The sequence below is a fragment of the Lolium perenne genome, chromosome 5 (assembly GCF_019359855.2).
Source record: "Lolium perenne isolate Kyuss_39 chromosome 5, Kyuss_2.0, whole genome shotgun sequence".
Taxonomy (NCBI): Eukaryota; Viridiplantae; Streptophyta; class Magnoliopsida; order Poales; family Poaceae; genus Lolium; species Lolium perenne.
Window position 1 is genome coordinate 257,436,347 of NC_067248.2, and position 71,932 is coordinate 257,508,278.

At 44.5% G+C, this 71,932-nt stretch overlaps 3 protein-coding genes and 1 long non-coding RNA gene across 4 annotated transcripts; 3 read left to right on the forward strand and 1 right to left on the reverse strand.

The window, feature by feature from the left end:
- The first annotated feature begins 33,515 nt into the window (after positions 1–33,515).
- On the forward strand, positions 33,516–35,292 carry LOC127304377 (uncharacterized). The gene is made up of 4 exons (XM_051335066.2): positions 33,516–33,935; positions 34,058–34,219; positions 34,302–34,457; positions 34,852–35,292. Exons 1-4 carry the CDS (start codon positions 33,516–33,518, stop codon positions 35,290–35,292), a joined length of 1,179 nt encoding a protein of 392 aa, XP_051191026.2.
- A 185-nt stretch (positions 35,293–35,477) lies between these two features.
- LOC127298383 (uncharacterized) lies at positions 35,478–35,888 on the forward strand. Its single transcript, XR_007849725.2, has 3 exons — positions 35,478–35,496; positions 35,580–35,687; positions 35,761–35,888. It is a non-coding gene; the product is annotated as an uncharacterized lncRNA (long non-coding RNA).
- Positions 35,889–35,941: 53 nt separating this feature from the next.
- LOC127298384 (uncharacterized) lies at positions 35,942–37,688 on the forward strand. Its single transcript, XM_071821171.1, has 7 exons — positions 35,942–35,975; positions 36,073–36,277; positions 36,395–36,584; positions 36,672–36,770; positions 36,872–37,006; positions 37,091–37,191; positions 37,300–37,688. Exons 1-6 carry the CDS (start codon positions 35,942–35,944, stop codon positions 37,130–37,132), a joined length of 705 nt encoding a protein of 234 aa, XP_071677272.1. The 3' UTR covers positions 37,133–37,191; positions 37,300–37,688.
- Positions 37,689–38,399: 711 nt separating this feature from the next.
- On the reverse strand, positions 38,400–41,715 carry LOC127304378 (protein FAR1-RELATED SEQUENCE 5-like). Its single transcript, XM_071821172.1, has 4 exons — positions 41,479–41,715; positions 39,441–41,110; positions 38,798–39,323; positions 38,400–38,681 (listed from the first exon to the last, which is right to left on the reverse strand). Exons 1-4 carry the CDS (start codon positions 41,713–41,715, stop codon positions 38,400–38,402), a joined length of 2,715 nt encoding a protein of 904 aa, XP_071677273.1.
- Positions 41,716–71,932: the final 30,217 nt, after the last annotated feature.

Genomic DNA, 71,932 nt, shown 5'->3' on the forward strand with positions numbered 1-71,932 from the left:
GCAAAGGAATCTTGTACACAAATGAATTCATGAAGAACAAAGTGACAAGCATAAGAGGATAGAACACGAGTAAATTCAAGATTCTCAACATAAAGAGGGGAAACTTAATATTATTAAGATGCATATAACCATGTTTCCCTCTCTCATAATAACTTTCAGTAGCATCATTGATGAAATCCACAATATACCCATCACTTAAAACATTCTTATCATGGTTCATATGCATAGAAGTATCATTAATTTTGGCATAAGAAGAGTTCTTCTCACTAATAGTAACTGGAGCAAGATCATTATCAAGAATTTGAACATGGTAAACAAGTTGCATATTAAGGGAATTGTTTTTGGTAATCCAATCATGACTATGACAAGTTTCATAAGGATAGTTATAACCTATATCATAGCACTCTTTATAATAATCATCAAAGATCGGAGGCACAGTGTCATCATAAGAAATAGAATAGTTATCTTTCACAGTCGGTTTATCTGTGTCCACACCATCATTGTTATTAGAAGGAGATGTATCAAGAACATAATGACCAGTAGCAAAAGGATTTTCAAACACCTCTTCCCCAAGCTTAGAGCTTTCTATATCATTATGGGAGGAAGCATGGATAGCACTGACACTATGGCAATTATTATCATCTTCAGAATTAGTTTCCCAGAGATTTGTAATATCAAAAGTAGTGTGCCCATTCAAATCATGATCGCTAATGTATGTAAAGGGCATAGGAAGATCATCGTATTCAGATTCATTATCACAATAATCATTAGGAGCAACATACTTACGGTTACCTAGCGTTATCTCATTCACGTGGGGATACGCCGTTACCTCTTTCTTTTTATTCTCCTTCTTCTTCTTCTTCTTCTTCTTCTTCTTCTTCGTTCCCTTCTTCTTCTTCTTCTTCTCTTCCTTCTCCTCGTTCCTTTCTTTAGGAGGAAGAGGCTTGAAGGGTGGCTTGTCCGCATAACCTGATTTACTTTCAGAAACAATAGAAGAAACTTGGGAGGATCCCTCCTTTTCATTAATTAGTTGAAAACACACAGCGGTCCTATCATATTTTGGTAAGGTGTCATCTTCTAAAATATTTTGTATGTAAGTATTTGTATGGCTATTATCAATGCAATAAGAAAAACACCCATGCAGGACATCATCAATATCAAGATCACTCATATGTAACAAAGAGATTTTTCTCGACAACTCTTCACACCCCAAAAATAAAGTAAGTTCATCATGCTGATTAGGAGTAATTTCATCATCACAATACAAATTTGCAGCACTCATTGGGTTCAAATTATCATTGGAGGAGCATTGAAAATTAAAATGACCCACTTCATGGCAAACTTCACAAATAAAAGGATAGAGGGCACAAACTTTTTTACCAAGATCATCTAGAGCCCTAAGCCACTTTCTAGTTTTTTCATTAGCATGATGGATACAATATTCATCTTTGATTTGATTAATTCCACAAGGTCTATGTATTCCACAAAAATTAACACGCTTATAGGAAATAGCATTCTTAGGAGTTTGAGCATGCTTATTGCAATAATTAACAACAATTTCATTCTTCATGCAAGCCTCTTTAAAAGGTTCATGATACTTATCAAAATTCTTTTTAGGCAATTCAAAATGAGAAGCAAAGGCTTTATAAAGATTTGCAGCAACTTGAGAGTAAAGACCATAAGTAGCACTCATATTTTGAAATTTATCGGTATCCATAAAAGCTTCAATGCATTCATAATCATAATTTATACCTGACTCTTTACCTTTGTCGTTCTCCCATCCTTCAGCGTTCTCCTCAATCCGATCGAGAAGATCCCACCTAGCTTCAACCTCCTTGCTTGTGAAAGATCCCTCCGAACAGGCATCCAGATAGTCCTTGTGTTGTCCTGAAAGCCTCGCATAAAAATTATTAACAATAACATTACGGGGGAGCTCATGAATGGGACATTTGAGCATTAGTGACTTTAATCTCCCCCACGCTTGAGAAATACTCTCTCCATCACGAGGATAAAAGTTATAAATATAATTCCTATCAATATGCACTTCATAAGGAGGATAAAATTTAGAGTAAAAGAGAGATGCAATTTCCTCCCAACCAAGAGAATGACTATTCTTCAACAATTTATACCAATGCGCCGCTTTACCAGACAGTGAAAAAGAGAACAGCTTCTTCCTTACTTCATCCATAGAGATACCTGCACACTTGAATACCCCGCATAATTCATGCAAAAACAGTAAATGATCTCCAGGATGGACAGTTCCATCCCCTTCATAGCGGTTATCCATAACACGTTCAATAATCTTCGTGGGTATTTTATACGGAATACTTTCAGCAGGTGGATTTAAAATATCAGAAGCATCATTAGAGTTATCGCATATGGGAGATAAAGCATTATCAGAGCGAAATATTTCTTCCAAAGCCGAGGAGCAAAAAAGATTATTTTTATATAAACTAGCTTCCCCAAGCTTAGACTTATCCATAGCATTAGAAGTGATTGCGTTCATACCAATAACATTGCTACTAGCATGCAAATGAGGTTCCATAGGTTCTTTAATTTTCGCATCACACAATTCATGTCTTAACTCAGGAAATAAAATAAGAAGCTCATTGTTGTCCATTATGCCTAACTAGTGTAAAACAAGAAACAAAAAGATGCAATTGTAGGATCTAAAGGAAATAGCTTCGAGCACAAACACAATGGCGCCAGAAAGGTATCATTACAGGAACCGGAGTATGAGTGCCTTTTACCTTTCCTCCCCGGCAACGGCGCCAGAAAAGTGCTTGATGTCTACGGGAGCTTCTATTCTTGTAGACAGTGTTGGGCCTCCAAGAGCAGAGGTTTGTAGAACAGCAGCAAGTTTCCCTTAAGTGGATCACCCAAGGTTTATCGATCTCAGGGAGGAAGAGGTCAAAGATATCCCTCTCAAGCAACCCTGCAACCACAAAGCAAGAAGTCTCTTGTGTCCCCAACACACCTAATACAATAGGTGCACTAGTTCGGCGAAGAGATAGTGAGATACAAGTAATATGGATGAGTGTGAGTGGTAATAGCAATCTGAATGAAATATGGCAGCGACCAAACATTCAACAAAACAGTAGACAAACGGAGATTCGATGCTTGGAAGCAAGGCCCAGGGATCCTGCTTTCACTAGTGGACACTCTCAACAATGATCACATAATAGGACTACTCTACACCCTCTTGTTGGATGATGAACATCATTGTGTAGGATTACACGAACCCTCAATGCCGGAGTTAACAAGCTCCACAATATTCAATGTTCATATTTAAATAACCTTAGAGTGCAAGATAGATCAACACAACCAAACCAAGTACTAACATAGCATGCACACCGTAACCTTCACACTATGAAAGGAGGAATAGATCGCATCAATACCATCATAGTAATAGTTAACTTCATAATCTACAAGAGATCACAATCATAGCATAAACCAAGTACTTCATGATGCACACACTGCCAACATTACATCATGGAGGAGGAGTAAACTACTTTAATAACATCACTAGAGTAGCACATAGATAATATTCAACTTGATCACAAAGAGAGAGAGATGAACCACATAGCTACAGCGGAGCCCTCAGCCCCTGGGGTGAATTACTCCCTCCTCATCATGGAGGCAGCGATGGCGGTGAAGATGGCGGTGGAGACGGCGGTGGAGATGGCTCCGGGGGCAATTCCCCGTCCCGGCAGGGTGCCGGAACAGAGACTTCTGTCCCCCGAATTGGAGTTTCGCGATGGCGGTGGCGTCCCTGGAGTCTTTCTGGAGTTTCGTCAATCGGTGTCGAAGTTTTAGGTCACGACGGCTTAAATAGGCGAAGAGTCGGAGTCGGAAGAGTCCCGAGGCGACGACACCATAGGGTGGGGTGACCACCCTCCAGGCCGCGCCAGCCTATGGTGAGGAGGCCCTGGGCCTCCCCCACAGCTTGCCCTTACGGCTCCGTGAGTCTTCCAGTGAAATAGAATTTCTGTAATTTTTCTGGATTTTTCCAAGCACTTTGGTTTTTGGGCCTTTTACGCAATAAACGGACATAATAAACGAAGCTGCACTTTGTGGCATCTTGTTAATAGGTTAGTCCAATAAATGCGATAATATGATATAAAGTGCAAGCAAAACATGTAGGTATTGTCATAAAACAAGCATGGAACATCAGAAATTATAGATACGTTGGAGACGTATCAGCTACATGTTGTGTTTGTTGGGATCCGATGAATATTGAATACTATGTCAAGTTGATTATCAATCTATCATATATGTTATTTATGTTCTTGCATGCTCTCCGTTGCTAGTAGAGGCTCTGGCCAAGTTGATACTTGTGACTCCAAGAGGGAGTATTTATGCTCGATAGTGGGTTCATGCCTCCGTTAAATCTGGGACAGTGACAGAAAGTTCTAAGGTTGTGGATGTGTTGTTTCCACTAGGGATAAAACATCGATGCTTTGTCTAAGGATATTTGTGTTGATTACATTACGCACCATACTTAATGCAATTGTCTGTTGCTTGCAACTTAATACCGGAAGGGGTTCGGATGATAACCTGAAAGTGGACTTTTTAGGCATAGATGCATGCTGGATAGCGGTCTATGTACTTTGTCGTAATGCCCTGATTAAATCTCATAGTACTCATCATGATATATGTATGTGTATTGTTATGCCTTCTTTATTTGTCAATTGCCCAACTGTAATTTGTTCACCCAACATCTGTTTATCTTATGGGAGAGACACCACTAGTGAACTGTGGACCCCGGTCCTATTCTTTACACCTGAAATACAATCTACTGCAATTGTTCTTTACTGTTCTTCGCAAACAAACATCATGATCCACACTATACATCTAATCCTTTGTTTACAGCAAGCCGGTGAGATTGACAACCTCACTGTTACGTTGGGGCAAAGTACTGTGATTGTGTTGTGCAGGTTCCACGTTGGCGCCGGAATCCCTGGTGTTGCGCCGCACTACACTCCGCCACCAACAACCTTCAACGTGCTTCTTGGCTCCTACTGGTTCGATAAACCTTGGTTTCTTTCTGAGGGAAAACTTACTGCTGTGCACATCACACCTTCCTCTTGGGGTTCCCAACGGACGCGTGTCTCACGCACATCACCCGCCTTGAAGGATAGTTTGAAACATTTAACATACAACTCACAAGGATGGCTCTCAGTGTGATCATCCATGGGGGGTAGCGAGGAGGCTCGATCACCTGGTCATCATCATTATCCTGCTGAGTGGAAGCCACGCTGCTTTTCCGGTGTTGAGATTGCAGCGGGACGATAGCATCGAGCAATGCATCATCTACATGCTGCCCCTGAGCCATCTGGGATGTAAGTACTTGGGTTACTTGGGCAACGGTGGCTTGAAGGGAGACGCTATGCGGTCTGTTTCCCTTGCCTTTCTCCTCTCATGGCTTTTATCAGGAAATGTCTTCCTTTCCGAAGGAAAGCCATACTTCGACGGAACGGAGCCTTCTGTGCCCCGTGTTCGTCTGCCGTGTTCTTTGTTCCCAAGGGCGCTTGTCAGCTCATCGTTCTCTCTTTCGGGCCGGAACCTCCCCTCCTCCACGTCCCTATGTGCTTGTTCCAGGGCTTCAATGGGGTGCTTGAGATGTTTTTTCTCATAGATACACTTCCCTTTTTATGGGTTCAACCTTCCCCCAATCCCGTAGAACCACTCCTTCGACCGTTCGATCCAACCGTGTGTCCCTAATCGGATCCCTTTCCTGATCAGTTCCGCCTCAGCTGCCTGCCACTTAGGACGGTTAGCCCTGTATCCACCTGGATCCATAATTTGGTGATATTTCTTCAACGCAGCATTTGCCTTATTTGTTGCCGACCTTTTCTCAAATTCTTCTGACTCTGTGTTGTACTTCACGAATTCGCCCAGTGATCTTTTACCTTCTCACTATCCGGAGTCTTCTTTTTCTTGATAAGGCCGCGCAATATTTTCTTGTGGTGCTTGAATAGTTCGGCCATCTTCTTCAAAGCAAAGTCATGGACTGCCTCCTCCATCTTTGCCTTTTTATCGGCATCCTCCTCTGGAGGTAGGTTGAAATGTGCCATGAGCTTGGTCAGAAGGCTGTGTTTGGCTACATCAGCGATATAAAGACCTTGAGCTGCTTCATCTGCAGACAGCTCTACAACCTTCGGCTTGTGCCATTCTCGAACGGTGATCGGGATGCAGTCCCTAACAAGCACTCCACATTGACTTATAAATAACTTTGCATGCTTCTCGGGAGCAATCGGTTTACCACTCTGATCGATCTCGCTGATGTCGCGCCTAACACCGTCGGTCAACATTTTGGCCGGCCCTCGCTTTGACTTTACAGAAGAAGTGCTCGATCCGGAGGGCTAAAATAGAAATAATTCATCGTCAGTACAAATTAGTTAAGGCATCTAGTCAGCAGCGGCTTAATTTATATACCTCGGTGATAACTACGGTTCCATCACCGGATCCATTATGATCTTCTTCCTCACCGGAGCCATCTTCTCTTCGGTCAATATTCTCTGCTCCCTCACCGAAGTCATTCAAAAAAGTTGCGGTGATATCGTCACCACCATCATCCGGATTACGCCGTCGCCATCATCCAAAGTACCGTTGATTATGAGGTTAGCCATGAATTCTTCTTGGGTTTCGTCTCTGTGTCCCTCCCTGATTTCTACAATGACTTGCAAGTTATAGAAACCATCATATGATCAAATTAAGGATAATGCAGAAAACTGAAATTGGAGTTACATATGTAGTTATTAATTAAGGATCGATAATGTAGTGCTGAAAGTAGATAGTGTAGTTACATGCATACATAGCTCGGGTCCATGTTTATTTAACCCTAATACATCACTACTAGAACCTCTCAACCGCGCCGACCGGATCCTGAGCCGCGCCGGCTGAACACCCAAAGCCACGAAACAATAACAGGGTCATAGCTAATGTGAGATCCCTGCATAACTAACCATTCGCCCGTATACCTAGTGTCTAACGCATACAGGTAACGGCGAACGTGCTCGTCCTCCTCTCTAATGCGCTGAGCTACCACCTCATGCGGGGCCGGCTCCTTCTGAAACAGCCGTGGCCCACGCGACCTCCACCAGAAAATATCCGGGTCGGCGACGGGACCTGGATTCCGCACCAAGGTGCGCGTCCTGGAAGCTAACACCACCCAATGCCACCCCAGCGGAGCCCAGTCCCGAACCTCCCCCATCAGCAGCATCTGGTCCAAAACGGACCCTCCAAGGCGTGGCAGCTGGCGTGGCATCGTAGCTACGAAAACTAAATCATATATGTACTAACATAAATAAAAAAACATAATATTGTGCTAAATAAAATAACTTCACTACTTTTTTACTAACAAATATTTCTAACATATAATTTCACTGCTTTTTTACTAATAAATATTTCCAACTAATAAAATTTATCTAACAAATATTACTTTATTCTAACATGCAAATATTTCTAACATATAATTTTCACAACTATTTAAATTTCAGTAACAAATATTTCTAACATATAATTTCACTAACAAATATTTCTAACATATAATTTCACTGCTTTTTTACTAACAAATATTTCCAACTAATAAAATTTATCTAACAAATATTACTTTATTCTAACATGCAAATATTTCTAACATATAATTTTCACAACTATTTATATTTCACTAACAAATATTTCTAACATATAATTTCACTAACAAATATTTCTAACATATAATTTCACTACTTTTTTTACTAACAATTATTTCTAACTAATAAAATTTATCTAACAAATATATAGTTGTTTCTAAAATACATTTTTCACAAACATTAACTATTTTCCTAACTATTTTGCACTACACTAATTAATCTAATTCACTAACACTAATTAATCTAACAAAAAAACAAAAAAAAAACAAAAAAAGAACTTGTGGCCGGCCGGACGTCGGCCGGCCGGAGGAGGAGAAGGGGCGGCCAGGGTGCCTTACCGGCAGAGGGCGGCGCGATCGAGGAGGAGGCGAAGGGCGGCCAACGCGCGCGGGAGAAGGGGGCGTTCGCGCGGGCGGCGTGTCGGCGGAGGCAGCCGGGGTGCGGTGGTCGACGGGAGGCGGTCGGCGCGGCGAGCGGCCCGGCGGGCAGCGACGCGGGGGGACGGCGCGGTGGACGGCGAGCGGCGGGCGCGCGATGATTGGGCAGCTTGGCATCGTCCAACTGCTTCGTCTCCGCGGGATTGATCTTCGCGGAGACGAAGTGTTGCCTTTTATACCGCAGGACCCTTTGGTCCCGGTTGGTGGCTCGAACCACACGTCACCGTCACCTCCTCTCATTCGTCTCCGGGATGCCGCCACGCCGTCGCGGGTCTTCCGGTTTCCATGGCGTCCGAGCGCGTCCGGACGGTAGGTTCTACGCCGAGATGCGCACCGGTAGCTTCCGCCTCACCCTCGGCACGTACAACACGCCGGAGCTAGCGGCCCGCGCTTACGAATCGGCCGCGTGGCGATTTCGGCGGCCACGGCGCGACATGAACTTTCGGGACGTCGAATCGCTAGAAGAGGCAGAGTTCCTCGCGCCAGCGCCGTGCCTCGTCGATGACGAGGACCATCGCGGCCACCGCCAGGTGCAGCGCTGGATCGCCATCGCCGAGCACGACGAGGCACTAGTGAAGAAGAGCCCTAATGTCGCGGGCCGTAAGCCCCTTTTGTCGCGGGTGTCGAGCTGCGACAACGGAGGCGGGACAAAAGGTCCACCCTTTTGCCGCAGGTCGCTTACCACCCGCGACATATGGTCCACCACGTGGCAGGCGCGGGGCGCCCAGGGGACACACCCTTTTTTCGCGGGCGGTGTTACGACCCGCGACAAAAGGACCTCTACGTGGCGCGCGGAACGCTGCTGCTTTAGGGTTTGAGGGGTGCAGCACCCCGCCCCCCCGCCACCGCCCCCCCTTTTGTTTCATTTTTCATTTTAAAATAAAAGTTGCCTATATTTGTATGCTACTACAAGTTATACATGTTCATTCATTATATATAGATCGAGCAAACAAATATTGGAAGCAAAAGTCTATTCGTAGATTCCCCTTACACATATACATGGAGCTCACTACTACCGGGACAAAAGCCTGTCGTCTATATAAACTAATACATGGGGATCATTTGTTGCGCCTATTTGGACTAAACAAGCCCTTGTCGTCTATTACTTCTCTCAATAGAAATCCCGCTAGTTCCTCCGTAATTCCTATTATGTGTTCTTGTGGTTGGAGCTTCTCCCGCATGAAGTCGACCTATATAGGAAAATGACATGAATATGACTATATCAATCTTGATAACGAAATATTGACGATAATAAATTAAAGATGTGAATGTTATTGCTTACGTTGAATCTATTATCGATGTGCTTCTCAGTGGTTAACATGCGAATGGACTCGCAAACGTAGTATCCACATAGATTTGTCCCCTGTGGCTGCTGGGCGCACGGTACAATAGTAAATGTTAGCTTGTCTGCGAAGTTACCCGTAATATTCTTCTTGAGAGCTCTCCAAACCCTGCCAGGCAAAAGAATGATTGAATGAGTGGATGATTAATTGATATCACACGAAAGATATAGCGCGACAATGATTGAAATTACGTCTGGAGAATCTTTTGCAAGTCGCGGAACCCGTTTAGGCCTCTACTGAATGGGTCCCTTACTTCAACTATTCCCTTATCAACTTGAATGTTTAGCAGAATCCAGTGGAAACTACACATGTTTATATATATAGACGTCATGAATTACACTTAACATCGAGTAAGAAAAATTGAATGTGCACAACAGATCAGTAAGACTCTCACCTGTAGTTGTAAGGAAACAATATTGAATCACGGAAGCTTTGCTCCCCTATAAACCTTAGTAGGTTTCCCCCCGTTTCTTCGGCTTTATCCTTTACCGTGTCATGATGTACTTTATCTGGGTCAACAAACCCAACATTGAACATCTTATTACGGCTGCATTCAATCATCTTCAGTCTGCATAAGAGAACACATAAGATATATTGAGTATATGCAATGAACAGGAACAACTGAATGAACATGAACTTATATATAGTTAACAACTTACAAGCAGTAGCAACTCATGAGAGATTTGTCGAGTGCGTCTAAATTGTATAACTGCCAGAGTTCATTCATCTCAATATGGACCTCCTCCTTTCGGAAGTAATAATCTGCTGGGATATCCGCCACGATGTAACTTGAGTTCTCCTTGCACGCATCAAGGTACCACTGATGCAAATTACACATATACGTTGGCAGTTTATGCAGCCTCTCTTTGTTGACCAAGTCGGCCCCGTAGACAAATTTACGAGCTATATCATCCCTTGGTACTGCATCGGCGAACATCATGTCCTCCACGGTACAGCCAATTTGAGCCGCTAGCGTCGCAACTTCGTCCATATCGAAACCACCATGTTCCAGGTACGCCGAGGGAACATGCAACACTTTGAGTGGTGGGATCGATTGTTTGGCATGTTCTCCGAGATGGCAAACTTACTTTCTTTTTCTTCCTGATGTCGCTTGCTTGGCCTTGAGGGGTGCACTTGTTGAACTTGATATCTTCCCAGCTACACTTCTAGTTGACGATGATTTGCCCGTGCTAGCACTATCCTTCTTATTAGGATTCTTGTCCTCAATTACCCTCGCATGTGCGTGTATAGTCATCCTTCTTCTCGTGTAAGTCATATTGCGATGGTGTGTTCAGAAAATCAATCGCATATGCTTTTTTGCTTCTCGGTGTATGGCGCTGGCGCTGGGGTTTTTTCCTTATGAAGCTGTCCATGCGTGTGTTTCTTCACAATGGCATCATTTTCCTCTTCAGTACGATCGTAAGGACGGGAGGAGGAACCTTTGGTACTTTTGGGAGAGGCGACCGCTTGCGGACAGGACTCATGAAACGCTTCCGCAAGGGTGCATTCCGAGTCTTAGTGGGCGCAGGCGGCGGCGCTGGAGATGGAGATGGACTAGGGTTGTCGTGGTCATACCCATGGGGTGATGGTGGCGACATGTGACCAGTCGGAGGAGGTGATGGTGGCCTGCGATCACTTGGAGGAGGCGATGGTGACCTGGGACGACTAGTAGTGGCTTCCCAGCCTGGAAGCTTGATGTTTTTCTTTTCCCAAAGAATGATTTCTCCCAGTACGTCTCGGAATGTATCCCGACCATCACCTCTAGGGATTACGAGCTGCAATGACTCCCACGATGGTACAACTGAATCCACCCCAACACGAGCATAGCCAGCTGGATTCTCATTGCCATGCCATGTTGTCGGCTCACCTTCAGCTCCTAATGCAGGTAAGACATAGTCGACCGCCACCTTAATAGATACGTTCCTGAACACATCATGGAGCTCACAAGGTGTTTGCTCCTTGATTCCATCCACGGGGTCACCAGGACCACAATCTATCATCCGTGTAGGCGGCGCCTCCGAGTCGGCCACGCTGCTGCCTCGCCCATGAGATATGCCGGCGGTATTATCTGGCTCGCGCTGTCCTTTAAGTTCATTAATCTCCCGCTGTTGCTGGTCTAGTTGGTGTTGGAACTCAGCCATCCGGGGGGGCTGGCTGTGTGTATATGTAGGGAGGTGGGGAGGCTGGTTGTGTGTATATGTAGGCCTGGCACTTTTGTCGCGGGCTGTATTACGACCCGCAACAAAAGGGGTGCTAGCAGCCGGCGCCAACCCTCAGACCCCTTTTGTCGCGGGTTGTTATACAGCCCGCGACAAAAGGCCCGGACCGCTCCAAAGGGTTTCGGGAGACGTGGCCATGCCATTTGTCGCGGATCGAGGCGCGCTCGCGACAAAAGGCCTCCACGAAAGCCCTGTTTTCCACTAGTGAGGAGTTGATGCGCAAGTGGAGGGCGCAGTTCCCCAACAACGTCGACAACACCGACGCGTTCTCCGCTGACCTCATGGCACATCGCAGGTCCGACAGGCGCCACCGTCGGGCCATCGCCGAGTTTGAGCTCGACAACCCGAATACAACTTGGGCTGACAACAACCCTCGGTGGGACGACATTTGGACCGAGACAACCTCCGACGACGAGTAGACTAGACTAGTCGTTTATCTATTTTAATTTTATTTTCAATAAAGTCGTTGTCGATTATTTTAGTTTAAATTGTATCCCAGAGCTGGTGGCTTCATCGTGGCTGATGCTGATGATGAGAAAGTTTCCCGCCACGACGCCGCGCGGGAGGAAAAGAGCGGGAAACAATGGGCGGGAATAAATTTTTTATTACGATTGAACTGGAATTAAAGTACAGAGCTCAACTGAAAATTAAGATACATGGCCATATTCGAATGTTGGTGTCATTCAGTCATACTCGTGCCAAGCCCTATAAACATCGCCACTGTAGTCGTCGTAGTCGCCGACGTCGTCGTCGCTGGCATCGGGGTCGCGGTAGTCGAACCTCGGCGGGTGAGCACGCGTGGTCTGGGACTGAGGGTAGCGCAGGCGGGCGCCACGGTAGGCCATGACGCTCTAGAGAGTCTGGCCGCGCCACCACAACTGCCGGCGGGCCTCGTTGAAGTACGAAGGAGGCAGGTCGTCCTCCTCGTGCCTGGCAAGCGCACTCTCACGCCGATTGATGAAGAAGCCGTTCCAAGTCGGGCTATAGTCGGGATGCCACTGGGGATTCCTCCGCTGCTCTGGCGTGAGCTTGAAGTAGTAGTGGTTCGTGATGGCCATCTAGCGCGCCACACCTAGAGGGACAGGAGGGACCGGTACGCCTCCGACGCTCAGCATCTAGCCGGTGGGGACGCGGTAGCCCGACGGGCAGGGGTAGTTCGAGGCGCAAAGCGCCTCCGCCTCCCGAGGGGTTAGAGATAGGTGATGGCGTGTAACTCACACGTTCGTTGGGAACACCAAGAGGAAGGTATGATGCGCACAGCAGCAAGTTTTCCCTCAGAAAGAAACCAAGGTTTATCGAACCAGGAGGAGCCAAGAAGCACGTTGAAGGTTGATGGCGGCGGGATGTAGTGCGGCGCAACACCAGGGATTCCGGCGCCAACATGGAACCTGCACAACACAACCAAAGTACTTTGCCCCAACGAAACAGTGAGGTTGTCAATCTCACCGGCTTGCTGTAACAAAGGATTAACCGTATTGTGTGGAAGATGATTGTTTGCAGAAAACAGTAGAACAAGTATTGCAGTAGATTGTATTTCAGTATAGAGAATTGGACCGGGGTCCACAGTTCACTAGAGGTGTCTCTCCCATAAGATAAACAGCATGTTGGGTGAACAAATTACAGTTGGGCAATTGACAAATAAAGAGGGCATGACCATGCACATACATATTATGATGAGTATAGTGAGATTTAATTGGGCATTACGACAAAGTACATAGACCGCCATACAGCATGCATCTATGCCTAAAAAGTCCACCTTCAGGTTATCATCCGAACCCCCTCCAGTATTAAGTTGCTAACAATGACAATTGCATGTAGTATTGCGCGTAATGTATCTACTAACTTCATCCTTGAACTTAGCACTAATGATTTATCCCTAGTGGCAACCGAACGTGCACAACCTTAGAACTTTCTCACATCGTCCCAGATATCAATGGAGGCATGAACCCACTATCGAGCATAAATACTCCCTCTTGGAGTTACAAGCATCTACATGGCCAGAGCATCTACTAGTAACGGAGAGCATGCAAGATCATAAACAACACATAGACATAACTTTGATAATCAACATAACAAGTATTCTCTATTCATCGGATCCCAACAAACGCAACATATAGAATTACAGATAGATGATCTTGATCATGTTAGGCAGCTCACAAGATCCGACAATGATAGCACAATGGGGAGAAGACAACCATCTAGCTACTGCTATGGACCCATAGTCCAGGGGTAGACTACTCACACATCACTCCGGAGGCGACCATGGCGGCGTAGAGTCCTCCGGGAGATGATTCCCCTCTCCGGCAGGGTGCCGGAGGCGATCTCCTGGATCCCCCGAGATGGGATCGGCGGCAGCGGCGTCTCTGGAAGGTTTTCCGTATCGTGGCTCTCGATCGGGGGTTTCGCAACGGAGTCTTTAAGTAGGCGGAAGGGCAGGTCAGGAGGCGGCACGAGGGCCCCACACCACAGGGCCGCGCGGCCAAGGGGGGGCCGCGCCGCCCTAGGGTGTGGCCCGCTCGTGGCCCCTCTTCGTCTCCTCTTCGGACTTCTGGAAGCTTCGTGGCAAAATAGGACCCTGGGCGTTGATTTCGTCCAATTCCGAGAATATTTCGTTACTAGGATTTCTGAAACCAAAAACAGCAGAAAAACAAAGAATCGGCACTTCGGCATCTTGTTAATAGGTTAGTTCCAGAAAATGCACGAATATGACATAAAGTGTGCATAAAACATGTAGATAACATCAATAATGTGGCATGGAACATAAGAAATTATCGATACGTCGGAGACGTATCAGCATCCCCAAGCTTAGTTCTGCTCGTCCCGAGCAGGTAAAACGATAACACAGATAATTTCTGGAGTGACATGCCATCATAACCTTGATCATACTATTTGTAAAGCATATGTAGTGAATGCAGCGATCAAAACAATGTATATGACATGAGTAAACAAGTGAATCATAAAGCAAAGACTTTTCATGAATAGCACTTCAAGACAAGCATCAATAAGTCTTGCATAAGAGTTAACTCATAAAGCAATAATTCAAAGTAAAGGCATTGAAGCAACACAAAGGAAGATTAAGTTTCAGCGGTTGCTTTCAACTTGTAACATGTATATCTCATGGATATTGTCAACATAGAGTAATATAATAAGTGCAATAAGCAAGTATGTAGGAATCAATGCACAGTTCACACAAGTGTTTGCTTCTTGAGGTGGAGAGAAATAGGTGAACTGACTCAACATTGAAAGTAAAAGAATGGTCCTCCATAGAGGAAAAGCATCGATTGCTATATTTGTGCTAGAGCTTTGATTTTGAAAACATGAAACAATTTTGTCAACGGTAGTAATAAAGCATATGTATCATGTAAATTATATCTTACAAGTTGCAATCCTCATGCATAGTGTACTAATAGTGCCCGCACCTTGTCCTAATTAGCTTGGACTACCAGATCATCACAATGCACATGTTTTAACCAAGTGTCACAAAGGGGTACCTCTATGCACTTTGTACAAAGGTCTAAGGAGAAAGCTCGCATTGGATTTCTCGCTATTGATTATTCTCAACTTAGACATCCATACCGGGACAACATAGACAACAGATAATGGACTCCTCTTTTATGCATAAGCATGTAACAACAATTAATAATTTTCTCATATGAGATTGAGGATATATGTCCAAAACTGAAACTTCCACCATGGATCATGGCTTTAGTTAGCGGCCCAATGTTCTTCTCTAACAATATGCATGCTTAACCATAAGGTGGTAGATCGCTCTTACTTCAGACAAGACGAACATGCATAGCAACTCACATGAAATTCAACAAAGAGTAGTTGATGGCGTCCCCAGTAAACATGGTTATCGCACAACAAGCAACTTAATAAGAGATAAAGTGCATAATTACATATTCAATACCACAATAGTTTTTAAGCTATTTGTCCCATGAGCTATATATTGCAAAGGTGAATGATGGAATTTTAAAGGTAGCACTCAAGCAATTTACTTTGGAATGGCGGAAAATACCATGTAGTAGGTAGGTATGGTGGACACAAATGGCATAGTGGTTGGCTCAAGTATTTTGGATGCATGAGAAGTATTCCCTCTCGATACAAGGTTTAGGCTAGCAAGGCTTATTTGAAACAAACACAAGGATGAACCGGTGCAGCAAAACTCACATAAAAGACATATTGTAAACATTATAAGACTCTACACCGTCTTCCTTGTTGTTCAAACTCAATACTAGAAATTATCTAGACCTTAGAGAAACCAAATATGCAAACCAAATTTTAGCATGCTCTATGTATTTCTTCATTAATGGGTGCAAAGCATATGATGCAAGAGCTTAAACATGAGCACAACAATTGCCAAGTATCACATTACCCAAGACATTATAGCAAATTACTACATGTATCATTTTCCAATTCCAACCATATAACAATTTAACGAAGAAGAAACTTCGCCATGAATACTATGAGTAGAAACTAAGGACATACTTGTCCATATGCTACAGCGGAGCGTGTATCTCTCCCATAAAGTGAATGCTAGGATCCATTTTATTCAAACAAAACAAAAAACAAAAACAAACCGACGCTCCAAGAAAAGCACATAAGATGTGATGGAATAAAAATATAGTTTCAGGGGAGGAACCTGATAATGTTGTCGATGAAGAAGGGGATGCCTTGGGCATCCCCAAGCTTAGACGCTTGAGTCTTCTTAATATACGCAGGGGTGAACCACCGGGGCATCCCCAAGCTTAGAGCTTTCACTCTCCTTGATCATGTTGCATCATACTCCTCTCTTGATCCTTGAAAACTTCCTCCACACCAAACTTAGAACAACTCATTAGAGGGTTAGCGACAATAAAAATTAACATGTTCAGAGGTGACACAATCATTCTTAACACTTCTGGACATTGCATAAGCTACTGGACATTAATGGATCAAAGAAATTCATCCAACATATCAAAAGAGGCAATGCGAAATAAAAGGCAGAATCTGTCAAAACAGAATAGTTCGTATTGACGAATTTTATCGAGGCACCAGACTTGCTCAAATGAAAATGCTCAAATTCAATGAAAGTTGCGTACATATCTGAGGATTACTCACGTAAATTGGCATAATTTTCTGAGTTACCTACAGGGAAAACAGCCCAGATTCGTGACAGCAAAGAAATCTGTTTCTGCGCAGTAATCCAAATCTAGTATGAACTTTTCTATCAACGACTTTACTTGGCACAATAAAACACTAAACTAAGATAAGCAGAGGTTGCTACAGTAGTAAACAACTTCCAAGACACAAAATAAAAACAAAGTACTGTAGGTAAAAACATGGGTTGTCTCCCATAAGCGCTTTTCTTTAACGCCTTTCAGCTAGGCGCAGAAAGTGTGTATCAAGTATTATCAAGAGACGAAGTGTCAACATCATAATTTGTTCTCATAATAGAATCAAAAGGTAACTTCATTCTCTTTCTAGGGAAGTGTTCCATACCTTTCTTGAGAGGAAATTGATATTTTATATTACCTTCCTTCATATCAATGATAGCACCAACAGTTCGAAGAAAAGGTCTTCCCAATATAATGGGACAAGATGCATTGCATTCAATATCCAAGACAACAAAATCAACGGGGACAAGGTTATTGTTAACGGTAATGCGAACATTATCAACTTTCCCCAAAGGTTTCTTTGTAGAATGATCAGCAAGATTAACATCCAAATAACAATTTTTCAGCGGTGGCAAGTCAAGCATATTATAAATTTTCTTAGGCATAACAGAAATACTTGCACCAAGATCACATAAGGCATTAAAATCAAAATATTTAACCTTCATCTTAATGATGGGCTCCCAACCATCCTCTAGCTTTCTAGGAATAGAGGCTTCGCGCTCTAGTTTCTCTTCTCTAGCTTTTATGAGAGCATTTGTAATATGTTGCGTGAAAGCCAAATTTATAGCACTAGCATTAGGACTTTTAGCAAGTTTTTGCAAGAACTTTATAACTTCAGAGATGTGGCAATCATCAAAATTCAAACCATTATAATCTAAAGCAATGGGATCATCATCACCAATGTTGGAAAAAATTTCAGCAGCTTTATCACAGGCAGTTTCAGCAGTTTTAGCAGTTTCAGGCAGTTTCTCGCGCTTTGCATTAGAAGTGGAAACATTGCTAACACCAATTCTTTTATTATTAATAGTAGGAGGTGCAGCAAAATGTGTAGCATTAGCATTACAAGTGGTGGTAATAGTCCAAACTTTAGCTACATTCTTCTCTTTAGCTAGTTTTTCATTTTCTTCTCTATCCCACCTAGCACGCAGTTCAGCCATTAATCTTATATTCTCATTAATTCTAACTTGGATGGCATTTGCTGTAGTAACAATTTTATTTTCAATATCCCTATTAGGCATAACTTTCGATTTCAAGAGATCAACATCAGAGGCAAGACTATCGACTTTAGAAGCAAGTATATCAATTTTCCCAAGCTTTTCTTCAACAGATTTGTTAAAAGTAGTTTATGTACTAATAAATTCTTTAAGCATGGCTTCAAGTCCAGGGGGTGAACTCCTATTATTATTGTAAGAATTCCCATAAGAATTACCATAGCCGTTGCCATTATTATAAGGATATGGCCTATAGTTGTTACTAGAATTGTTCCGGTAAGCATTGTTGTTGAAATTATTACTTTTAATAAAGTTTACATCAACATGTTCTTCTTGTGCAACCAATGAAGCTAACGGAAAATTATTAGGATCAATATTAGTCCTATCATTCACAAGCATAGACATAATAGCATCAATCTTATCACTCAAGGAAGAGGTTTCTTCGACAGAATTTACCTTCTTACCTTGTGGAGCTCTTTCCGTGTGCCATTCAGAGTAGTTGATCATCATATTATCAAGAAGCTTTGTTGCTTCACCAAGAATAATGGACATAAAGGTACCTCCAGCAGCTGAATCCAATAAATTCCGCGAAGAAAAATTTAGTCCTGCATAGAAGGTTTGGATGATCATCCAAGTAGTCAGTCCATGGGTTGGGCAATTTTTAACCAGAGATTTCATTCTTTCCCAAGCTTGAGCAACATGTTCAGTATCTAATTGTTTAAAATTCATTATGCTACTCCTCAAAGATATAATTTTAGCAGGGGGATAATATCTACCAATAAAAGCATCCTTGCATTTAGTCCATGAATCAATACTATTCTTAGGCAGAGATAGCAACCAATCTTTAGCTCTTCCTCTTAATGAGAAAGGGAACAATTTTAATTTTATAATGTCACCATCTACATCTTTATATTTTTGCATTTCACATAGTTCAACAAAATTATTAAGATGGGCAGCAGCATCATCAGAACTAACACCAGAAAATTGCTCTCGCATAACAAGATTCAGTAAAGCAGGTTTAATTTCAAAGAATTCTGCTGTAGTAGCAGGTGGAGCAATAGGTGTGCATAAGAAATCATTATTATTTGTGGCTGTGAAGTCACACAACTTAGTATTTTCAGGGTTGGCCATTTTAGCAACAGTAAATAAAGCAAACTAGATAAAGTAAATGCAAGTAACTAATTTTTTTGTGTTTTTGATATAGCAAACAAGATAGCAAATAAAGTAAAACTAGCAACTAATTTTTTTGTATTTTGATTTAGTGCAGCAAACAAAGTAGTAAATAAAACTAAGCAAGACAAAAACAAAGTAAAGAGATTGAGAAGTGGAGACTCCCCTTGCAGCGTGTCTTGATCTCCCCGGCAACGGCGCCAGAAAAAGAGCTTGATGGCGTGTAACTCACACGTTCGTTGGGAACCCCAAGAGGAAGGTATGATGCGCACAGCAGCAAGTTTTCCCTCAGAAAGAAACCAAGGTTTATCGAACCAGGAGGAGCCAAGAAGCACGTTGAAGGTTGATGGCGGCGGGATGTAGTGCGGCGCAACACCAAGGATTCCGGCGCCAACGTGGAACCTGCACAACACAACCAAAGTACTTTGCCCCAACGAAACAGTGAGGTTGTCAATCTCACCGGCTTGCTGTAACAAATGATTAACCGTATTGTGTGGAAGATGATTGTTTGCAGAAAACAGTAGAACAAGTATTGCAGTAGATTGTATTTCAGTATAGAGAATTGGACCGGGGTCCACAGTTCACTAGAGGTGTCTCTCCCATAAGATAAACAGCATGTTGGGTGAACAAATTACAGTTGGGCAATTGACAAATAAAGAGGGCATGACCATGCACATACATATTATGATGAGTATAGTGAGATTTAATTGGGCATTACGACAAAGTACATAGACCGCCATCCAGCATGCATCTATTGCTTAACAGTCCACCTTCAGGTTATCATCCGAACCCCCTCCAGTATTAAGTTGCTAACAACAGACAATTGCATTAAGTATTGCGCGTAATGTAACTAGTAACTACATCCTTGAACATAGCACTAATGTTTTATCCCTAGTGGCAACAACACATCCACAACCTTAGAACTTTCATCACTTGTCCCGTATATCAATGGAGGCATGAACCCACTATCGAGCATAAATACTCCCTCTTGGAGTTACAAGCATCTACTTGGCCAGAGCATCTACTAGTAACGGAGAGCATGCAAGATCATAAACAACACATAGACATAACTTTGATAATCAACATAACAAGTATTCTCTATTCATCGGATCCCAACAAACGCAACATATAGAATTACAGATAGATGATCTTGATCATGTTAGGCAGCTCACAAGATCCGACAATGATAGCACAATGGGGAGAAGACAACCATCTAGCTACTGCTATGGACCCATAGTCCAGGGGTAGACTACTCACACATCACTCCGGAGGCGACCATGGCGGCGTAGAGTCCTCCGGGAGATGATTCCCGTCTCCGGCAGGGTGCCGGAGGCGATCTCCTGGATCCCCCGAGATGGGATCAGCGGCGGCGGCGTCTCTGGAAGGTTTTCCGTATCGTGGCTCTCGATGCGGGGTTTCGCAACGGAGGCTTTAAGTAGGCGGAAGGGCAGGTCGGGGAGGCGGCACGAGGGCCCCCCCCCACGGGGCCGCGCGGCCTAGGGGGGGCGGCGCCGCCCGAGGGTGTGGCCGCCTCGTGGCCCCTCTTCGTCTCCTCTTCGGACTTGGAAGCTTCGTGGCAAAATAGGACCCTGGGCGTTGATTTCGTCCAATTCCGAGAATATTTCGTTACTAGGATTTCTGAAACCAAAAACAGCAGAAAACAGAATCGGCACTTCGGCATCTTGTTAATAGGTTAGTTCCAGAAAATGCACGAATATGACATAAAGTGTGCATAAAACATGTAGATAACATCAATAATGTGGCATGGAACATAAGAAATTATCGATACGTCGGAGACGTATCAATAGGACGGAAGCCATGTGAGAGGGTGATGAGAGGTTTGCAGATATGAGTCTAGATGTTATATGGAAATGGAGGCCAAGCCTACATATATATAGTGAAAAATGGCAGGAAGACGGAGGCGGAGGCGGAAGCGGTGGAAAGCGTGGGAAGAAAATAGGCGGGAACGCAGTGGCGCCGGATACTTTCATCCCGGGTGGGGGCTCAAACCGGGACAAAAGATGGGAGGCTTAATCTGGGGGAGGCTTATCTGGTTTTTGCCTTATCGGGGGGGGGGGGGGGTGGGGGAGGGGGGCTTACTTGGGGAGGATGAGTCCCGACTGGATAAGGACGTGCGGGCAACCATTAATTCCGGCTGGTGGGTACAACCGGGACTAAAGATGGTTTTAGTGTCATATAACAAAACTTTTGGTGGGATAAGGACGTGTGGGTAACCTTTAGTCCCGGCTGGTGGGTGCAACCGGGACTAAAGCTATCGGTAGGATAAGGATGCATGGGTGGACGCACTGCTCGATGAGATAAAGCATGTAGCGCACGACGCCCTATCGAAGGAACAAGACAAAGTAGAAGCGGCGTCGTTCCTATAAAAGGAGCATCGATGCACCTTGCCAAGCAGATCAACAAGCAACCTAGCAGGTAGGGAGAGTTTCATCCCCATGGATGGAGGAAAGGGTTGGGAAATCTCCCGTGGCACAACTTCTTGAAGATGTCATTGGTGCACACGCCCTACGACATCTTCGGAAGTTGCACATCGGAATTTTTTTCCTGCAAGCCCGTGAACGACTCCATCTCCTCTAACAGTGTTGGGGAAAGGGTTGGGAAATTTCCCGTGGTGCAGCTTCTCTAAGATGTCGTTGGTGCACACGCCCTATGACATCTTCGGAAGTTGCGCCTCAGAATTTTTTTCCTGCAAGCCCGTGAACGACTCCATCTCCTCAAACAGTGTTGGGGAAAGGGTTGGGAAATCTCCCGTGGCGCAGCTTCTCGAAGATGTCATTCGTGCACACCCCCTACGACATCTTCGGAAGTTGCGCTTCGGAATTTTTTTCTTGCAAGCCCGTGAACGACTCCATATCCTCTAACAGTGTTGGGGAAAGTGTTGGGAAATCTCCCGTGGCGCAGCTTCTCGAAGATGTCGTTGGTGCACACGCCCTACGGCATCTTCGGAAGTTCAGACTCGGAATTTTTTTCCTGCAAGCCCGTGAATGACTACATCTCCTCTAACAGTGTTGGGGAATCTCCCTATATATATGGTACAAAAAGCCAACCATCTCCACTTTTAATATCTTACATACAGTTACATGATTACACAAAAATAAATGGGAAATTGATTGCCATGTTGAGATACCCATTTGTGCCATGAACATTCTTCAATTAACTTGATGATGGAGCATCTTCATCATTTAACCTTCTTCGGCCGTAACCATGGAGCATCTTCATCATTTAACTTGATGCTTGGGTCAATGTTCACTGTGAAGGGTGGAATTTCATCAAACTTATTATAATCTTCTGACATGTCTATCTTGTCCTCCACTCCCACGATGTTTCTTTTTCCGGAAAGAACTATGTGGTGCTTTGGCTCATCGTATGATGTATTCGTTTCCTTATGTTTTCTTTTTCTTGGTTTGGTAGACATATCCTTCACATAGAAAACCTGGGCCACATCCTTGGCTAGGACGAATGGTTTGTCTCTATATCCAAGATTGTTGAGATCCACTGTTGTGATTCCATACAACTTGTCTACCTGAACCCTGCCTCATGTTTTCTTGACCCATTTGCACCTAAACAAAGGGACCTTAAAAGAAGGTCCATAGTCAAGTTCCCATATCTCCTCTATGTAACCATAATATCTGTCATTTGGGCCTTTGTTGTTTATTGCATCAAAGCGGACACCACTGTTTTGGTTGGTGCTCTTTTTATCTTGGGCGATCGTGTAAAATGTATTCCCATTTATCTCGTACCCTTAGAAAATCAATACAGTCGAAGATGGTGTCTGGGCCAACAAGTACAGCTGATCTTCAATAGTGTTGTTATTCATGAGATGTTTTTGCAACCAACAGCCGGAAGTCGACATGTGTTCACGTCTAATCCAATCGTCTGACTGCCCCGGGTTCTGGGAGCGTACAAAATTCTTGTGTACATTGATATACGGAGCCACCAAGGTGGAACTTTGTAGAACTGTGTAGTGTGCTCGAGTGAAAGAAATCTCGTCCCTACATATCATTGATTTCCTTCCTAGCGTGCCTTTTCCAATTAGTTTCCCCTCATGCCGCGATTTAGGAACACCAATCGACTTAAGGTCAGGAATAAAGTCAACAGAGAACTCAATGACCCCCTCTGTTCCATAGCCCTTGGACATGCTTCCTTCTGGCCTAGCACGGTTATGAACATATTTCTTTAAGACTCCCATGAACCACTCGAAGGGGAACATATTGTGTAGAAATACAGGACCGAGAATGGAAATCTCATCGACCAGGTGAACGAGGAGATGCGTCATAATATTAAAGAAGGATGGTGGGAACACCAACTCAAAACTAACAAGGCATTGGACCACATCATTCTGCAACCTCGGTAGAATTTCTGGATTTATTACCTTCTGAGAAATTGCATTGAGGAATGCACATAGCTTCACAATGGGCAGTCGAACATTTTCCGGTAGAAGCCCCCTCAATGCAATCGGAAGCAACTGCGTCATTATCACGTGGCAGTCATGAGACTCAGGTTCTGGAATTTTTTCTCTGCCATATTTATTACTCCCTTTATATTGGAGGAGAAGCCAGACGGGACCTTGATACTGCTTAGACATTCAAAAAAGATTTCCTTCTCTGCTTTTGTAAGAGTGTAGCTGGAGTAATGACGTCCTTTATCTGTCTCATGCAGTTTGTCATGGTCTTTCATACGTTGATGGTCCTCCCGTGCTTCTGGTGTATCTTTTGTCTTCCCGTACACGTCCAGGAAGCCTAGTAGGTTCACGCAAAGATTCTTCGTCACATGCATCACATCGATTGAAGAGCGGACGTCTAAGACTTTCCAATAGGGTAGATCCCAAAATATAGATTTCTTCTTCCACATGGCCGCGTGTTCGGCAGCGTCATTCGGAACAGACCGTCTGCCAGGACCCTTTCCAAATATTACTTCTAGATCCTTGACCATACCAAATATATCAGCACCATTACGGTGGGCAGGCTTCTTTCAGTGATCTGCCTCACCGTTGTAATGCTTGCCTTTCTTTCTTACGGGATGGGTATGCCTAAGAAATCGACGATGCCCCAGGTACACGACCTTCTTACATTTATCCAAATAATCGTCTTCGAGGTCATCTAAACAGTGCGTGCATGCATTGTATCCCTTGTTTGACTGTCCTCAAATGTTACCAAGAGCAGGCCAATCATTGATGGTTACGAAAAGCAGCGCTCGTAGGTCAAATTCCTCCTTCTTGTGCTCGTCCCACACAGGTACACCTGCTATGGACCACAACTGTAGAAGTTCTTCGACTAATGGCTTCAGGTACACATCAATGTCGTTGTCGGGTTGCTTCGGGCCTTGTATGAGCACTGCATCATAATGAAATTGCGCTTCATGCACAACCAAGGAGGAAGGTTATATATACAAAGAGTCACAGGGCAGGTGCTATGGGTGCAGCTCTGCTCTCCAAAAGGATTCATGCCATCTGTACTTAGACCAAACCTTAAGTTCCTTGCATCCTCTGCAAAGTACGAGAACTCTCTATCAATTTTTCTCCATTGGGACCCATCAACAGGGTGTCTCAACATCTCGTCTTTCTTACGGTCTTCTTTGTGCCATCGCAACAACCTAGCGTGCTCTTTATTTCTGAACAAGCGTTTCAGCCGTGGTATTATAGAAGCATACCACATAACCTTGGCAGGAACCCTCTTCCTGGGGCGCTCGCCCTCAACATCACCCGGATCATCTCGTCTGATCTTATACCGCAATGCAGTGCACACCGGGCATGCATCCAAATTCTCGTACTCATCGCGGTAGAGGATGCAGTCATTAATGCATGCATGTATCTTTTGCACATCTAACCCTAGAGGGCAGACAACCTTCTTCGCTTCATACGTACGGGTGGGCAATTTGTTACCCCTTGGAAGCTTATTCTTAATTATTTTCAGTAACTTTTCAAATCCTGAGTCAGTGACACCATTCTCTGCCTTCCATTGCAATAATTCCAGTGTGCTACCAAGCTTTTTATGGCCATCTTCGCAAGTTGGGTATAACAATTTGTTGTGATCCTCTATCATCTGGTTGAATGCCAACCTTTCCTTTTCAGTTTCACATTCTCTCCTTGCATCAGCAATGGCCCGACCAACATCATCATCAGCAGGCTCATCTAGTGCCTCTTGATCTTCTGCTTCATTGTCTTCATTGCCTTCTGATGGAAAACAACCCCCCTCTGCAATTTCACCGTATTTAGGGAACATGGGATAGCTGTCATCATCCTCTTCTTCTTCATTGTCTTTCATCATAACCCCTCTTTCTCCGTGCTTGGTCCAACAATAATACTGGGGCATGAAACCGGATCGCAGCAGGTGGCCATGAATGGTACTCGAGTGAGCGTAATTTACGATATTCTTACAGTCAACACATGGACAATACATAAAGCCACCATGTTTGTTTGCCTCAGCCACGGCGATAAAATTACTCTGGCCCAAAGTGAACTTGTCAAAGCGTCGGTCAGTGTACATCTATTGTCGATTTATCTGCATAATATAATTAAGCTGATCAAAAACCATTACAGAACATAACGATTAGTGAAACGATGTATATATATATACACATGTATTTTATCAATGACAGGTGAAAGGATAAAGTTGTTAACTTTGATGGAGAAGAAAAAAGATAGTTAAGTGTGGCTTGTTTTGTGTGAACTCAAGTGGCAAAACCTTTTAGGCATTTCATTGAACACCTCTTGTGCATGTGAAGAGAGCAAAGCACCATACACCCCTCTTGTGATAAGAAGTGAAAAAATGGGTAAGTGTGGCTCACACTTGGGCAGGGGCAGGCAGATGAGGACTTTTGTTCCGGTTGGTAAGGCAAACCGGAACCAAAGGGTAGGCTTTTGGTCCCAGTTTGTATTACAAACCCGGATTAAAGGGTTTTGGGGCCTGACACGCCCTGCCGTGCTCTGCCGCAGCCCCTTTAGTCCCGGTTTGTAATACAAACCAGGACCAAAGACCCCAACTGGTCCAAGCCCGTGTCAAAACCGGGACTGTTGCTCCCACGGGGGCTGGACGAAAGGGTTGTTCTCTACTAGTGGAAGCATGACTATCATGCTACACATAGGTTAGCATCGACAAAAAAAAAAGCCAAGGCTCTCCCGAGCACAATGAAGCCCGGAGACAGCAAGGAGGGGTTTCATTTCTAGAATTTGTAATTTTCTTTTATTTCTACATTTTGTAGTACCCACATTTTGTAATGTCATGCAATACCTATGCTGGAACTTTTAATCAAGAGTTTTCTCTACGGAGATGTAATTAACATATCTTTTACGTAAACTAGCAAGGTGGCCCTCTGCAAATGCGAGGGCATCATCTTGTTGCATAGAAAATGTTATGCATGCACCTTCATGTTATTTAAGTTATTTTTTTTCTTATTTATTTACCTAATTGCAAAAATACATGTCAGTTTAGAAATTGGCACATTGGTATTTTTGTTTATCTCTTAGTAATACTATGTTATTAAAGTTTAGGATATTCTAAGTGCCGGACGTGCCCGCGTTTTCCCCATGGCTTGACAGCAAAGGTAAGTTGAAGGGGTATTTTTCAAGTGGGAGGTGAGAATTTTTTTTTTACATTTTATGGAAAAGCACCGCCATACAGATTTAAAGGAGCGCCCCAGATCATGTCGTGCCGTTATGCTAGCTCATGTTCGCCATATATCATGGTCCTAAGTTTAAATTAACAATACATATATTTATTTCAAAAAAATCACAGTTAAACTATCAATATTTAATGAGTTAGTTTTATTGAAATATTTATTGAAGAAAGATCTTGTTATGGCCTATGTTGATGTGATATCTACTTGGTGAAATTCACCCACGAATCATTTGTTACAAAATGAGAGTTGCTTATTAGTTTGTAAATCTACAGCTCACTGACAATACACGTGTTACAATCTTTTTTTAGAGCATGCAAGATGAAAGATATTTTATTGTTATTTAAAAGATGTGTACGATCTGTGGGTATGGAGGAGAGTCAATAATTATTAGTTAAATGGCATTATAGAATTAGATTGACAAAATTAACCGTGTTGTAAAAATGAGAAGAGATGTATTTTCCCTCCATCCCAGAAACATATTGTAGATTTGTCTAAATTCAGATGTATCTAGATCAAGATTTTTTTTTCAGCCGATATTTCTGATATTTTGGCGGAACCTGGTTTTACCGGTTACCACCGAGAACATATAATATCGAACGATATTTTCCGACATTCAAATAATTTCCTCAATTTTTTTATTAAATGTGGACAAAATAGTAAAAAAGTTTCACGAATCTTGGCCGATATTAGACCGTATTTGTGGGAAATACCAATACCCACTCGTATTTTTTGCCTACCAAGGAAAAAACCATAATCAAGATGTTAAATAATGTCATGATATATCTAATTTTAGACAAATCAAAAACATGTTCCACAAGATGGATAGACTGCAATATATAACGTTTTCTCATTTTTTAAGATACCAAGATTTTCTCTTCTTCTTTTGTGTCCTTGGAGTTGATGCGATTCATAACATGTTTGGGTCGGTATCCATCTCATGTGTTAGAGCATCTCCTCTCATGTGTTAGAGCATCTCCACTGGTGCCCCTGAAATTGGTGCCGGCAGGGGCACCGACATAGCTGTATGGGGGCACCGGCACTGCGTCCTTTATTTGGAGGTGCTGCTTCCACACCTGCGCCTCCAAATCGGCGGCCCCCGATAGGATTTTTAGATAAACTAAACATTTTCTTCTAGTTTCATTTTCATGTCATTCAGAATTGAGGAATGTATAATTATTTAGTGGAGCGAATCCAGGTTCGCTTCGCGGGCAGTAAAATATTATTCATTCCTTGATTCTAGATGACATGTGAAATTGACTTCAGCTCTACCCTACTGGCCGCCCGACTCTATGGAGAGGTGGACTGGTGCGACTCGATGATCGTCCGCCGCTGCACCGCCTGCTACTCCGCATCTGGACCGTCATCGATCCTCCGCTTCTCTCTCCGCCGCGAACTCCAAGTAGGCCACTCTATCCGTGGCCGCCGCCTCCTGACGCAGCAGCTGCTCCAGCTCCTCTTGCCGCCAACGGTGCTCCACCTCCCGCTAGCGCCGCCTCCTCTCACACCTCGTACTCTGCGAGCTCTGGGTCCTCCTCCACGGCATCGTTGCGACGAGAATATATTTTGGGTTTAGATTTTTGCATGACTATGAAGTGAGAGGCGGGGAAGGTGGGGTTAATATAGACCGGCGGCGAGGCGGGAAACCTCCCGCGCGGCGTCGTGGCGGGAGAGTTTCCGTGTCGTGGCGGGAGAGTTTCCATGTCATGGCGGGAATGTTTCCGTGCGGCGTCGTGGAGGGACGCCCTAACATCACTGATAGCGCGGCTCCATCGCAAAACGCGACGCGTCGGCGCGCCCAGGGGCCGGCACGGGGTTGCCGGCGCCTTTATTAGGTTCGAAAACGCGCGGCGGTTTTTGGGGCGCGCCAGTGTGAGCCCATTTTAGCCGCCGGCCCCCAAAAAGCTACCGGGGGCGCTATCGGGGCCACCGGTGGAGATGCTCTTATAGCCGTACACGGTCTTGAAATATCTTTTTTAAACTGAAGAATCTTATTTTATTTTGGTCTTTAAAATCTCTTTATTAAAAAAGAACCGGCGAAGCTTCATCTATTTTGATCTAACGGAGGCATACAGGTAAGTTTCTGGTCACGTTCCAGCCATTTTTGTGTTTGCACCTACGTAACCTAAGTACACGTTTTCTTTTTTCTTTTCTTTTTTAACATACATGGTAGTTTTTATTAGATCTGAAGTCTATGTGCACGTCAATCACGTGTGTGAGAGGGACTCTGGTCCCTGCGCAAGATAAGACAGGAAATTAATTTAGCTTTTCCTTCTAAATAACAAATATGGATCCACTAACGTGATAGTTTTGTACGTCTAAAATAATATGGACATGTAAATCTATACCTAATAATAAAGGGAGAAGCGTTTCCGTGGTTTGGTCCGTTGGTTTCTGCCAAAATTTTCGTCCAACATTATCTAGGACCGATTTACCCTCCCACCAAGTTCCATAATACGCACATTGCCACCGTGTGACCGATTCCCTTTTTTTCTTCTCGCCCGACTGAACTTCTTCTCCACAACCGGCCGCCATCCCTCGATCTCCGGCGAGTGGCGCCACCGATCTCCTCCACGGCCTCCGCTTGCTTCCCTGGCACTCCTCACGCGGCGTCTCTCCGCTCCAAATTTCCCTCCCGGCCAACGGGATCCCAGTCGCGGGATCTGACTGGTATCAAGGAGCTGCTGCTTCCCGGTGTGCAGACGCCAGTAGGCAAGGGCTGGACTGGGCGATTTTGTTGCTGGCGGAGTCGTGGGACGATCTTGTCGCCAGCGGAATCGTGGGAGTAGCTTTACTCCTGCGCGACTCCCGACGCTGGCAAGGCCCTTGAAGAACGCCTCTGGACAGGCTGCCGACGCCATCGACTCTTCTGCGCGTCTCCCGCCGCCGGCCAGGCCCTCGCCGAACGGTGGAGAAGCTACGACCAGTCGACCACGTTTGTCGCCAAGCCGCGCGCTGGTGGGGCGGATCGAGAACAGCCGACCACGTTCTTCGCCAAGCCGCGAGTTGGTGGAGCGGATCGAGCGGATGCGGCGGCGTTGACCTGCGGGTCGGGGCGCGAGAGGAGCTCTGCGGCTTGGTCGCGCGCGTGAGACGGGCGTTGAGTGGGCAAGGCACGCGAGCTGGAGCCGTGATGGGCGGCGGCGGGGGTCGAGCGAGGTGCGCGTGTGGCTGTGCCTCGGTCGCGATGCGCGGCCTGAGCGGAGGTTGGTGGCGTTGACGAGGCTTGACAATGATTTTCTCCGCCTGTTCTTCACGGAAATCGACGACCGCCGACAGCGCCCTTCCCTCGACCTTGCTGCTCTCGAGCCCGTGGCATCACCAGTGACAGCCTCCTGAAACAGCGAGGGTCCGTGGTGGAGGATGGAGACCTGATGACCTGAGTCTCCGCCATACCGTTGGTAGACCCTGGGCAGAGACTGCTCATACTTAGTTTGCCCATTAATCTATTGATATAATCTTCACGTTTGGCTTAAATTAAAGTGGAGCTTCCTTGGATGAGCCCGAATTCCACAGTGTTTGCCTGCCGTATGCTGCCACGAGGATGCCAAACAGCAAGGACCAGTCCACGGCGTGGGACATGGACGGTGAAATCGCCGCGGCATGGAGGCTTCAGGGCGAGCTGCAGTTGCGTTCCAGCCTTGTCCGCGGTGACGTATCTCGCCGCGACGGCGGGGGATGGAGTTGGACTGGCGGTGCTGGACGAGCCAAAGGTGGGGATGGTTTTTGTGGCCGGGACGGAGTGTGCTGGTTTCATCGCTAGCTGTAGATAGCAGACATAGTAATTCTGGACGAGGCAAAGAAGGAAGAAAAAAAAACCATGCTACTCCGTACTTCGTTTTTTCTTTGACTAACTGCGTGGCGTTGGATAGCAGACATAGCAGAGGTATACAGAGGTAGGTGCTATTTGTGAATGCTGATGCTGAAATGGCTACCAATTGCTAGCAGGTACGGCATTGTTAGCTGCTGCTTTCTTGGTTTTGTGTGCTGTTCTAAGTTTTGGAATGAACCATCGAGTTTTTTCTCTTATCAGATGTTTGTGTTTGATAGAAAGATATTTTTGACTGCAAAACTGTAACGTGAGTGGGATATACAGAGCGAGAACAGGAGATAGGGGTAGATTTAAATTGATGTACTCGAAACAGAGTAGTACATTACTTTTTCCAAACAAGTCTAAAATAGTAGATTTAATTAAAGCACAATCAGAATTGATTATATGAAATACAATAAAATACATATTAAAGATTACAACCTCTAGAAGAAGAAATTCAACATATTTGAATTATCAATGATTTTTTTTATCTTCTAGACATTTATTGAATTACCGATTTTTTGCAGTTGAGAGAAATTAATAAAATAGTTTTGGAGGTTGATATATAACGCACTATACCAGCCCTACCGGTTATGTGTGTTGTTGTGTATCACGATTGGGGTTGTTTCAAGTCCGTTCAATCGTGAGGCTATGCCTTTTCTTATGGGCCGAGTAACATGGCTATAAAACTAGCCAAAACCATACGAATAAATAGAACCGGAATTAAACCCACGACTGCAGAAACATATCGATTTTATTTAATAGTCCCACCTCACGCCTGTAGAGCGAGTCCTCTCTCACAACCAGGGCAAACACCGCATACACACTGCCATCAACTGCATCATTGGAGAATTTCCGTAGCAACGTACGGGTTTTGTGCTAGTGTTACATAAAAACGTGAAATCCTGGCCGTAAATTTTAATCTAACTGACAAAATAATTAGAATGATGTGGTGTAACGTGGTGTCTTTATTTTAGAACCACGTATTGTGCTTTTAGTATATAATAGATAGATATAAGAGTTATGTGAATAAAGTACCTACAAATGTTTGATCCTTTTATTTATTTTATGCATTTGTGCATTTAAATTATACTAGTATTTGTCTCTATAACGTTGACGTGATGATCTCCAGTGTCGGAACACGCTAAAGCACCATTCTAAGCACCCTGATCTCGCGGAGCCCCATTCCCCGTCAACACCACACCCGCAACAGCGGCCTGCTATACGTACGACAAACTTCATCCGATATTTGTACGATCATGCGTGGCTGCACTATTTCTCTCGCGATACAAGGAGAGGCAAAACACGTTTTTGGCTTTCGGAGTTTGGGTAAGTCCCGGCTCAGCTCTCTTCTTCGGGTACGCCCCACCTGCCAAATAGTCATTATTTTTTTACTTCGCTTTTACTTGAGTGCGCGTGAAACTCTTAACTTGTCAAAACAGATAGACGGTTGGGATAAAGCGGTACCGATTTGAAAAGGAAAATGATTCTATTCCCCCGGGGGACGCGCGCGTCGCAACCTCCTGATGGAGCGTCGTCCGATGGACTTCCATCGTCGGGCTGATATTGCGCCACGTCACCCACGCGCGGACAGGGCGTTACTCCTATCCCGCATTTGCTGCATCCCACCCACCACCTGGTCGAGACGGCGTGGGGGCTCGTGGGTTTCGTGGTGGAGAGGTTGGCGACGGCGGAGCGAATCCGCGCGCCGCCGACGGTTCCTGCCACCGGAGAAGACGACGCGCTCCTCCGCTTCCTCCGGTGAGTTGGCTAGCTCTTCCTCGTCTAGGACTTCCTCCTCTCCTGCTCTTCCCCCAACCCTAGGACTTTTTTCCGCTGCCTAGAACTCCGCGGTGGCGTTGCAAATCCGCGCACCGCCGATGATTTGCTTTGATGTGCGCCTCCAGTGTTGCTTCCCGCGCGATTAAAACACGCTGCCTTCATTTTCGTCCAAGTAATTGTTTGGTACCCGTTGAATCCTCACTTTTCCCCTTCATTTTCTAGGTGTTCTTCAAGGGAATCTTCGCCGGCATTCGATTCGAGTCGTTCCGAGGAATTTCTGCCTGTGCAATCATGGCTGTAAGTTCGAACTCGTTCTCGTGTGGATTTTATACTATGATTTGTAGGCGTTTGTCATGTTGATTTTGTACCCTGCGAGCTACCCCTGTGTATTTCTAGGGCTGTAAGTTCGAGCTCGTTCTCGTGTGGATTTTGTACTAGGATTTGTAGGCGTTTGTCATGTTGATTTTGTACCCTGCGAGCTACCCCTGTGTATTTCTAGGGGTGATATACGTTTCTATTTTTTGCTATCCTGTGTGCTTGCTATTGCTGCATAGGTTCATAAATTTAGCTATATTCTAATTATATTGCAAATCCTTTATATTTTTGCTACATTCTCTGTGATAATTGCTATCCAGCTTGCATGCAAATGTTCATGATTGCTACATTCTCTGTGATAATTGCTACGCTGGTGATGATTTTCTTGTATGCTTGTGCTTCATTTGTGTCTTTTGCTTTTATTTAGTTTGCTACATAGGCCATTGTGTTTATAAGTTTTGTTTACCATCTATGTACATTATGTACATGAATTGCTGCGTTATCATTTTAAATGTTTTTCTTTTGATTTTTTTGTGTTCTTCATTTTTAACGGGAAGATGGGATTGGTCATTGGGTTTCCAAGGATCGTTTTGCTGCAAAGCGTACGCATGCTCTTGCTGCCGCAGAGCTCGATGATCCGAAGAGACGTATTATTGAAGAGCAGAGTGCATTTAGAGCATTGTTGAATGTATCTCCATTCAACATTCCTAATGCTCTAATAGACTTTGTTGCCTCTCATACTAGCCCTGGTTTGCGGGAGTTCAAGTTCCACAAGAAGAGGATAGTTTTCACAAAAGATATGGTGAGGAAAGTTTTTGGAATTCGATGCGGCGACAGACTTGTTGTTCAGAAGAAAGGTGAGCATCCTCAGCTGCGGCAGATATACATAGAAGAAGGACAATCAAGGCCTTTCATCCAGCATGCCGTTAAATTGCTCAAGGCTTGTGATGTTACGGATGACCTCACCATTATCAGAACATGGGATCTTATATGTTTGGCTACGGTTATTGCCCCTGGTAGCGCAAATCTGATTAGCCTTGACTATTTGGACTGTATGTTGGACCCTCGGAGGACTCACGAGTTTGCATGGGATGAACACTTGCTTGAGTTAGCAATGCAGGAGGTTACAAAAATCAATAGCAAGACGGCAGAGGTAGTGGTACCGGGAAATGCTAAGAAAAATGAGTTTTGGATCACTGGACCGTTCGCCCTTCTAGCTGTACGTTGTTTGAACTTACCCCATGCTCTGTTTTGTTTTTTGCTTTTTTGCTATTTTTCATGTTTTAATCTTCGCCATCTTTGTAACTGAATTTGTTTATGCTTCCATCCTTTCTTTGACAGGTTGTCTACATGGATCACCTTGATTTTCCACCAAATCAACATGTCATTAACTACTCAATTCCTAGAGTATGTTTTGTGACCAGTAGTGATTTCAAGTTTGTTGTCCAAAATGATGCTGATAGGAAGATCCTGAATAATAAGACTGTTTTTGGAAGGCGTCCGGTGAGTTACTCATAGCACCGCTTGGTTTTTTTGTAGTTTTTTCTATAAGATCCTTATTTTCTTCTCTTTTTTTGTTGTGTAGTTTCTTGAACTGTCAAACACTCCTTATGGAGTTGCTGCTTTTTCCAACCGTGATCATGTTGAGGAGCCTGTTGAGCAGCCTGTTGAAGAATCTGAAGTGAACCCATCTGCCTCGCTCAATGAATGGCTTGTGTTTCCTACTAGTCAGGATCTTGAGGTATAGTACGTTGTTTTCAGCCTTTTTCCTCTATTATTTTTCATGTAATTGCTGCATTTTTTATATTGTCTTGCTACTTTACATTTAACAATGTTGCTACTATAGTTACTGTTATGTGCTACCATGGTATCATCTGAAAACCTCCAGCTTCATTAGCATTTATGTAGCAAACCAATACTCTTTGCTAACATGTTATATATTTTTTGCTACTTTATTTTAACAATGTTGCTACTACAGTTAATGGTATGTGCTACCATGTTTTCATCTCAAAATCCCCAGTTTTTATAATGAATGCAACAATTGCTCTTTTATACTGCTTCATTAGTATTTTATTAGCTGTATCACCTCCATTTTATTGCTCTTCCTGATGTATGTGCTATGTATCTGTCGACAGGTTCCAGCTGCTTACAAGCATCTGTATGAGAAACACAGGTCTATTTATGGTCGTGATCTTGACACCACTCTCAAGAATTTTGGTGTTGGTTTGAAGCAAATGCATTCGCAGCGCATGGCAGCTTTGCTTATTGACATAGATGCAGCAAAGAAAGAAAGTGATGGTCCTAGTGTGCATTTCCCAAACAGAGGTGGAGTTGAAGATGAAAATATGGACGGTGCTGACAGACATGATGATGAAGGTACTTCCAATCATGATGATGAAGAAATCCCGGCAGCTGATTCTGAAGAAACAGACAACGACGAGTTTGTTGTCGAAGCAAGGGCTGCTGTCATGGACTCACGCACACTCGTCGTGGATATGCATAATCTGCTGTTCTGTTGGATTCTTCTACTGGTGGAGATGTTGCTGGTGAACAGGTTTCTGTTGACAGCCCTGTGATGTCACCTACAAACCCACCATTTGCTCGTATACCGGAGGGTATATCTGTAGAAGCTTGGAATAGAGCCCCTGACCCTCCATCAATGGAGCTATTCTCTCGGGATCCGGATGTAGTTGTTGTGTCCGAAGATCAAATCACTATTCCTGCAATGAGAAATTACTCCGCTGCTTGATGTTCCTTCGTAGTGAAGCTTGACGACACATGTAAGCTTTGACGACACATTTGCTTTATTTATGTGTTGTAATTGTAGTTTTTTGATCGTCTAACTATCTGTTCTTTTTACTAGCTTCTGAGCAGCCTAAAGTTATGGAGGGTACAACACCACCCATACCATCCAGGGATGCTGAAGATCACTTGGGCGAGAACGTGTCACCGCAACATCCTACAAACACAGGTCATTTTTGCCTAAGCAAGTTTTTTTTCATCTTTCATTGTTCATGTTTACTAAGTTTTGAAAGTTTTTGCAGATGTTTCAGTTATTAAGAGAGCTAAACTTTTTGCTGCCGATGGCAAACTAAGTCTGATTGCTGGTATTCCTTTAAATGTGGGCTCAACTGTTGTTGTGGCTGAAAGAAGCCCTTCTCCTTCTGGTATTCCTTGAGCTTAAAATGTTCATTTGCTGCATTTTCATTTTTTTGTTGCTACATTATGTATACTGTTTTGGCTACTTTACATAATAATTGTTGCTACATTCCTTCTTTTTGTTTAAATGTTTATTTTTAGTACTCACTTGCTTTTCACAGCATAAAATGGTTTTTGTCTGTGTTTTTCTGCTTCAGATGTTGCTGCAGATGTTGTCACAAAAGATGCTAGTACTGGTGCTAAAACTGTTGAAAAGAAAACTAGGTACAAGAGGGCTGCCAAGGGTGAACTCTCTCCTCCGAAGCTGAAGAAGATTAAGGTCTCTCAAGATGTTGTGCGTAAGTACGACAAATATGTTTCACATGGACGGAAATTCAAGAGGAAGAAGAAGAATGAAGTGGCGTGAGTCCTCCGTGTCATTTTTGTTTATTTTTTGCTGCATGGGTTTTGTGTTTCATCTTACCCTTTTTCCTTCATTCTTTGGAAATAAAAGTGTTTGTTGGTTTTCCATTGCTGCAGCAAAGAGTTTCTGAAGATTGGTCGATTCTTTTGCTCGTACAAGTCCTTCATTGGAGCTCTTCGTCCACGCCAATATTTGAGCAATGTAGTGATGGCAGTTTGGACAGAGAAGTTCAATCATGCAGCAAAAGCAAGTGCTGAGAAGAATCCCCGAAATCACAAGAGATATGCTTTCTCTCCGTACTTTGCGGTGAGTAATTTATTGCATTTTTCTCTTCCAAGCTTGTCCAATGTTATCACTTGTTTCATCATCTTTTATTGTTTTCCAAACATACAGGAAAAGCTTGCTGTAGAAACCTCTACTTTTGACCCTGCCTCTGTCATGAAAGAGTTCAAAATTGCATGTAGCAAATTCAAAATTCTGAAAGATGACATGGTGAGTTTTTCGTGTGTGTTCTTGTTTCTGTGAGCAATTTCAAGGTTTCTCATGCATGTATATCTTCTTCATTCTTAAATTATCTCTCTGTTTGTATGTAGCTTTACCTGCCCATTGTACAAGCCGATCACTGGATTGTATGCTGCATCAACTTGCTGTGCAAGCAATTTCACATTTTTGATTCAATGATGCCAGAGAATGGTGTGAGCAGCTTAGCAAAAGCAGCAAACAACTTGGTAGCAATTTCCACCTTTTTTTCTTAATGTTTTGCTTCAACTATTTTTGTCCTTACTATCCCATGCTGTTTGTTTTTTCCAAAGTTCTCCAACTTCGTCCGGACTGCAAACGAGTCCAAAGTTTAATGGGTTGACTTTGGGAAATTCAAGGAAACCACACCTGACCATCCACAGCAAGACACTTTGTAAGTTTGCTTCACTGTTTTTTGACAATTAAATGATACAGTCATAATGTTTCTCTGCTTCTTTCCTCTTTTTACTTTGTTTTTCACCATTTTTTTTGGTTGATGCAGGTATGACTGTGGATTCTACAGCATTCTTTACATGGAGCACTTCAATGGGAAAGTCATGCCAAATTTCGAGAATGATGTAGTTCCAGATTTTCGAAGGTTGCTCGCAGCAAGCCTAATCGACAACAGGGATAACCAGAGTGATGATGTCGACGTGATAATGAACGAGGATTTGCAGCAGGGATAGTTTAGCTTTTTGTTCAAAACACATGGTGTTGCTGCCTTTTGTAACTGTAACCATGTACTGGAACATGGAGTAGAACTAGGCTTCTGGTGATGGTTCTATATGTTGGACCTGTTAGTTGAATGATCAGTTCTTTTTATGTTTTTCTCAGTACAATCTACCAGATATAAGTTTAATGTTGGCTCTGGAATATGGATGATGTTTTGAGTTTAAGTATGACAAGTATTCTCATGTTTTATGGTCTTTTCCAAGTATCATTCTCTTTTTACTTGCTACATAAGTTGATTTTGTTTCTTGTAAATACATAACCCACTTTGCTACCATGCTCATATATTTTTGCTGTCATCAATTTTACCTGTGGTACATGCACTTCCGTCATTTTTAAGTGTTGCTTCACACAAAGAGTTTATCTCCACGACAATGTAATAAACAAGTTTTGCTTCAAACCAAATGTTACCTAACCTTTTATTTTTCAACATGCATCTTTTGCAAGCAATTAGGTTGAGCTTTTCCATTTTGTACTATGATGCAAACACGATGATACAATAAAATGCTTCAATGCTTCAACCATCAAGAAGTTGTCAATTCAAATGATCCCTTTTGTGTCCCCAGTATGACAAATATAGTATGTTCCTGACTGGAATTAATTTGTTGCTGCAAACTCATATCTATTATGCTGTTTTCACAAGCTAAAAGTGCTGCATCTGCATCATCTGTTTGTTGCTGCAATTTTTGTCGATATCATTTTACACTATCCAGGTTACAAAATAAATATAAGACAGCCTGGGGTAGAAAATCAACAATGTAGCATACGTAGCATTTTATCAACATTTGTAACTTTGTATACTATAATTGTAAGCATCTGTAACATATCTCAACATTTTTCAGAATTAAATGTATAATTCCTCGCTGAAGCAATCTATAACGTCAAATCTGCTCCCGCTTGCATTGCATCTTCTCTAGCCAAAGCAATTTTCATGTACTTGCAATCCTTTACAGATATGTGATCTTCATCACCACAGAATGGGCACTTCTTCTTCCTGTACTTCCTCTTTGGTTTTGGCTCTTTTGGTGTTTTAGGTTCACTTTGCTTCTTCCTTCTCTTCTCATTTGCCTCATCCCGCAGCTCGACCAATGTCTTCCTCCGCTTTTCTGTTATCTTTGGGCGACCTTTTGGCTTCGTACGTGGAGGATTCTTCACCTGGTGACTTGCAGTACCATCTATCTTGTTGTTGTTTGTTGCCGTGGAGCTTCGAGTTTTGCTGTCTCCGGGTCCTCACTCTGTCTATGCTGATAACCTTCTCCTTCCTGCTGCACTTGACCTTTTGCTTTCAGCATTGTAGCAACAACTTTGCTTGCTTCGTCAACAATGCGGGATACAGCAACATATGTATCATCATCAAAGCATGCGTCAGATGCCAACTGGTTCATCTTTCTGCACAGTGAGTTGTACTTGAGTGTGTTACTTGTTGGGACACCAAATCTGATTGTATTTGTCCCAGGTTCAGGGGCATGTGTTGTTGCTGCTGCAGACCACCTTTCAAGCATATATCTTCCTGGTATTTGCTGCACATTGAGGTGCACCATCACCCTAATGATATGTGGGCATATTAAACCACACATCTCAAACATGTTGCATCCACATGTGTACAATCCTTCTTCAGGGTTAACTGCAACCCGATAAGTTTTCACATCAAGGTCTTGATTTGGAACAAGATCAAAACATAAGCCTTCTGCCTCTACATGGATAGGGTAAAATCTTGTTGAACTCTGAACCATTTTTTGGAACCTGTCGAAGACTTCCCTTGTGTAAAATTTCAATGCCTGTTCTTCAATGCTGTAACTGCATTTTGTTTTTGTCACAAATGTAATTAGTAAATGCTCCAGTAATAATAAAACAATGCTACATATTCATTGGGGGGACAATGTATAAGTGTTGTGTAGCATGGAAGAGTCTCACCTGCCCCAAAGCTTTGCTGTCGTCGTCTCCATTGTGAAGCCCGCATTGTCTTCACGATCCAGCATCAAATTCTGGCACAACTCATACTGCTGCACGAAATTCCACACGGAGTCACTAGGGCGAACCAATGTCTTGAAGTATGAGTTAAGGCCTTCCGATCTTCCAGTTGTGCTTGTGAATGGGAAAAAACTTTTCCTGAAGTAAACTGGTGCCCATGTCTTTCTGCTCTTCCACATATTATTGAGGTGGTTGTTCTCTGCCATGTCGAAGCTTCGCAGCATATGCTGCCAGCAGAATTCAAACTCCTCAATAGTATCAGTTCCATATATGCATGAGTAAAATGCATCTGCAAATGGATGGCCTTCTCCCAAATTTGGACCAAGCTTTTTCCTTGCTAGGTGCAGCACATGGTAGCAGCAGCATCTGTGTACTGAATTTGGAAATACCTTGTCAATTGCAGTAGCCATAGCCTGGTCCTGGTCTGTCATTATATGATCTGGGTGCATCTGATTCATTGCGAGCATCCACCTTTCAAATACCCACTTAAATGTTTCTGTTGTTTCATCCGGTAGCAAAGCACAACCTAGAACAATCGTATGTGTGTGGTTATTTATTCCCACGATTGGAGCAAAAGGAAGATTATACTTGTTGGTGCAAAAGGTTGTGTCGAAGAAAACACAGTCCTTGTACTTGGGGTATAGTGCTCTGGTCCTTCCATCCACCCAGAATAATCCTCTGACAGCATTGTTTGAATCAACTTGTGTGTCATAAAAGAAATTTGGACTTTCTGCTTTCCTGCGTTCAAAGTACTCAATCACCATGCTCATATCACGCTGTGATACTTCCTCTCGCAGCATTGTCCTTATGTTAGACACATCTCTCTTCACGTAGCCTAGCGTCCTTGGGTCGCCACCATGCACACTTCCTAGACAACCCATTATCTGAGCGGTTGTAATGTTTTGATTATGTAGCGTCTGTAGGAATTGGAAATCTTCTTCTGGGACTTTCCTATGTGATCTGTAGTAGCGTCGCCTCCCTGCTAGCTTCACCATTGGGTGGGTGTGATCTTCTTTAAAAACAGTGACAGACCAATGGCCATTCCGCTTCCCAACAACCATATGTGCTTTACAGTCACATCGAAGCAAAATATTACGCTGCTTTGATTCGTTCACGTCCATCTCAGAACCAGCTTGTTTGCTTCTTGACTTTTGCTCACCAATGTTGCTCATATCAACAGAAGCTTCTTTTACTTTTGCAGCAGCTTCTTTGCTTCTCGCAGCAGCATTCTTACATTCAGCTGCTGGTTTACCAGTATGCACACACTCAAACACTCTGCTCAGTATTGTGTCCTTTGGCACTCCTCGTGCTGTGCTATACTTGGTGTTTCCAATGCGTGTGCCGAAACCAAGCTTCCACGCATAGTCATTGTATACTTGTTTTGCTACTTCAAGGTCATCGAACATCATCCCAACAAATGGAACCACACGCTGTGAACAAATTTCTTCACCATCTTCTTCAGCAACATTGGAAGCACCTGCACTTGCTGTACTATTTGGTCCAGGAACAAATTTTGCTGCATCATTCCCATCTTGATCAGCACCATCATAACCTTCTGTTTGCGCTGGCTTGTTGAGGTCAAAACCTTGAAGGATGCTGTCGGCAACAAACCCCTGTCGACATAACATGAATTGTTGTTATAGTCTTGTAGCTAGAAGCAACTTTTTCTGTAGCAATATGCAGTCCAAAATCCAGACTACCTCTGCAGCACTTTTTTTTACTGTTGAACTTTTTTTTGAGAAGTATAAATGACCAACTATATATGATGAAGAATATGTGCAGCACTATATTTGTAGCAATAATTTTATATGCAGCATCATTGCTGCATGAGCACAAATATTTCTTAATACAAAGGCCAATTCCATCACGTGTAGCAATTTTCATCACCTGGCTACACGGTTACTAGGTCTACAAGTTTTTTTGCAGCATAGAAGCAAACTGCAGCAGCAGAACTCGTGGAGATTCAGAGAGAAGAACTCACCGATGCAGCTGGTTGGTCATCTTCGGGGTTCTGGTTGAAAAACACCGGAGGGTTGTTGAATCTTCCATGGATGGGTTGCTGCAACGGCTCTCCTGCTCTGGCGTTCGCCGTATCTGCCGCAGCTCGCCGGCGAGGACCCTGGTTAGATCCAGAGCTTGAAGCAACAATTGGCGGTGGGACTAGGTGGTTCTTATGGCCTGGAGGAGGGTACAGCACGGATCGGAGCAGATGCGCCATGGATCACGCGGCGGAGGTTGCTGCAGGGGCTTGTCTCCGGCGGTTGCCGCGCGGCCGTCGCCAGTGCCGGAGAGCTTGGCGCCCGAGAGGAGAGGTTGGCGACGGGGGAAGCTGATTTAGCTGTTTTGCTGCAATTCGCAAGTTTTTGCTGCCCGGCAGCAAAAGCGGGACAATGTCTTAATTCCGACCAGATCGTACGGTGGAGGTTGTTCCATCCAACGGCTGGCGACCCGGGGGCTGGGAAATCAGATCCCCCGGGGGACGCCCAGCAGAAAATGGGGGCACGATTGACCGTCGGGAAAATATTGTGGGTTTGTACAGCCCATGTAGAAGCATGGCCCGAATCTCTTAGTATTATACACGTACGCGTACACACGTGGCCGGGAACCGCCACTCCTATAAATTACAAAAGCCACTTTCATCCAAATTCAATCCCCAAATCGGGAAATCCTAGGTCTAGCAGCCTAGCAGCCGCACGCGTACACTCGCTCTCGCACGCTCTCTCGCTGCTCTTGCTCGCGGTTGATGTGGAGAAGAAGTGGCCCGCACCAGATGTGGCCGGAGCTGCCGCCAAGCTCTGCTTGGGGCTAGTCGGCCATCAGCTCCGTCGTGGCGGCCCCGACTAAGAAGAAGCGATTGTATGAGACGGACGCGCAAATCCGCCACTTGAAGAAGAAGGGCATCAAGAACTTGGAGAGGCAGGAGAAGAAGGCGGCGGGGCTGAAGATCAACAGTCTGGACGACGTGGAGACGTTCGAGGAGGAAGATCACGACGATAGGGCAATGGTAAATGCGTTCAATCGACATCTCATGGGTTTTTCGTTTACATTTGTAAGAATCCGGTGGCGCGCCCTTCCATGGTCGTGGATCCGCGGGGGGGCTTCACGATCGGCGGCAGCGAGATGCGAAAAGCGAGGAGGCCCTGAACAGGTCCGAGCGTGGTCGGACGGGCAACCAACGCCGCATTTTACCCAACGGCGGCGGGGAACATCAGCCTCGGATCTTCAGTGCCGATGAAAAATAATGCATGCACAGACGTGGAAGCTAATCACGGTGATTAGCTTAGCATGTGAGACCCACATGGGGTCGTGGCGTATCGATACATTGGTCATGTATACTCATCGAGCCTTGTGTTGGGCTTGGATTGGGTTTCGGTGGGCAGTAAAAAAAGCAAAATCGGGATCACCATACCCTTTCAGCGAGGAGATGCGAGTTTAGAGATGGTGCGCACTCAAGTACACCTCTTTTTAATTTGCCTTATTTATCTTTTTTTAATCACATTTTGCCTTATCTCTTTGCGCCGCTTGGGTGTGGGCTCATGAAAAAGAGGAGGAAGAGCCGAAGAGATGGGATCGGTCAGATTTTGATGGTGTTCGGGGTTTAGGTTTAGCTGGATTTAGCACCGGCTTAACTAGCACGAGATGGAAGAAGAATCGTACAAGGATCGGACGTGTATTATCGTGTGTGAAGCAATTCCGATAGCTTAGCTTTCTCTTGGTACTAGCTCTAACAGGTTTTTTTTTTTGCAATTAGAGGTCTGTTACCTGTTACACGCTGTAGGAACTAGCTAAAGCCGTGTAACAGAGCCCTCTACCCGATCGGGCCTTACCGGCGTTGCACTGCTACACGTATTGACCGGGTGCTCGAGCTCGATCAAGATCTCCATATACATCTCCGATCCACCACGCGCGAAGAAACATGAACTGGTGCGCATCTAGCTGCATGGCATTTTACCGTCGCTTGTCTCGTCAAATCGATTGTCTCCTAGCTTCTACGCTCCCAGCTACCCCTACTGCGCCCGTATACATAGTCATAGGAACAATCATCACGAATGTATTTATCCACGTCCTCTGATCAACCCATCAACCGGCGCACTACTCTGATGTGCTTTCACTCCTATCCTATGGATAAGGCGACGAAACCAACTTTAAGGTCTGATCGATGAAATTACTGCAGCTGGTGCAATGGTGCTAGATATAGCACAGGAGTGCAGTACCATAGCAGCATGCATGCAAGAGATGATATCGTGCTGCTCTGAAATCGTTTTACTACCAAGGACTAGCTAGGGTAGGTACCTCATGTACCACGAAGCTACCAAACAGAACTGGCCAGCTCAAGATTCAGATGTGGCCTCAATATTCCTCTTAATGCCATCGCTTTTTCGTCTGACATGGAAGGCCACGCATATGCTGTGATCAACTAGGAGCAAAGCTAGCGAGCAACAGCATTGATCAGTTAGTTTTATATACTAGCTGCCTAATCTAGAGTGTGTTAAGTTCTGCAGACCTAGCTAGTTAGGCTGGTGCCAATGCACCGCCCGACTCCCGCCCCGCCACGTCAGCTTTTCTCTCACTCTCACCCCACTCTCACCCCACTCTCACCCCACGGTGCCAATGCACGGGCTATAGTCCCCACTCTCACTTCTCTCTCCTCCACATCACCATTTCTCTCTCCTCGACATCATTTCTTTTTGAGATTACAACATTAAAAATAATACAAGGAAATTATTTTATTGAACTAAAATTGTTACCGATTAAATCATAAAAAAAATTACATAAAAATTTGCACTAAAAAGGTTTGCAACAATGTTGCCAATGTGGTTGTTTGCTCTATTTAAATTTGTGTGCAAAAAGCCCCTCAAAATTTGGCTCAAAACACCCCAAAATGCTAAATCCTACCATATTTTTATTTTTCCTAAGCAAATCCTAAAGTCTAGGGGGTTTTCTGCAAAACCCCCTTTCTCTTCTTCCTCCAGCACGCAGCCAAGCCGACGGCTGCGCCGCCGGTCTCCGCCGCTCGCCGGCGATTCCGCCACCCCTCTCTCTCTCTCGCCCCTCTCTCGCCCCGCCCCGCCACCGCGCCGCCCCGCCTATCGCCCCGCTGTCGCCGCGCTGTCGCCGCCAACGCGGGCGGGAGCCGGGCGGCAGCGGGCGGTACCGCCCGGCGCCAGCCGCAGCGCCCCGCGCTCCCGTCCCGCCCCACTCCCGCCCCTCTCTCGCCCGGCGGCGGGCGGTACCGCCCGCGCTGCCGCCCGCGTTGGCACCAGCCTTAGTACTGATCGATCCACTGCTAGTCAACAATGAAACTGAGTTAAGAACGCACAGCACGTACTACGTACGGTTTGTTTCACGCATGCAATGCACCGGAGGGGACCAGGTTATTTTTGTAATGAAGACCTCATCTCACAAGCAACCTAGCTTAACTGCATGCATGCATTCATAAGCAGGATCGACGTTACCTCAACTTTAAACTAGCTTTTTTTCGTCGGAAAGTTGAGCATCACCACTCGTGACCCCAATCGGCGCGAATTCTCTACCCTGCAAGAAGCAAGACAGAGGTACAGTACCCTGACCTGACAATCTTGATCCTTGGATCGAAAATGAAAGGCAGAGATTGAGACCAACACTGTAGCGACGACACTGTAGCGACGACACTGTTCATTGGTCCCTGTAGCGACTGACCTGAATCGTCACACTGGTGGAAAAAGGGCCTTCCATCCAGCCCCAGTCCCCAAATATTTCGAACCGTGACTAATGGGACCTTTAGTCGCGGTTCGGGAGGCGAACCGCGACCAAAGGCCTGGGCCCAGGACGCTCGCTGGCCAGCTGGTGCAGGTGAGGGGCTTTAGTCGCCTTCGGGCACCTTTAGTCACGGTTTGCCAGGCCAACCGCGACTAAAGCCCCTCCCCTATATATACCAATCCAGCAGCCAGCACTTAGCCATTTGGAGCCATTCTCTTCACAAACTTCACAAGGGGGTGTTAGGTTTGCTTTTGGTTCCTCTTATGCACACAAGGTGTTTGATGAAATGCCCCAAGAGAGCATGAAACAAACATGATATGAAGTGTCGGAGCCACACTTGAGCTTCCTCATTTATTTTTTCCTCCTCGATCGCGGTTAGCAACTTGAACCTTTCATGTGTCATTGATAAAATATGCATGTGTGTAGTTCATTGTTTAATTTCTATTGTTTGTAGCTAGTTAGTTTAACAAATGCATGATGGTTAATTATATATTTTATATTATAATAATGCAGATGAATCGGCAATGGATGTACGGTAACCGACTCTCCGGCGAGTTCATTACGGGTTTGAAAGATTTCCTCGGAGTGGCTAATGCGAACAAGCAGGGGGGTTTTGTTATCTGTCCATGTGTTGCCTGTAAGAATCAGAAGGGTTACTCTTCCTCAAGAGATGTTCACATGCACCTGCTTCGGCAGGGTTTCATGCCAGCTATAATTGTTGGACCAAGCATGGAGAAAGAGGGGTTATAATGGAAGAAGATGAAGAAGGGGATGATTTCATCGATGACAACTATCTTGATCATTTTGGTGATACTTTCATGGAGGATGCTGAAGGTGGGGAAGGTGAAGGGGAAGGTGAAGAAGAGGCACGTGATGAGCCCGCTGATGATCTTGGTCGGACCATTGCTGATGCACGGAGAAGCTGCGAAACTGAAAAGGAGAGGGAGAATTTGGATCGCATGTTAGAGGATCACAAAAAGTCGCTGTACCCCGGATGCGATAATGGTCTGAAAAAGCTGGGCTGCACACTGGATTTGCTGAAATGGAAGGCACAGGAAGGTGTAGCTGACTCAGGATTTGAAAATTTGCTGAAAATGTTGAAGAATATGTTTCTAAAGAATAACGAGTTGCCCGCCAGTACGTACGAAGCAAAGAAGGTTGTCTGCCCTCTAGGTTTAGAGGTTCTGAAGATACATGCATGCATCAACGACTGCATCCTCTACCGCGGTGAATACGAGAATTTGAATGAATGCCCGGTATGCACTGCATTGCGTTATAAGATCAGAGGCGATGACCCTGGTGACGATGTTGAGGGCCAGAAACCCAGGAAGAGGGTTCCCGCCAAGGTGATGTGGTATGCTCCTATAATACCACGGTTGAAACGTCTGTTCAGGAACAAAGAGCATGCCAAGTTGTTGCGATGGCACAAAGAGGACCGTAAGTCGGACGGGCAGTTGAGACACCCCGCAGATGGAACGTAATGGAGAAAGATCGACAGAGAGTTCAAAGATTTTGCAGCTAACGCAAGGAACATAAGATTTGGTCTAAGTACAGATGGCATGAATCCTTTTGGCGAGCAGAGCTCCAGCCATAGCACCTGGCCCGTGACTCTATGCATCTACAACCTTCCTCCTTGGTTGTGCATGAAGCGGAAGTTCATTATGATGCCAGTGCTCATCCAAGGTCCGAAGCAACCCGGCAACGACATCGATGTGTACCTAAGGCCATTAGTTGATGAACTTTTACAGTTGTGGGGCAGACCTGGTGTACGTGTATTTCTACACAATATGTTCCCCTTTGAGAGGTTCATGGGAGTATTAAAGAAATATGTTCGTAACCATGCTAGGCCAGAAGGAAGCATTGCCAAGGGCTATGGAAATGAGGAGGTAATTGAGTTCTGTGTTGACTTTGTTCCTGACCTTAAGCCGATTGGTCTTCCTCGATCGCGGCACGAGGGGAGACTAAGTGGAAAAGGCACGATCGGCAGGAAATCAACGATATGTATGGACGGCCATTCTATGACTGAAGCACACCACACAGTTCTGACCAATTCCAGCTTGGTGGCTCCGTACTTTGAGAAACACAAGAATATTTTACGCGAGGACAACCCGGGGAAGCCTGAATCCAGGATTACGAAGGCCCTGATGCGTGCAATTAACATACGTCCGTTGGGAACCCCAAGAGGAAGGTGTGATGCAGACAGTAGCAAGTTTTCCCTCAGAAAGAAACCAAGGTTTATCGAACCAGGAGGAGCCAAGAAGCACGTTGAAGGTTGATGGCAGCGGGATGTAGTGCGGCGCAACACCAGGGATTCCGGTGCCAACGTGGAACCTGCACAACACAACCAAAGTACTTTGCCCCAACGAAACAGTGAGGTTGTCAATCTCACCGGCTTGCTGTAACAAAGGATTAACCGTATTGTGTGGAAGATGATTGTTTGCAGAAAACAGTAAAGAACAAGTATTGCAGTAGATTGTATGCGATGTAAAGAATAGGACCGGGGTCCACAGTTCACTAGAGGTGTCTCTCCATAAGATAAATAGCATGTTGGGTGAACAAATTACAGTCGGGCAATTGACAAATAGAGAGGGCATGACAATGCACATACATGATATGATAAATATAGTGAGATTTAATTGGGCATTACGACAAAGTACATAGACCGCTATCCAGCATGCATCTATGCCTAAAAAGTCCACCTTCAGGTTATCATCCGAACCCCTTCCGGTATTAAGTTGCAAACAACAGACAATTGCATTAAGTATGGTGCGTAATGTAATCAATAACTACATCCTTGGACATAGCATCAATGTTTTATCCCTAGTGGCAACAGCACATCCACATCCTTAGAACTTTCATCACTTGTCCCAGATTTAATGGAGGCATGAACCCACTATCGAGCATAAATACTCCCTCTTGGAGTTAAGAGCAAAAACTTGGCCAGAGCCTCTACTAATAACGGAGAGCATGCAAGATCATAAACAACACATAGGTAATAGATTGATAATCACCATAACATAGTATTCTCTATCCATCGGATCCCGACAAACACAACATATAGCATTACAAATAGATGATCTTGATCATGTTAGGCAGCTCACAAGATCCAACAATGAAGCACATAAGGAGAAGACGACCATCTAGCTACTGCTATGGACCCATAGTCCAGGGGTGAACTACTCACTCATCACTCCGGAGGCGACCATGGCGGTGAAGAGTCCTCCGGGAGATGATTCCCCTCTCCGGCAGGGTGCCGGAGGCGATCTCCTGAATCCCCCGATATGGGATTGGCGGCGGCGGCGTCTCAGTAAGGTTTTCCGTATCGTGGCTCTCGGTACTGGGGGTTTCGCGACGGAGGCTTTAAGTAGGCGGAAGGGCAGGTCAGGGGGCCACACGAGGGCCCCACACGCCAGGGCCGCGTGGCCAGGGGCTGGGCCGCGCCGCCCTGTTGTGGCGGCGCCTCGTGGCCCCACTTCATCTCTCCCTCGGACTTCTGGAAGCTTCGTGCAAAAATAGGCCCCTAGGCGTTGATTTCGTCCAATTCCGAGAATATTTCCTTACTAGGATTTCTGAAACCAAAAACAGCAGAAAACAGCAACTGGCTCTTCGGCATCTCGTCAATAGGTTAGTGCCAGAAAATGCATAAATATGACATATAATGTGTATAAAACATGTGAGTATCATCATAAAAGTAGCATGGAACATAAGAAATTATAGATACGTTTGGGACGTATCAGGCCCACATGGAGACTTTCGGCAGTTGGTTGAGAAAACATTTAATGAATGACGATCATGTTGTAGATCAGCTGTACATGTTGGCCAAGACACCATCTTCGACTATAACGACTTTCCAAGGGTACGAGATAAATGGGAATACATTTTACACGATCGCCCAAGATAAAAAGAGCACCAACCAAAATAGTGGTGTCCGCTTTGATGCAGCAACCGAGAATGGGCAAAAGGTCACATATTATGGTTACATAGAGGAGATATGGGAACTTGACTATGGACCCTCCTTTAAGGTCCCTTTGTTCCGGTGCAAATGGTTCAAGCTAACAGGAGGTGGGGTAAAGGTGGACCAGCAATACGGAATGACAATGGTGGATTTCAACAATCTTGGTTATCTTGACGAACCATTCGTCCTAGCGAAAGATGTCGCTCAGGTTTTCTATGTGAAGGACATGAGTAGCAAACCGAGGAAACGGAAAGATAAGAAAACGATAAGTACATCATGCGATGATCCAAAGCGCCACATTGTTCTTTCCAATCATCGTGGGAGTGGAGGGCAAGACAGATATGTCAGAAGATTATAATATGTTTGGTGAAATTCCGCCCTTCAAAGTGAACACCGACCCAAGCATTAAGTTAAATGATAAGGATGCTCCATGGATACGGCCCAATCGTAAGCAAGCAGGGACACAAGGGAAGAAATGATGTGTAATAATTTATTGTACCAAACTTTGTTCAATGGATCATGTGAATTATATTATCTGTGATGTGTTTGGTGTCCATTTTCGAATGATTCGATTGATTCGAGATACCACTGATGATACATGAAATTTGGAGTGACTAAGTCATACTCCTGCCTAGGCGTATAATGGGAAAAGGACTAGAGGAGCCGTAATTGCATGGGATTTGGTAGATCTAGCATTGCCGAAATTGATTGGCCATGCCATAAATACCACTGATGATACATGAAATTTGGAGTGACTTAGTCATACTCCTGCCTAGGCGTATAATATGCATACTCGTAGTCTTCATAGTTGCCGCCGTTGTAATGGTAGTCGTCGCCTTCTAAGTTGCCGCCGTTGTCGTCGCTGTTGTCGTCGTCGCTGTCGTCGGGCGGCGCTCGTGGCTCAAACTGAGGGTAGCGCAGGCGGGGGATATCGCCGGCCGTGATTTAGTCCATGAAGTTCTGTAGAGTCTGGCCGTACCACCATAGCCGACGGCCGGCCTCGTGGAAGTTCCCAGGAGGCAGACCGTCCTCCTCATACCTGGCGAGCGCCTCGTCACGCCGATTGATGAAGAAGGCGTCCCAAGTATGCTGGTTATCGGGATGCCAGCGGGGATTCATCTGCTGCTCTGGCGTGAGATCGAGGTAGTAGTGGTTCGTGATGGCCTCCCGGCGCGCAGTACCCTGAGGGACGGGAGGGACCGGCACGCCTCCGGCGCTTAGGCTCTAGCCGGCGGGGACGCGGTAGCCCGGTGGGCAAGGGTAGTTCGAGGCGCAAAGCTCCTCCACCTGCTGGTAGGTTAGGGTGGGTGCAGTGGAAGCCATGAGAGAGTGATGAGAGATTCTAGAGATGTGATAATGCTGGCCAAGCCGGGCTACATATATGTAGTGAGAAATGGCGGGAAAATGGGAGCGGGAAGACATGAGACGGGAAGAAAGTGGCGGGAAGAAAGATGCGGGAAGAAGAGGAGGAATCCAGAGCTGGTCATGTAACCTTTAGTCCCGGCTGGTGGGTGCAACCGGGACTAAATGTGGTTTTTGTGTCATCTAACAAAACTGCCGGTGGGATAAGGACGTTTGGGTAAGCTTTAGTCCCGGCTGGAGGGTGCAACCGTGACTAAAGCTGTCGGCAGGATAAGGACGCGTGGGTAGCGCACGACGCCCTGTCGGGGGAACAATACAAAGCAGAAGCGGCGCCGTGCCTATAAAAGGAGCATCGATACGCGGGAAGATAGAGGCGTGAAGAAATGGCGGGAAGACATAGGCGGGAAAGAACTGGCGGGAAGACGGGCCGGGAAGAACTTGTGGGAAGATAGAGGTGGCCGGGAAGAACTTCTCTGATTTTTTTGATATATTATTTGTATTTTTAAGATTTTTAAATGAATTAGTTTTATTTTTCTGAATTTTTTGATATATTATTTGTATTTTTAAAATTTTGAAATGAATTATTTTTATTTTTCTGCATTTTTTGATATATTATTTGTATTTATAAGATTTTTAAATGAATTAGTTTTATTTTTCTGAATTTTTTGATATATTATTTGTATTTTTAAAATTTTGAAATGAATTAGTTTTATTTTTCTGAATTTTTTGATATATTATTTGTATTTTTAAGATTTTGAATTGAATTAGTTTTAGTTTCTGAATTTTTTGATATGTTATTTGTATTTTTAACATTTTGAATTGAATTAGTTTTATATTTCTGAATTTTTTCATATATTATTTGTTTTTTTCAGATTTTGAATTGAATTAGTTTTAATTTAAACTGTAAATGCACCTTTCGTCGCGGTTGGGGACCCCAACCGCGACTAAAGGTGATTTCCGCGGGAACCGCAAAACTGGCAAAAAATGGGCTTTAGTCGCGGTTGGGGACACCAACCGCGACTAAAGGCACCCTTTAGTTGCGGTTGGTGTCCCCAACCGCGACTAAAGCCCATTTGGTATAAAAACTCGCGCCGTCGCCTGCGCACTTCATCTTCTTCGCAGTGACTCGTCGCCTCTTCGCCTCTTCGCGCGCCGAGGCTCGCGCCGTGTCGCCTCGCCCTCGACAACGCCGCCCGCCGTTGCCGCCGCGCCCGTCGTCGTCCTCGTGCGTCCGGCCGCCCCGTCCTTCCTCGCCGTACGTCGTCACCGCCCCACCCCGGCCCACGCGCGCCGCCCCCTCTCGCCCACGCCGTCGCCGCTATCACCGCCGGCCGCTATCACCGGCCGCCACGCCCACCGAGCGCACGCTTGCTTTGAACGACTCGCGCCGCCGCCTCGCTCGCCCGCCCTCAACGGCGCCGCCCCGGCCGGCCGGCCGCAGTCCTGCCGCGCGCGCGGCCGCGCGCCTCTCACAGTGAGAGAGATCGAATCGTGGGAAAGGAGAGAGAGGGGCGCCGCGGCCGCCGGAATTTTTTCTTTTTTTTTCTTTTTTTTAATTTTAACTAGTTAATTAGTTTAACAAAAACGGTAAAATAACTTAAAACTTGATAATTAACAAAAAAAACCGTAAAATTTGATAATTAACAAAAAAACGTATATAAAACTTGATAATTAACAAAAAAAATGTACACGACCCCGCGCGTATACGGAGAGGGGGCGGCGAGGGGGGGCGGCGATGCGCCGCCCCCTCCGTATACGCGCGGGGTTTTTTTTTGTTCGCGGCGCGTATTGCCATTGCCCTTTCGCCACCGACCCCGTGTAATTATAATTTTGTTACGCTATCGAAGGGGGCGGTGCACTACCGCCCTTTCGCCACCGCGCGCCACCGCCACGCGCCCTTTCACCACCGGCGCCACCGCCCTTTCACCAGGCCGCCCGCCTTTCGCCACCGCCACCTTCTTTACCGGGATTAATTACGCGATAATGCTGGCATATACACAATTAATTAGTTTTTAGTACATGTTTTCAGGAGTGAAACATATGGCGAACGATAGAGCCGACCCGATTAGGTATAACTATAATCCGGAAGTCGAGGCACATCTTTTCGGCATCATAAACGGCGACATTCTTTATGTGCCGCCCCAAGAAGATGAAGAAGACGATATCTCTTCTTATCTGAACCTTGGCGGTGAAGATGAAGGTCGTCAGCGAGGTGATGACGAAGGAACGGGCACTGTTGATGGAGGTGAACGCCCGTCGACAAACACCTCCGGCGATGTTGATAAGCAATTAGCAATCACCACCTCCGGCGAGGTATATATATATACATTGAGCCTCAGCTGGTGATACAAATTTACCGATTTCAATAAATATGTGTATTAACTTGACTCTCTTTCTTATTTTAGCCCTCGGCCAGCGGATCGTCGAAAAAATCGGTGAAGACAAAGCGTGGCAAAACCAAGACGCTGAAACAAGGAGTAATATATACCATTGATGTTATCAGTCCAAAAGGCAAGCCGCTGGAGCCCGAAGAGGCGTACACCAAGTTCATCAACCAATGCGGAGTCGTTGTTAGAGACAGCGTCCCGATCACCGTCCAGGAATGGCATGAGCCAGTGAAGGCACGTGTTGGTTCCAGTTTCGTCAGCAAGAGAAAGAAAAAGGAATGCTAGAGAACGCTTATGGAGCATTTCGTTCTACCTCCGGAATACCGCAAAAAAGATGAATTCGGTAACGACGATCCGGAGGAACGTAAGAGGAGGAGGCTGGTCAAAGAGTTCGCTCTTCAGAAGATGGCCACAGCATTCCGGACATACAAGAAAATTTTAGCGGCTCAATATGTCAAGAAGGGGAAGACTCCGGATTTCACCGGACAGTATGAGAAGCTGAAAGATGATTGGACCGATTTTGTGAGGCAAAAGAAATCAGAGGATTTCAAGGCCATATCGGATAAAAATAAGGCAAATGCGGCTAAGAAGCAGTACAATCATATTATCACTACAAGAAAAGTTCTAATAGACAACGTCTCAAAATCGTCCGCTAAGGGGTATTTTTCGTCGCCTATGGGCCTAACCCGACGATATGGGTTCTGTTGTGGAAACTGCGTCAGGCAAAGTCCTACGACGATTTTTTCGGTCCGTCGCGCTTGGGCGCCCTTCCGCCACGAAAAATCGGACCGTTGCACAAGTGTTTCCGGGAGCCCGTTGACTGCTGACGTCATGCAAACTGCCACGTGGCAGACGCCGTTAACTGGCAGTTAATGGCGTTAACCGGCTGAAACCCCGTGGTAGATGGTAGGCCCACACGAGGCCTGCCACGTCTTAAACGGGCCGGCCCATTAAGTTTGCGGGCCGGGCCAGCTGACTTAGTTTGACCGGTCAACTATATAGCTGGGCTGGTCCATTAGTTACGTGGGCCGGGCCTAACCTGTAAGGTTGACTGGTCAAAACATTAATGGGCCGGCCCACTAAGCATGTGGGCCGGGCCGAATGCACTCGTTTGACCGGTCAACCGGCAAAAGGGCCGGCCCAATGACATGTGGGACCCACTTTCCTGTTATCGGGCCGGCCCATTTAACTAGTGGGGTCCACCTTAAAGCAACTGGGCCGGCCCAAGAAGTTATTGGGCCGGCCCAATTAGCATGTGGGTCCCACTTTCCTGCTATCGGGCCGGCCCATTTAGTACGTGGGGTCCACAATAGATCAAATGGGCTGGCCCAACAAGAAAGTGGGCCGGGCCAAAAACACAGGTGGGTCCCACTTTCCTGTTAAAGGGCCAGCCCATTTAGTATGTGGGGTCCACCATATAGCAAGTGGGCCGACCCAACAAGATAGTGGGCCGGGCCAAAAACACAGGTGGGTCCCACTTTCCAATTAAAGGGCCGGCCCATTTAGTATGTGGGGTCCACCATATAGCAATTGGGCTGGCCCAACAAGATAGTGGGCCAGGCCAAAAACACAGGTGGGTCCCACTTTCCTGTTAAAGGGCCGGCCCATTTAGTATGTGGGGTCCACCATATAGCAAGTGGGCCGGCCCAACAAGATATTGGGCCAGGCCAAAAACACAGGTGGGTCCCACTTTCCTGTTAAAGGGCCGGCCCATTTAGTATGTGGGGTCCACCATATAGCAATTGGGCCGGCCCACCAAAAAAGTGGGCCGGGCCAAAAACACAGGTGGGTCCCACTTTCCACTTAAAGGGCCGGCCCATTTAGTATGTGGGGTCCACCACAAAAGCAATTGGGCTGGCCCAGCTAGTTAGTGGGCCGGCCCAGTAGTGGGTGGGGTCCACCTTAAAGCAAATGGGCCGGCCCAATTAGAGTGTGGGGTCCACCGTAAATCAAGTGGGCTGGCCCAATAAGTAAGTTGGCCAGCCCGTTTAGTTCCTGTTTATATGCCGGCATAATAGGCGCTTTAGGATTTTGCGGGCCGGCACATATGTGATTTCGCTTAATTGGGCCGTTTAAGGGATTGGAATTCGTGATTTAGATACTGAGAATATTTAAGCAGCATTGATTTCTGTCGGATAGCCTCACTTACCACAAGCAACAAAGAAAAAATGCGCGAAAGAACTATAAAAACTAACTAAATATTACATCAGCTGCAAGGCTTTGAAAAAATATTACAGAACCCAGAGAAATTGAATGGTAATTAAACCTAGCAATACAATGAAGCGATCCGACAATATTTTAAGTTGTCCATGCAGCACCTATATCTGAAACAAAGACATTACAAGTTAAGACAGCAACAATGGAAAGGCAAAGACACTACAATATTGTTTGCCAAAGAATTTGGAACTCATCATTTCGTCGTTATAACAAGATGATTGTAATGCGCACAATAAGCAAACAAAGAGTGCATGCCGCATACCAACAGCCAATATAACAGAGCATGTTAGAATGAAACAGCAGACTTACTACTGTCGAGTCCCAAGCAAACCAACATGTTCAGGGAGTACAAAATTGGCATGAACAACATAGTAGCAGGCTATAAATTTTGTAACAACGACTGAGCAAGATGAAGTTATGATGGCTACATCTACAGAGCAGGGAATGTAAACCAAAAATAGAAGTTACGATGGCAAAAGCTAAAGAGGAGGGAATGTGAACCAACATGTGCCAAGTGCAATTACTTCATTTTGGTCGTGAACTAAATAATACTCCTGAACTTATAGTGAAGGGGGTGCAAATCAAGATGTTTTGGGATATAAACTTGTAATGAGCAACACATAGAGGATAGTTAATGCTGGAGCTTAGGATGGACCAGATACAGAATATAGTGGGATCACCTGTGAACTTGTATAAGAGGGAATGCAAACCAATATGTTCAGCATTCCATATGTGAGCGTCATGCCAAGTCAGAGAAACAAGTCAATAAAGCAGCTTTTGAAGAACAAGATGGCACGCAAAATTATTATCTAGTAGTATGACAAGTTTATTTGTACTACAGGCTAGATAGCAGAGTGATAGCATGCCAAACTAAGTCCTTACTTTGTTAGCTTACAATGAACTAGATACAAAACAATGGCATCACCTGTAGTACAGGGAATGCAAGCCAACATGTTCATGGAGTAAAAAATTGGCACAAACAACATAGTAGCAGGCCATAATTTTTGCAACAACAACTGAGCAAGATAAAGTTATGATGGCTAGATCTACAGAGCAGGCAATGTAAACCAAATATAGAAGTTACGATGCCAAAAGCTATAGAGCAGGGAATGCGAACCAACATGTGCAATTACTTAAAATTGGCCATGAACTAAATAATAGCAGGATATTACTATAATACCTATAATTTTTGTAACAACGACTGAGCAAGATAGAAGTTATGATGGCTACATCTACAGAGCAGGGAATGCAAACCAAAATGTTAATCGCTTAAAGTTAGCAATGAACTAGAAAATAGCAAGGTGTTACGGTCATAGCTAGGAATGAACTAAGAGAGCTTCAGACAAACAAGCATCTGAACCCAGAACATGGCGCTAAAACAAGGGACTTACATTAGGAGAAGCACTCTGTGGGAGTCACAGCAGATCTTCCTGGGGTTGATAGATCCGGTGATGAAGTACGCTACATGTGCTACTTGGGGTTGGAGAGACGGCCATTACACTTCATGGTTACTCATCTCATCTGCAAAAACGTAACGGCGGGTCGTTAGCACAAACAGGTTCCCCCAAGATTAAACAAGAACTTGCAGGCAAGCAATAGAAAAGTGACAGTAGAAGAGTTTAGATCATGCACGGCGCCGGTGAAGCAGATCCGGTTCATGCACAGCGGTGTCGGTGAGCAAGATCCGATGCGGTGGACGACGGATCCGGCGAAGCGGCTCAGCTGAAGCGACTGCTGTAGACTGCTGGATGAGCATATGGTTTCGAGGTACGGCGGGGATGATCCGGTCCGGTTGATGACGGCGTCGATGAAGCGGCTCCGGCAGGCAGCCGGATGACGAGGATCGCGAGGGCTCGGGTAGGCCAGGGAAGTCCGGCGGGGATGTTCCGGTACGGTGGTCGTGGAGATGGGAGAGAGGGACTTGGGAAGTTCCGGTGGGTGGTCTGAGGGAAATGAATTTTTTTTGGGAGGGTTTCCGGGCTAGGGAGGTGGTGATCCAAAAAATGACGGGCAGACCCCCCCACCAACCGACTTTGCTGCCATCTCCACAGGGGTAGAATGGGAATTTGGAAGCGTGTGAAATTTTTGTATTTTGTGGGCGGGAAGTTTTGCTGCTATGAGATTTTGAATTTGGCTACCGTCCAAGTATAATGATAAAAAATTGTGACACCGTGCTAGTACCTCTATTCAAGGCCGAGTGCAAAATCAAATCATCATCACAATAAATACCGGTTACTATCATCGTGATCTATCTTCTTATCCCATTCAAAAACCCATCTGAAATATTTCAGGATTGGCGGGAGATTTTGCCGCCCGACTGAGATTTGATTTTGAATATGGCTAAGGTCAAGTAATATAATATAATACTAATATAAAGACGGTACACCTGGTTAAGTACTAATTGCTCTGCTCCGGCAGTCAAGGCCAGCAGCCACATCAAGCCATCATCATTACAAACAAAATCAGTCAAATCTAGAAGCTAGTATAGGAAAAATCACAGCAGCATAATAAATCCAGAAAACTAAGTACGGAGTATAATACATCAACTGCATACAACAGCCAAAAGCAGCCAATAACAATGTTAATGTTCACGACAAACTAATCTGAAAATAATACAAGACGCAATGTATGGCCAACATGAAGATTAGGATACCCCAGGATGAATGAATCTGATCTTCATTCAGCATATATTTCTTCGTCACTCCATTCTCTGGTCTGAAGGAAATATTCATTGAACTCCTTCCGTCTGCAGTGTGCAGCCAATACATCCTCCAAACGGTATGGCCTTTGTTCATTTCTCATACCGTAGTTTCCTAATCTATCCACACGTATTGGCCACTCATCCCAGGCCTTTATATCATCAAAGTACTCTCTGATATAACCCAAATCTGCGTAGTAGATGCAGCCAGGTTGAAGTGTCGGGTGCACTCTGGTGTCGACGGAGATACACCGGATATAATGGACGAAGAAGGCACGACTGCCAATGTTATTGATGGCATGGAGAGAGCGGCTCTCAGTGTCCACACGGTACACCAATGGTTGACCTTCCTCCAAATGCTTGTTGTCCAACAACACAAGCAGCAGAGCACCATCCGACTTCACAAGGTAGAACTTGTTATTTCCAAGTTCTGGAAATGAAAATAGTGTATCCATGTTGACACTGCTCGCGCGCTGCTCCAACTGGACCTTGTTGGTGCACACTAATTTTCCGAACTCAAAATTGTTCACAGCTATTGCATACAATTCACCATTGAACGGGGTAATGCAATGCAGAGAATGGTGCTCGGTCGAAAATCTTCCTTATCCCCAATCTTCATCTATACCCTTAGTTGGAGTGCTCTCATCGACCCAAGCAATTTCCGCCGGGTAATCTTTGGAAACGAAGACCATAGTCGGGGACTTCATTACAGCGACTGACTTCAGAACAACATATGGCATATGCGCCTCAAACCTAGTATTCAATGTCTTTGTGAGTGGGTTCAGAAGCCGTATCTTGTGCGGCTGGTTCTTCTGGGCAAGGACGATGACGCCACGGTAAAAGCCGACGAAGTAGTATCTAAAATATATTGATGAAGATAACATTCAGCACTAAGATGTTTACGATTGAAAATAAAAATATATTAACTCTATAGATATGGAGGAATTTGAACCTTGCATGAACTTCCGTTAGATCGATGGTGACGTAGCGGGATGTGCGGAGGTGGAGGAAGGTGAAATCAGCAGCGCGTGGAAGGGCGTGTTCTACCATGATCCATTCATGCAGGTGCACGTCGGGCTCAGGTAAACCTGAGCGCCAATTTCTACAAACTTGCCTCAAAGCAGAGTAGGTGTCCATGTACTCCTCGTTCGCCAGTAAGCAGTCCCCGATCTTGTGAAGTGGTCCGTCAGCCCTGAGAGAGGCCCAGTCCACGGAGGCGCCGCGCCTGGATGCGCCGCCCTCGGAGGCGACGGTCTCGGGGGCGACGGCCGCCGGCGCATTCTTGTTGTCCATCGCCGGCAGGGAACGCGCGTAGGGCGGTTGGTGTTTGTTCATTCGATTTGGAGAAGTTGATGGGACGTGAGAGGCGTGGTTGCGTGCGTGAGTGAGAATGAGACTGTGTGCAGAGGGAGGGACAGAGGGGCTCTGTACAGGCAACGTGACGGTTGGTCTCGGCAGTTTCTCAAAAAAGCTAGACGTTTGGTCTCAACACGCGCACCGCCTAACCGCTGCGCACCACGACACGCGTCCGTGGTACTGCACGTCTGCACCGTTACGTGTACTCAGTTCTACCGTCGAGCCTTACACTGGAAAAATATATGTACTCCGTACTCAGTTTTCCCCTCGAGTACTAATACTGGCTAGTGCAATATACTCAGTTTTACCCTCAAGTGGCTGGTCAACAGAGAGTCAACAAATGGGATTAAGTTGTCTAATTGAGTAATTTCATGCGCAAAAAAATAAAATCATAGTGCCTCCTACTCATGGAGTCTTGTTAAGAAGAGGAGGTCTAACACGTGGAAAACAGAATAGCACACCACATGTCCGAAATGATGGAAAGGGCTAGGCAATCCACTTATTATAGATCTCAACAAAAACCACATGGAACTAGTATATTAAACTTATGCAGTAGCCAACGCAACCAAAAGTCAGAAGTGCAGGCTGAGTCCCAAAGGCACAACACAATACAGAAACTTGCAAACTTATATAAAAGGGGCTATGCAACCCACTTATACACACATTAACAACCATCCTCGTGTGTGACAAGAGAAATTCAACACTGGATTCGGAGGTAGGCACATGAAGCTTTACAAGGGCCAATGGGGCACCAACAAATTAAGGATGAATTGAACCACACCATCAACAATTCAAACTCGAGACCTTGGCTCTAATACCATTTAAGTTCAAACTGATTGAAAAGGCTAGGCAACCAATTTATAAAACATCCACAGAGTTGATCCCAGCCGCAGATAAATGCATCCACCAACAAAATAGGAACATTGCCTCAGTCTCAGGAAAATTTCACAATACCAAGGTACTCACATGACTACAAGAAAAATTGCCATGGCCGACGAAGTTGAAGTCGCGCCGTGGTTGCTGGTGTACCATGGCCGACGATTTTGGGTCCCTCCGTGGTGCATGTCAAAACTTTTTTTTTCTCGTTTTTGAGGCCACCTAGCCCGACGAAAGCGGCCAAAACGTTGCGTATGGTGGCCCGGGACGTGGTGCATCTCGAAATCTCGGGTTCGCCGGCCGAGTCAACGCAAATCCGCACCGCCGAGGGATGTAGGGCCCAGATGGCAGCCTCTCTGGCATTGTTTTTTTTCTCGATCGCGCCATCTCGTTCAACGTTCTCCGATCGAGCCGTTTACGATGCAGGATCATGGGTCCCGCATGTCATCCTCTATGAACCAAAATTCTTTCTATTCTTGGATTTTTTGACCCCCGATTTACGGCTACTTCCTTTTTCTTTTGATCCCTTGCCACCTTGGAAACGTTGAGACCGCTTTGCTAAATGGGACCCGCATGTCATCCTCTATGTGCTTTCAACTTTCTTTTCTTGGAGTTTTTTTTGGCACCTCATATTTGGTCACTTGCCTTTTTTTTTCGATCCCCTGCCGCCTCTCAAACGGTGATACCGCTGCTGCTAAATGGGACCCGCATGTCATCCTCTATGTACTATAAAACTTTCTTTTCTTGGATTTTTTTGGCACCTCATATTTGGTCACTTGCCTTTTTCTTTCGATCCCCTGCCGCCTCTCAAACGGTGATACCGCTGCTGCTAAATGGGACCCACATGTCATCCTCTATGTACTATAAAACTTTCTTTTCTTGGATTTTTTTGGCACCTCATATTTGGTCACTTGCCTTTTTCTTTCGATCCCCGCCTCTCAAACGGTGATACCGCTCTTGCTAAATGGGACCCGCATGTCATCCTCTATGGACTATAAAACTTTCTTTTCTTGAATTATTTTTGGCTCGATATTTGGTCACTTGCCTTTTTCTTTCGATCCTGCCGCCTCTCAAACAGTGAGACCGCTGCAGCTAAATGGGACCCGCATGTCATCCTCTATGATTAATCAACTTTCTTTTCTTGGAGTTTTTTGGCACCTCATATTTGGTCTCTTGACTTTTTCTTTCGATCAGATGCCACGTTTGAAACTTTGAGGCACCTGCTGGCTAATGGGACGCGCATGTCATCCTCTATGTGCTATAACAGTTTCCTTTTTTGGATTTTTTCACCCTCTGATTTTTGGCTTGCCTTTTATTTTGATCCCACTGCCCCCTTTGAAACGTTGAGTATCTGTTGGCTCAAGGGACCCGCATGTCATCCTCTATGTCCATCAACTTTCTTTTCTTGGATTTTTTTCACCCCCTAATTACTAGCTACTTTCTTTTTCTTTTGATCTCAAGCCGCATTACAAACATTGAGACCGCTCTTGCCGCAAAAATGGGACCCACATGTCATCCTCTATGTACAATAAATCTTGGATTATTTTTGGCTCCTGATATTTGGTCACTTGCCTTTTTCTTTCGATCTCAAGCCACCTTTGAAACGTTGAGCAAGCTGCTGGCTCATGGGTCCCGCATGTCATCCTCTACGAACAATAAAAGTTTCCTTTCTTGGAGTTATTTTTGACCCATAATTTCTGGCTATTTGCCTTTTTCTTTTGATCCCCTGCCCCTTTGAAACGATGAGGACGTTTGTTGGCAGGTCGGTCCCACATGTCATCCTCTATGAACAATAAAAGTTTCCTTTGGTGGATTTATTTTTGACCCCTAATAAATTTACGGCTATTTCCTTTTTTCTTTTGATCCCCGCCGCCTTGGAATTGTTGAGAATGCTGCTGCCTCATTTTTCTTTTGGTCTGTGCCGCCTTGGAAACGTTGAGACCGCTGCTACAAAATGGGACCCGCATGTCATCCTCTATGTACAATAAAGTTTCTTTTCTTGGATTATTTTTGGCTCATGATATTATGTCACTTGCCTTTTTCTTTCTATCTCATGCCGACTTTGAAACGTTGAGGATCTGCTGCCTCATGGGTCCTGCATGTCATCCTCTCGAACGATAAATGTTTTCTTTTCTTGTATTTTTTTACCAACTGATTTTTGGCTTTTTTATTTTCGGTCCCCTGCCGCCTTTGAAACGTTGACGACGCTTCTTTGGCTCATGGGTCCCCGATGTCAGCCTCCCCGTACAAGAAACATGTGATATTTTATTTTGCAGACAATAAACGTTGTATTTCGCTCTGAGCCATTGCAAACGAATAAATTAAATCTTTATATCTACATAAACAAACTTATATGTTGAATCTCCTTGTTTTTTGTTTTTGCGAAGCATAGGACTTTCCTGTTTTTTTTTTTGAGAAAAATCCGACCTTTCCTGTTTTGGAGTGGGCTGAAATTGTACGAGTCAAAAGGCCCAAGCAGGATAGTTCGAAGGCCCAGAGGATGTCCAGATACAGCCCAATTGAAATCTTTCTTTTCTTGGATTTTTTTCACACCCTGATTTACGGCTACTTCATTTTTCTTTCGGTCCTGTGCCGCCTTGGAAGCGTTGAGACCGCTGCTACAAAATGGGACCCGCATGTCATCCTCTATGTACAATAAAGTTTCTTTTCTTGGATTATTTTTGGCTCCTGATATTATGTCACTTGCCTTTTTCTTTCAATCTCATGCCGACTTTGAAACATTGAGGAAGCTGCTGGCTCATGGGTCCCGCATGTCATCCTCTATGAACAATAAAAGTTTCCTTTGTTGGATTTATTTTTTCCCCTAATTTCTGGCTATTTGCCTTTTTCTTTTGATCCCCTGCCCCCTTTGAAACGATGACGACGCAGCTGGCAAGTTGGTCCCACATGTCATCCTCTATGAACAATAAAAGTTTCCTTTGATGGATTTATTGTTGACCCTAATTAATTTCTGGCTATTTTCTTTTTTCTTTTGATCCCCTGCCGCCTTGAAATAGTTGAGGATGCTGCTGCCTCATGGGTCCCGCATGTCATCCTCTCAGAAAGGTAAATGTTTCTTTTCTTGAATTTGTTTACCAACTGATTTTTGGCTTATTTTTTCTTTCGGTCTCCTGCCACCTTTAAAACGTTGACGACTTCTTGGCTCATGGGTCCCCAATGTCGACCTCCCCATACGCAAATCCTCTTCTGCAAAGGTTGTATTTCTAGATAGATAAGGTGGATTCGAATCTGCCATGGTTGAGGCTGACTCGGGTAAGCCTTCTTGCACTGATTAATGGAAGTAGTGTATAGCAAGGTCAAGACATGTGGCTCGGTGTAATGAATCTATTTGAATCATGTTGTGGGTTCAATCTGATAGTTCTCTAACAGGTCAGCCAAAATAGAAATTAAGTTTTTTTCTAAAACGGAAATGCAAATTAAGATGAACACAAACATTAGTTATCATAATAGCTGATCATACATACATACTTGCTAAGAGCAAAAGCTTGCCAGAGTTTTACCACCCATACAATTAATTAGCAGTTCAGATAAGATAACCTTATATAAGTATAACTACAAATGCATTTGCTAAGGGCTCATGGGGCAACAGAACTAGACAACCGCGAACTTTATGACCAGCGTGTCACAGCGGCATCGAAAGATCTTGACATTCAACTTTGATCCAATGCGAAGTTTGGCACCGTCAATGAACTTTTTCCACCTGGAAGTAACAGCCAAGCGGCCATCTGTGGGACTGACGGAGTACCGTCCCTCCACGGTGAGACCTTCACTCTCCATGACGAGGGATATCTTGCCCCTTCGGCCAGCATTGAGATCCTTGGAGATACTTTTAGGCAATTTCTGATTCAAAGCAAGAGATACCACCAAAAATTAGTCAATGGCACCAATGCACTGAACCATATGAGACTTTGAGCAGAGAAGACATCAAGATAAGAGCAGTTATGCTGTCATATACTCACGAACATAGCCTTCGGATGCGTCCTGGTCACCACACGGGTGGCCACGGCAATGAGTGAGACCTCGGTGATCCGTTTGGGGCAGGTGCGGGAGCCTGGGCTGGTACACGAGCTGGTGCTGATGCGAGAGACTGGGCGAGGTGCGATAAACGGTGCCTCTAGAGGAACCGGTGCTGATGCAGAGACTGTTGGGCAGGTGCGATAAACGGTGCAGCTAGAGGAACCGATCTTGATGCGGGAACTTTCTGGGCAGGTGTAGTATATGGGGCCTCTACAGGAACCAATGCTGATGTAGGGGACTGCTGGGTAGATGCGTAAACGGAGCTGGTACGGGAACCGGTGCTGATGCGGAGAGTGGGAAGCCGGTGCCGGTCTTGGTGTGGTTGCCCTTTGTGACATCCGCTCATGTTCCATCGGGGATCTGCAGCTTTGATCATGTTAAACCCAGCAAGCTAGAACAGAGGGAATGGTTTAGAACAACTGCTCGAACAGTTATCAAAAGATATGAGTAGAAAAAAGTTACATATTATATATTTGGAAGTGTCTCCAACTACGTAGCGATTACGTATATCTGCCCGTTTGAGTTTCGATCCTCAGCTCGTCGCCCTTCTTCGAGACCGTAGTCAAAAGCAAACTTTCTCCAATCATGTCCATACAAATATGTGATGGCTGCGTCTTGTAGACATACACCTCATAGACCGTGTAGGTGTTCATCAATTTGCCATTGCCATGCATAGTGAAAGACCCTTCATGCGGACACATCTGGTTAATCATTGGACGAAGTTCACAAGGTACGATCTGCATGTGAAAATTGATACAAATGTAAGAAGCGGAAGACTAAAAACAAGACTTTACTATATGCCAATTCATGCTAAACCACTGAGAATACATACCTGTAACTCTGTGAAGGAGCTACTAGAAAGGTAGATAGAGCCATAGGAGGTGTTATATGCGGGGTATGTACATGGGCCCACCATATTCCCGCAAGCTCGGCATCGGGATGGTGAAGGAAACATGGGAGGTACTGCGGGTGCGTAGCGCTGAATGTAAGTGGAAGAATTAGGTTGTGTAAAGTGCATAGTTCGAGCAATGCAAATGTTGACAAGCGAGTGCATAACACTATGTTACAACACGAGCAGTGAAAAATTAGTGTATGATGAATATAAGCATGCTAATTTGGTGTTTCCGAATTCAAAAAGCATTAGACGAGCGGTGATAATATCGGACATAAATCATGGCATGTATATGTGGCTTAAGAAAATATACCCGAACCCTTGGATGGTTATGGCCCGGCTGGTCCTTGGACTTGAGCTTATATAAGCATCCGGAAGGTGGGGCGACGATAACTTGGTGGCAGCCTCTGCAGATGCCTCATCGGCAGCAGTTGCAATCCTTTTGACCAATGAAGGGTTAGCGGTTTCAGTCTGCATATGAAAATTGAAGAGCAACGGACATCAGCGGTGATATATAAAATGAATCTATGAGACAACGATGCATATAGTGCTGGATGTAAGTGTAAGAATAGGTGTGTGTGTTTCTGAACTATTGGTAAGCATTAGACAAAGCCGGCAATAAACAGACAAAAGTCAAATCATGTATGAGGATTAAGAAAATATACCTGCTTACTGAAAAGGGTACCACCCAGCTGGCCCGTGGCCTTGTGCTTGAGGAGGTTTTCAGAAGATGGTGGCGGCACCATCGTCTTCACAGCAGCCTCATCAGGATCAATTTTTATCCATTTGAGTAGAGGCACAGAAGTTTCATCCTGCATATGAATAGCAACAGAACTCATCATTGATATTTAATAAATCTATGAGATAGACTGATGCAAATAGTGCGGGTGTAAGTGGAAGAATAGGGTTGTGCATAGAGAACGATCGACAACAATGCAAATGATTACAAAAGAAGCCAATGGAAATCAACGAGTTTATATCTTGGATGAGACAGACTGAAAAGTGAAAAATTAGTGTTTGATGATTGTAAGCAAACGCAGTGTTTCTGAACTTTTGGTAAGCATTAGACAAAGCCAACAGTAATTAAACAGATAATAATGAAATCATGTATGTGGATTAAGAAAATATACCAGATTCATTAAAAGGTCACCACCCAGCTGGCCCATGGCCTCGTGCTTGTAGAGGTTTTCGGAAGATGGTGCCGGCACCATCGTCCTCACAGCAGCCTCATTAGCCTCATTTTGCATCCACTTGAGTAAAGGCGCAGCAGTTTCAGCCTGCATAAGAATGGGAACAGATCTCAGCAGTGATATTGAATGACTCTGAGACAGACTGATGCATATAGTGCTGGATGTAAGTGGAAGGGTATGGCCGTGTATGGACAACAGTTCACAACAATGCAAGGGTGTGTTCGGTTCTGAAACAGCGTGGAATGGAATGGAATGGTTCCATTTCAGAGGAATGGAATGGTTAAATTTTTGTTCGGTTGGGATAAATGGAGAGCAGAAGAGATCGAGGTTAAACTAACCATTTGTCTCAAAATTGTAATTAACAATTGCAAATGACATTTTAATCTCAAAGTCGTAATTAACAGCGCCTAATGGTGCTCTTTTAATCTAAAAATCGTAATTAACATCATTTTTTGTTGGGTTAGGGGAACTGGAGTAGATGAATGATACGTCCAAAACGTATCTACTTTCCCGAACACTTTTGCTATTGTTTTGCCTCTAATTTGTGTATTTTGGATGCAATTAACACGGACTAACGCTGTTTTCAGCAGAACTGCTCTGGTGTCTCGTTTTTGTGCAGAAATCCAACTTTCGGGAAAATCCTCGGAATTTATGCAGAAGGCCCTATTTTCCCAGAATAATGACGGAGCCAGAAGGTCAAGAAAGGTGGAGGCCCGAGGGCCCCACACCATAGGGCGGCGCGGCCCAGGGGGGGCCCGCGCGGCCCTGTGGTGTGGCCCCCTCGGCCGGCCTCCAACGCCCTCCTTCGGACTATTTATCGGCCTCGACCTAAAAACGCACGGGGGAAGAAGTCGAAGTCGCCAGAAACCCTCCAGAACGCCGCCACATCGCGAAACTCCGTCGCGGGAGCCAGAAGTCTCCGTTCTGGCACTCCGCCGGGACGGGGAATTGGAGGAGATCATCGCCGCCATCACCGCCAACGCCTCTACATCAGCCAGCCATGTTTCCCCCATCCATGTGTGAGTAATTCCCCCGCTGTAGGCCGAAGGGGATGGTAGAGATTGGATGAGATTGGTCATGTAATAGCATAAGATTGTTAGGGCATAGTGCCTAGTGTCCGTAATTGGTACTTTGATGATATTGTTGCAACTTGTTATGCTTAATGCTTGTCACTAGGGCCCGAGTGCCATGATCTCAGATCTGAACATGTTATTGTTTCATCATGATATTCATTGTTTATGGTCTTACCTATAAGTTGTATACACATGTCGCTGTCCGGAACCAATGGCCCCGAAGTGACAAGAATTGGGACAACCGGAGGGGATGGTAGCGATGTGAGGATCACATGTGTTCACGGAGTGTTAATGCTTTGCTCCGGTACTTTATTAAAAGGAGTACCTTAATATCCAGTAGTTTCCCTTGAGGCCCGGCTGCCACCGGCTGGTAGGACAAAAGATGTTGTGCAAGTTTCTCATTGCGAGCACGCACGACTATATATGGAACACATGCCTATTGATTGCTTTGTACTTGGACACCGTTTTATTATTATCTGCAAATGCCCTGCTATGATTGTTACATGAGTTTCTCTCATCCATGCAACGCCCATCATCCGTCCCCGTGCCTACGATTATTTTAATCCTGCTTGTTTACTAAAATCGATCTTGCTGTTTCTTTACTGCTGCTGTTATTTCACTACTCTTTGCTATAAAGCTGTTACCTACGATAAACTCTTGCGAGCAAGTCTGTTTCCAGTGCAGCTGAATTGACAACTCCGCTGTTAAGGCTTCCAAGTGTTCTTTGTCTCCCCTTGTGTCGAATCAATAAATTGGGTTTTACTTCCCTCGAAAGGCATTTGCGATCCCCTATACTTGTGGGTCATCAAGACTATTTTAAAGCGCCGTTGCGGGGAGCATAGCTTTATTTGGAAGTTCACTTGGATTAATATTGTTCGCTGCAAATTCTCCATCATGGGTAAACCTCGCGATACTAAGATCGCCATATTACCATCCACTACAAGAAAAGGTACAATTCTGAATACCTCTGCTTTGCTCTTGATTCACCATCCGTGATTGATAAACTTGTTTCACCGCCGCATGCTTCAAATGCGGGTATTTATGCTGAATCTGAAAACTCTCATAATATTGATAATGTTTCTGTTTGTGCTTGATGATAGTGGTTCATTGGGATCCTTTCTAGATGCTACAATTGCTAGGTTTAGACAAATTGAAAATACTGAAACTCCTAATGCTACTACACTGTTAGTTCACACGAACTTGATTATTTTAGTGATGATCTGAGGAAGATTATGTGGAGCTTAATGATGATTTTATTGAAAAATGCAATGCTACTACTGATGCAAGAAAAATTAAAAAGTTGCTTATGAGAACATGCCGTTAGATATAAAGCTGTCTCCTGATCCTAAGTTTGCTACATCTCCTATAAACATTAGGGATAAAGATTATGATTTTTCTCTTGATCTATCTCATATAGCTATTGTTGAGAAAACACCCTTTTGTGGTCTTGAAAAAGAAAGTCTTGTTGAACACATGACTGAGTTATCTACTCTAAGTAGCTTGTTTTACGATGATGTCAAGATGCGTACTTACTTTGTTGCTAAAATCTTTCCATTCTCATTAAAGGATGCCGCTAAAACTTGGTATAATAATTTGCCACCTAATTCTATTAAAAGTCCAAAAGAAGCGCTTGATGTTTTCTTCCGCAAATACTTTCCTGCTAGTGCTCAACATATTGCTTTGCGAGAGAATTTATAATTTTGACCAGGGAGATGAAGAGAAATTGCCTGAGGCTTGGGCGAGATTCTGCTCTCTTATTAGAGCTCGGCCTGATCATGATTTGGAAAAGCATGATTTACTTGATATATTTTATAGTGGACTAACCATTGAGTCTAGGGCATACCTGGATAGTTGTGCTGGTTGTGTTTTCAGGAAAAGAACTCCAGACGAGAAGAATTATTGGCTAAAATAAGCCGGAATCATGATGATTGGACTACGCTTTGAACCAACTCCAACGCCAATATTGAAGAAGAGGGGTTTAATTAAATTGAATGATGAAGATATGAGGGAAGCCAAGAAGTCTCTCAAGGAGAAAGGTATTAAATCTGAAGATGTGAAGAATCTACCTCCTATAGAAGATATATGTGAGATAATTCCCCCTTCATCCATGATTGAGGTAAACTCCCTTCAACGCTTTACTAGGGAAGATATTCCATATTCGAAACCTCCTGCACAATGCTTAGATGAGTTTGATAATTATATTGTTAAGCAAGAAAATTTTAATATGAGAGTAGAGAATCATTTAATGGAAAATTCTCGAGCTATTAGTGAATTGCATGATATTGTGGAGAGAACCTCCAATGATGTTAAGATGCTTGTTAAACATTTTCATATGATTCAAACTCAAATTGATCAACTCACTAAAGTGCAAAATGACTTGTTAGGGAATAATTCTAAAGAGAAACATGCTTATGAAGTAACAACTAGAGGTGGTGTCTCTACCCGGGATCCTCTATATCTGAAGGGCATCCCAAAAGAATTGAACAAGATTCTCAACACATTGAACCTAGTGCTCATTCTAGGAAGAAAAAGAAGAAGAAACATAAAAATGTTGTAGAATCCTCTGAACCTGTTAATGATCCTAATAGTATTTCTATTTCGATGCTGAAACTGAAAGTGGTAATGAACATGATAAAGATAATGATAAGAATGATACTCTGATAAAGAAGAGGTTGAAGAAGAACCTGAAAAGCATGCTAAAAATAAAAAGTATACTAAAGAAGACTTTATTGCTTTGAGAAACATGGTAATGAAAGAGAACCTTGGGTGCAAAAGCAAATGCCTTTTCCTGCTAAGAAACTAAAATCAAAGGAAGAAGAACACTATAATAAATTTTGCGATTGGATGAAACCTTTATTCTTGCAAATCCCTTTGACGGATGCTATTAAATTGCCTCCTTATTCAAAGTATATGAAAGATATTGTTACTAACAAAAGGAAAATCCCCAATGAGGAAATTTCCACTATGCTTGCTAATTACTCTTTCAATGGCAAAATACCAAAGAAGTTGGGCGACCCAGGTATACCTACTATTCCTTGTTCTATTAAGAATAATTATGTTAAAACTGCTCTATGTGATTTGGGAGCCGGTGTTAGTGTTATGCCTTTTTCTCTTTATAAGAGACTTTACTTAGATAAGTTGATACCTACTGATATATCTTTGCAAATGGCTGATAAATCTACTGCTATTCCTGTTGGTATATGTGAGAATGTTCCTGTTCAAGTTACTACTAAGCGCTTGATATTAAGCGATTTTGTTGTGTTGGAAATGCCTGAAGATGATAATATGTCTATTATTCTTGGGAGACCTTTTCTTAACACCGCAGGGGCTGTTATTGATTGCAATAAAGGAAAGGTTACTTTCAATGTTGATGATAGGGAGCATACCGTTTATTTTCCCAAGAGGATTGAGAAAGCGTGTGGAGTTAATACTATTTCTAATGTGAGAACTATCAAAGTGGGAACTATTGATTGTCCTATATATGAGCCTAAAGAAGAATATCAAACTCTCGTGATTGGATCCATATCAATACAATTCAAGGTAACATGACTGATTTGAGGTTTATTTCTTCTTATGCTATGAAAAAGTTATTTGGTGACAAGACTTGATCAACCTTGTTAACGGATACTTTTTATATGCATAGAGGAGGTAAACAACATATCTTTCTTCCTCCACTTGCTCTAGTTGCTGTAGCATTTTTAATTTGCAAAGTTCCTTAGTTATTTGGAGATTTCAAAAAATTTCCTGGCCAGTAATAATAAACTAAATACCCAGAAATGTGCATTTTTCAAAGTTTTCAAAAATTCACAAAAATTATACCGTTGGTCCTATTTTTCGACGAGGCACCTGGGAGCACCAGAGGATGACCTGTGGGGCACCAGAGGGCGCCAAACCACAGGCCGGCGCGGCCAAGGAGGTGGCCGCGCCACCATGTGGTGTGGGCCCCCCTTTGCCCCACTTTGCCATCTCTTTCTCCTAGCACCTTCTCTCTCCCGAAAAAACTCATACCAAGTTCCTCTCTCTCGCGTTTTTTGCTCCAGAGCTCCAGATTTCTCGATCTCTTTGCTCAGCCCAGATTTCCTGCTGAAATTTGGCACATTTGCTCCTTGGTATGTGACTCCTCCACCCATCCAAGTAGAATTTTGTTTGGTTGAGTATATCTTGAATATTTTGCTGCTGTAGGTAACATGTTTAGTGAGCTTGCATGCTTGTTCTAAGTGGTAGAAACTAGTTTTGATGCATGATTAGTACTCTAGCAAGTTCCTATGGTAGTTTCCCTCAATTATATGTCACCAAATCAAATTTTTATATTGTTTGTTGAAATTTCAGAAAATGGAGTGGAATAGATATCACTTGAACCAGCAAGAATTGGAAGTCCAACAAGTTATGAGAGTCAATCGTGAAGAGGGAGTATACCCCTCTTACTACCCGTGCGTGGATTTTATGAGAAACACGGGAATACTTGAAGATGTTCAAAGTCTAATTTCTCGTGCGGAGCTGAGTGACTTTGTTGAAGGAGAGCCAAGACAATATGTAAAATTAACTATGTCTTTTGTGCAGGACTTCAAGTTCAATTGGTCGTGATCTAACCCCACGGTCCAGTATAAAATTTACAATAAAGCTGTCAACTTGCCATTTAGTGCTTTTTGTGC

What these genes read in the sequence shown, in the direction of transcription:
- LOC127304377 (XM_051335066.2), top strand. Translation starts at nt 33,516, where the DNA reads ATGGTGAGGAAAGTTTTTGGAATTCGATGCGGCGACAGACTTGTTGTT. An exon ending in CTGTTTTTGGAAGGCGTCCG is followed by an intron (nt 34,220 to 34,301) that starts GTGAGTTACTCA and finishes TTTGTTGTGTAG; the next exon opens with TTTCTTGAACTGTCAAACAC. An exon ending in CTACTAGTCAGGATCTTGAG is followed by an intron (nt 34,458 to 34,851) that starts GTATAGTACGTT and finishes ATCTGTCGACAG; the next exon opens with GTTCCAGCTGCTTACAAGCA.
- LOC127298384 (XM_071821171.1), top strand. Translation starts at nt 35,942, where the DNA reads ATGTATACTGTTTTGGCTACTTTACATAATAATT. An exon ending in GGCTACTTTACATAATAATT is followed by an intron (nt 35,976 to 36,072) that starts GTTGCTACATTC and finishes TTTCTGCTTCAG; the next exon opens with ATGTTGCTGCAGATGTTGTC. An exon ending in CTTTCTCTCCGTACTTTGCG is followed by an intron (nt 36,585 to 36,671) that starts GTGAGTAATTTA and finishes CCAAACATACAG; the next exon opens with GAAAAGCTTGCTGTAGAAAC.
- LOC127304378 (XM_071821172.1), bottom strand. Translation starts at nt 41,715, where the DNA reads ATGGCGCATCTGCTCCGATCCGTGCTGTACCCTCCTCCAGGCCATAAG. An exon ending in ACAGCAAAGCTTTGGGGCAG is followed by an intron (nt 39,324 to 39,440) that starts GTGAGACTCTTC and finishes AACAAAATGCAG; the next exon opens with TTACAGCATTGAAGAACAGG. An exon ending in TGCTGAAAGCAAAAGGTCAA is followed by an intron (nt 38,682 to 38,797) that starts GTGCAGCAGGAA and finishes GCAAGTCACCAG; the next exon opens with GTGAAGAATCCTCCACGTAC.